The sequence below is a fragment of the Cupressus sempervirens genome, chromosome 10 (genome assembly GCF_028749045.1).
Source record: "Cupressus sempervirens isolate cs-2001-9-10 chromosome 10, ASM2874904v1, whole genome shotgun sequence".
Classification (NCBI taxonomy): domain Eukaryota; kingdom Viridiplantae; phylum Streptophyta; class Pinopsida; order Cupressales; family Cupressaceae; genus Cupressus; species Cupressus sempervirens.
This window is the reverse complement of record NC_143127.1, coordinates 237,875,153-237,947,241: the sequence shown is the minus strand read 5'-3', so window position 1 is coordinate 237,947,241 and position 72,089 is coordinate 237,875,153. Positions and strand designations below refer to the sequence as shown.

Sequence of the window (72,089 nt, the reverse complement as noted above, 5' to 3'; positions counted from 1 at the left end):
CCTAATTCTAATCATAATACTTAAACTTATAATATCTTCTTTAGTAATTTAAATATGAACTTATCATTTAAAAATTGTTATGAATTGCTAATAGAACTTTTCTTCCCTCTAAATCTCTATGTTGGAATGTGTTATATTAATTACATTTTCTAATTATGACCAAAGTCTTTTAACTATTAGAAAACTTTGTATTATATTAATCACATCTTTTATAATTACTTTTGGATGCTTACTTGTCTTCCACCTGCGAACTACTCTTGGCTCATCCAAACATTAGCCTCAGTAGTTTCAATGATTAATAAAATATATTTTCCTAATTCTGATTTGTAGGTGGAAGCAACTTCATAAATTATCATTTTTCTTAAGGTGTTTTAATGAGTTGTTGGATATAAACCTTAATTATAAACCTTAATCATAAACCATAATTATAAACCTTAATTATAAACCTTAATCATAAATCTAAATATACACCTTAATTATAAAATCTAAATTATAATACTTATCCTATTTATATTCTAGAATTGAATGCAAATCCTAACACTAGATCCTAATCTTAAATGTTAAATGTTAAACCCTAACCTTATATGCAAATCATAGTTAAGTCAAGATTAGGGTTTAACATTTAAGCGTAATATTTTTATTTAGAATTAGGAGAAGGGCTTAGAATTAATGATTATTTTTAGGATAAAGGTTTAGCATTTAGGATAACTTAATTAGGCTAAGGGTTAAGAATTCAGGATAAAGGTTTAGGATAAGGGTTAGACTTGAGATTAGAATTTAAAACTTAATGTCAAGGTTTAAAATTTTGTATTAGGCGCATGCTTTACCATTTAAAGTACAATTTTAGCATTTATAATTAGGGATGAGATTATAATATCATTGACAACTATAGTTTAGTATTTGAAGAGTTTAGATTTTTTCATTTTAAATTATTATTTACTATAACTTAGGGTTATTGCTTAGGTATGGATCTAATATTTAGTATTTAATACTTTAGATTTATGTAAATCTTTTAGGATTAGGGTTAGCATTTTAATAAAAATTAGAGATTGTATAAGGGTTAGGATTTAGGGACAGGGTTAGGATTAGGAATATTAATATTTAAGATAAGGGTTAAGCATTTAGGATAATAGTTTATCATTTAAGGTTAGGATTATGGTTCTTAGGATACTTATTTAATTATTTATATTAGGGTGTAGGTTTTAGCAAATTAAGATGATGGTTAGGATGATAGTAAGGGTTATGATTAGAGTTTTGGTTAAAATTGGGATTATAGTTAATCCTAAATGTTTTCCCTTAATCCAAAACTATTAGTGTAAATCCTATGCCTAATACTTGAACCCTAACCCTAACCATAATAATAACCTTGATTTAAAATAAGGGAGCACATTATGTAATGCCCATCCAAGGGATCCAAAAAACTAACCTAAAGTTTTACTAAGCAAGCAATAATGTGTACAATAATTTACATAAAAAAACACAAGAGATTGCATTCCTTAACGATTCCTTAACGAGCACATTTACATTTCATTTTTAAATAATTATAAGTACTAGAAGTAAAATAAATAACAAATCCACATGAAAGAATAACTACAAGTTCAATCCATTTAATAATATACATTTGTTCCGAATGCCAATTGGCATTAATTCAGAATGCACAATCATCCACTATACATGTCACAAGGTATGAAAGGCTGAAAGAATATACATTTATAAAATAGTTTACATCATCCATTTTCAATCCATGAAACAAAGTACAATACAATAAGTAAAACCATTAAATACTAAGTTTTGTGTTTGGATCCCTTGGCAGGGTGTTACGTGATTAAATACTTAGTTATATGTTTAGGGTTTTATTGTACATTTATGGTTAGGTTGAGGTTAAAGACTTACAAATATATTTAGTTTTACTTTCTTTGTTATATGGTTTACGAACTAATCTATAATTAATCACTATTTATTTGAAATAAATATAAAATATTGAATGTAATTACATGTTTAAACAATGAATTTACATCTATCTAATCATTCAACATTGTAATTTACATATTAAATACATTTCAAAATATCTAAAATAATAATTTTTAAATGAACATCTATGAAACTATTATTTAAATTAATAGATACAATAATCTAAAGATAATACTCATTAACAATGAAAATTTATAATTTTATGTATATTAAAACTGAAATAAAAATAATAAATTGATGGTATATAAAACATAAAACTGAAAACAATTAAATAAAACAGTACAAAACAAAATAAAATACCTGGTATGTCGAAAAATAGTAGTAGGGGGGTCGATAGAGGTCAAAAATGGGCTCCCGTATTGCTCTAAAATTGGGCTTCCATTTTGTAAATGAGAAAAATGACACCAAAAACACCAAAAATGGGGCATTTGTAGTTTTTGAAAATTGGGTACCCAATATTTTTAGAATTGGGTACCCGATTTTGAACAAATCGGGTCCCTGATTTGTTCAAAATTGGGTGCCTAATTCTTAAGCGATTCGGGCACTCGAGCTACAATTCAAAAATTGAGCACCCGATTTTTGAAAAGCAGATCAGGTGCCCGAAGCGAGATTTTAGAAACGGCTATCTGATTCTAAGAAAATTGGGTCCCCATTTCTGAGAGGTCCAATTCTGCAGATTTAACTTCTGCAGAATTGCAACCCAACTTTGTGCTCTTACCCTATAATCCAATTGATATAATTCTTATATATTATATATATATATATAGATCTATGGTCCTAATATAATACAACTATAATATTTTGTTATTAGCATTGATTCATAAATACTTTCCATAGTCATATTTATATTTCATCTTCTCTTCCTTTTAAAATGTATTCGTCTTCTACTAATTTAATTTGTAAGCGATGTTATGTCATGTCTTCTACTGCTTAGTGTTGGCGTATAGGTTGCTATAGCATAGTAGTCAACTTGCTTGTTGTTCTCTTATGAGTATAGTCATGAGACATCAATTTATATTTCTATGGCAGCCTTAGCTACCCTTCTTGTAATATTCTTTTGTAGTACATGCATCTTTTGATTAATTAAATAAATGAATCCATTATATTCTTTATTTAATTCTTCTATTTCCTAATTCTTCGAATAGTAAAATGCATTCCGAAACTACTAAGTTGACATTTTTTTTGGATGAAAGGTTTTAACCTTTAGGCAATCCAATGAAGGCATGAGGCCTGCAAGCTACCAACTAGCGAAGGCCACCACTGAAATGATTTAGAAACCCAATATAGGCCCACTCATGCCTAAAACCTCTTTGGCTTAGAGTCAAGGATTAATGCCATCAAAATCAATCAGGGCATGATCCCAGCCACATCCCTTATGATGTTAGAGCCTTGCACTCAACAAGACTTGATCCTTGTTGGGCTCTTTGTGAAACCATTCAACTTCACCAATAGATGAAGGACCCATTGACAATTGACACACATGCACATGCACAAATGCACGCGCGTGCGCGCGCGCACACACACACACAAGATGAATTTTAATCCCCTCATATATTTCATCTTAGTAAGAAGAGATCCCTCTTTTTTTGTTGTTGATTTTCTATTCCCTAACACCTCCTTATTCATACTTAATGAATGGAATAAGCTTATTGCATTTGTTAATATTAGTGACCCTACAAGTAATAGTTAATCATTTAATTTTTATATTCTCCTTAGATGGTCCCAATACATGGTCTTAATATTTTCTTGCTTTTCTTTTATACTTTTTCCTCTCTTGATTTCCTCTTACATTTCCTCACTTATTTTCTCCCAAATTTTCAATATTATTTCTTAATGCTTCACCTTTCTTTACAATGTATGACATTTTGTCACAACCCATTTGTTCACAAATCAAACAAAATGGAAAACATCATGCCACTTGGATTTTGTTTGAAATTTTCATTAGAAAATTTCATTAATGGAAAATATATTAATTAGGAAAGAAAAATACGAAGTTGTTTGGATATATGCATCGAATTAGTTGGGTAAGTTATACACCATGTTAAATTGCAACTAATCTTGGGAATTTTTTTTGAATGATACGGAACCAGGGCGGGGGGGGTAGTTTATGGTTGTTTTCTATTACTATTAAAGTGGAGCGTAAATATAACCCATTCAAAAGGTCTTTTGATTCAGGAGAAAACAAGAATTGCTTACAGAAGCTCCAATGGAAAATATTTATCCTATCTTCTACTACTTGTCTTTATTTGTATATGATTTTATAATCATTTGCAATCACGAATACTAGAACAGAATATAACTTCATGTTCAGATCTTTTCGATAAATTCTTTGATGTCCAAGCATACAGTGCTATAGGCTACAGATTGGAAGATGATAGTCTGGCATTCTTATGAGTATGGGCTACCGCTTATCCATCTCCTTCCAAAATACTACTTGTGCCTGGCCTCAAAACATTTCTTGTGAAACATTTAGTTTTCTTTGGACCATGTGCACCAAGCTTTAGATTTCAAATAGATGGGACAATAATTGCACCAAGATTTCTTAAATGATGGACAAATGATAAATAATGGAAAAACCATTTGGATCTTTTGCACATATGACAGAGGCGTTGGCAGCAACTGGAGGAGTCTTGGGAAGCTCAGCATAACCAGCAGATTGAGGTTTTTTTTTTTGTTTGCTCTCATGACTTGTTTAATCTTCTTGTACTCTTTGCACTCAGATTTCCTTATGTTTTATAAATCATTTCATCTTTGATATAGTAAAGAACATCTGAATGTGAACTCTCTACCAATGCGTGTAATATTGCTTCAAGAAACTCGCTTAAGTTTGATGGAGACCACGTATGGTGAAATGATTTAATGTGAAATTTATTATGTCTATTTAACCCTTGCATAATTACAATCAAGATATTGTATATGTGGATTCTCCATAGTGACTAAAAGGTTCAATAGGTCAGGGCATCAAAGCAGTCAACTCTAGAAAATAATAGAAAATAGAGACAATATCTTGTAATCTTATGACCCATGTTGGTAATCATCATGATTAAAATGACTGGACAATGCCTTCTACATGTTTAAAGTGTATTGCAATTATACTCTTTATCGACATTTAACATCATTATTTCCATATTAGTAAAAGAAAGGGGTTTCTTGGTATTTGTTATAACTACATAAAAATGGACACAGTCAGGAATTAAATTGTGGGTCTGAGCATATTTCTTCGCCACAACACCAGACTTAAATTATAGGACCAAATATTTATAGCAGTTTATGAACTACACATTTTTTTTCTTCTCATTAGGTTATGCAAGTTAGAGGGAAAAGGATATACATCTTACTCCATCTTGGATAGTCACATCTTGAAACAAACTTCACTGCTATTTACTTGCTCATAAGTGGGATAAGCTTTAGACACAATGGTATTAACACCGTTTGACAAAATGGTTGTTGTTAGTAAAACTACCTAAATGTTCCCAATGTCAAGTTGGAACCATGGAAGAGTAATCCAATACAACTCTTTAAAATTCACAATCTTTCAAAATGGTATTCGTGCTCCAATGAATTAGCCAATATAATGGGAAATACATATAGATCTATATTCTTCAAAATGTTGAACCATATATCTGTTGTCCAATCTTGATGATTCAATGTGTTCTTTGAAGGATGTATATATTTTTGAGTAATGAGTGATAATCATTGTACTTCAATTTTTTTGGTATTGCTGTAGGAAAATATATAAGGATGTGGGAGTTCTTTTTTTCAGTTGTAGTGCTAAGAAGAATATAGATATGTACTTTCTTTTAATTAATGTTTTGGCTACATAAGTACATAATGTTGAACCAAGTAGTATAGTGAACTTCATTTAGAGCAAGGTTGCTCTTATTTATATATTATATTTGCAATGGGCATACTGATGTATATGTAGAGCAATGATTAGTTGGATGTTTATTTAAGCATAGTTAGTGCTTCATACACCTTGAAGTACTTTTCTTATCAAACATTTGTGGGATAAAATAATGGTACTCAATTATCTCTTATATTTATCTATTATAGAGATTTTCTATCACTCTTTATTCTTGTCATAAAATGTGTCATGTTATCTTTTCTAAGAGAACATATAGGAGGGTATTGAAAATAAGCATATTTTCCTAATGTTGAAAATACCACTATACACACACGATGAGAGTTGGTTATGATTCCATGAATTGGCATTGAGTAGAAAGTAACAAAATTTCTATTTCTTCTATATATGCACTTTGTGTAACAGAATCTTATGAGATGAGCTCAAGATATGATGATATATTTTGAATACTACTCAATAGAGAATGAGTGTCTTTCATACTAGAGAGAAGATCTATTGTATTTGATGCACACAATTCCATTACTTCTCTTGGTTTTACTTGTTTAGTCTTCCTCGATGCCGGGCTGGGTATCTTTCATGTCAGGAAAGATTCTAGGGAAGCTTAATAGCTTTGTGGTAGGGTGGTAAAGCACTCCTACAATATTCTTGCCCTTATGCTCTTAGACAGGTTTGGAGCTCATTTCAACTTGGTTGTCATGGTTAGACCATCTGGTATTTGGTATCGGTAATATGGTAACGAAATTATGGTTTCTTTTAGATTTGAGCATATATGTACATGCATCATTTATGTTAAAGTTAATGATAGCTAATCCACTAATGTTGACTAGTCAGTATTCAAAAGGATTTGACTCTCATTGAATTTTTTTCATTTTATGGAGATTGCTGATGTGGCACTGGTTTTGCAGGGGCAGTCATTACATATGGTATCAGAGCTCTAGGTTCCATACTTGGGCCTTGAGTTCACTATGCTAGACACACAACTATAAGTCAACCAGTTTACTTTATGTTATATGAGGTGATAACATGGGTTTCATGTTGAGTCTCTTAGCTATGATTACTTTTGACATAGAAGGATATGATGTTCCTCATACATGTCATGATTCTAAATTAAAATTGCCTTCCTTTAAAGATTGTCAAAAAAGGAAAGTTTATGGAATGATTGGTAATTATCCTATCTCATAGGGTTATGATTATATTTTGATTTAAATTACGTAGTGGTATAATATGCATATTTCAGTATTATACCTGAAGTATTTGTTCTTGCAAGTGTGATGCAAGAAGAGTGTAAAATTTTGTTAATTGTGAGATAGTCAAATGATAGTTGACTTTGCACTAGGCTACAAGAGCCTACCAAATGAAGATTTGGCTCGTGATAGCAATGAAAAATAAAATAAAAATGCCTTTAATTGTGTAAATAGAATGTGGAGCAAGAATTATGTTTATACCATATTTATGCGGTACATTAACCTAGTATGATAAATAGGAAGAACATGGATTTCATTTGAAAAAGTATTACATGTTTAATTATGCATTTAGAAATGTGTGATTATCAAGATAAATTGCATGTGATGCATGTGAAGTTTGGTTATGTTCTCAAGCGACCCTTGGACACAAGGTTTCATTGAACATCTACTCCCTCTTGGTGATTAGTGAGAGTCATTGTGTTCTAGGTGAATTGGGTTTTACATTTTATTATGTTCAATTTCATGAACTTGGATGTGATGAAGGACTAGCTTGAAATTTTATGTTCTTTGTGACCACCAAGCCACCAATTTCTTATGTGACTTATTTACTATAACTCTTGTTCACTTTTATTTTGGTCTTGTATCTCCTTTTGGTCTTTTACTTGAGAATTATGAATCTTATTTTCAAGATTTCTTTGATCTTGAGGTGGCTAGGGTGTGTGTGTGTATTTTTGATGATGCTAGTCCTGTGATTTGGAAGTGATGTCATCTATGATGTTCATTGTGGAGCATTAATAGGATGTATAAGGGAGTAGATTGTGAAGAACATGCCATTCTTCCTTTTGCATTTATTTTATTTTATTTTAGTTTATTTTGGAAAGCTTACCTTTTGGTGTGGGTGCCGAATATGGACAAAAACGGAAGGGTAGAAGTGCTGCTTTCATTTTCCACTGTACCTGCCAGTGTAATACAGGCACTACAAAAAATGCTTTGGTCAAAGCTATGTGCATATGTTATTGATATGCTTTCCCATGTTTCATCTCCCTACCACATCCATGATTATGGCTACTTGGACATATGCGGAAAGTAGTTTGTTTCATGGTTGCACCGGATACCTCTTGTCTTTGGTACTGTATGGGCATTCCATAATTGGGAATTCTATGTGTTAGGTGGGATCCCAAGAAAGTACTTTTTGTATTACTAGGGAATTTTTGGGTTGGGTATTTCTATGAGTTAGGTAGGATCCCAAGGAAATGTTTATTTGTAATAATTGGACATTATAGGGTTGGGTATTCTACGAGTTAGGTAGGATCCCATGGAAGTGTAAGGCTTCATGGTTGGGTAGGAAAGCACCTCAAACCATATTTTACGTGATGATTTAATGGCATGAAGGCCATACATCACAACTTGTGCTTATATGTTGGTTAAGCACACTATGGTGACGAGATGGGCTTGAGGGCCTAAGGTCACTGAATTGATAAAAAATGGATTTACTGATCCTTGCAGGTGATTGTTGAGCATACCTAGATGATTTACTTAATGGTGCTGATCATGTGGTAGATGACATTGCACTTGTATGATGTTCTTATTGTTCCGTGTCCGACATGTAGGTCAACATTTTTCTATGATGCCCATTGAGGTAATGATGCTTTAAATTGTATTTCATGCATTTTGATGGATGGATGACATATAGGTCAGAATCGTTGGATAATGTCATGTGTTACATTCTTAAATGCATAATTATTTGCGAATTCTTAGTCATGGTTAATGAAATAATTGTTGACTACTCAAATAGGGTTTTGCTTGATTATTGCCATGTTTCTTGAAATTGATGATGTGGAAATTGCTTAGTAGGACATGGTTCTTACATACAATGAAATAAAGTTTGACATGTGGGTCAACTTCTTGAGTATATTCATTTATGACATAATCATGTGGTGATATGTTTTGTTTGACAATTTGTTCGATAATTGGTTTATGAAATGTAATTATTATTGCACCTATCCTTTCGACGTGTAAATTGGAAACTAGAATGAAGTTGCATAATTGATTGGAAGATATTTTATCTACTTCTTGATTCAACTATGTGTAGTCAACTTTGATTGACCTAACTTGAATTTTTGGCCTATGTGGCAAGTGTATGGAAATGTTGTTTTCCTATGAGAATGCAAAAGGGTATGTATAGATCCTTCTTTATTTATTTATGGAAATACATTGCAATTGTGATATAGAGGTTATGATCCACCATGTATGTGACTTCTACTTTATAGAAAGTTGTTGACTCATTTTATTTAGTCAACTTGGTCGATGAATAACGTTCAACGATGTGGTCATCTTGAGTTATCTATTTGACTCCTAGTTGATATGGTGTTTGACATAGACTTAGCTATTATGCACCCAACTTAGATCCTTTGGTCGACATGTGTGTTTGGGATTTGGTTGAAGTATCTATTGATGTAGAACTTGGGTCAATGCTAATTGACACATTTGATCGTGTGACTTTCTATCATTGATCTTTCTATTATATTGGTTAAATGTATGTTGTTAATTTGGAGCTATATGATGCATTATGATGTAATTACATTGTATGTCAACTTTTGCAAGCATATGTATGCATTATGATGATCAAATGTTGATGAGTACATTGATGATTTTATGTGTGGATGTCCTCATATTTCATGATGATTTAAATGATAAAGAATTAGATGTATAATAATTACATTACTTGAATATGTTTCATGGACATTGACTTATTGTTATGGACACTTACTCCCTTAGTGAGCACCACATGTAGATGGTATGTATGGTTAATTAACTTCATTACTCATGATCAAGGTTTGATTAAAGACGAGTTAAAGGAAAATATTGACTCTTGACATTTATAACTCAAAAATTAGCTTCTTTAGCTATTGACATTATGGATGAGCCGAAGGTATTGTGAGTGCATGTGTAAAAGTATGGTAGGATGTGGATAAGAAGTACCTATGAGCGAGGCAAAATCCACAGGTGATGCTAAGGTATGGTAAGTAAGCATAGGTATGTGTGTGATATCATGTGATTTTAAGGTTAAATGTTACTTAATTTTGAGACTTCTTGAGATAAGGAAGTATTTGATTTTATATTTCATTAGAAAATCGATTTGATTTATGACATATGATGGACTGATATTTGGTGTTATTCCTATGAATGAATAGAGAGAACGACACGTCAAAAGAAAGGGGGAATATTGTCGGAGATAGGTAGTCTAACCTTGCAAAACTATAGAATGGTAATGGAATTCACACACTCACATGTAGAAAATAATCTTGAAATGATTGCTAATACAGATGTGTATTATTTTTCTAAACTTGTTACTTCAAGTATGTGTTAATATTATCTTTGAAAGGATAGTTCCATGAAAGGTAATGTGATAATGTGCTAATATACTATAGGTTTCATTACGGAAACAAAAATTTGACCTTACTTTAGTAGGTGAAAGTCAATATTGTTGATAGAATTAAACTCAATACATGTAGTATCATGAATAAAAGAGCTTAGATTATTGGTCATTACAATATAGAATTCTTGAAATTATTTGTATATGATTGTTATTTTTGCATATCTTCATCAGGACGATGCACTCTCTAAGTGGGGAGGATGTCACAACCCATTTGTTCATAAATTGAACAAAATGGAAAACATCATGCCACATGGATTTTGTTTGATATTTTCATTAGAAAATTTCACTAATGGAAAATTTATTAATTAGGAAAGAAAAATACGAAGTTGTTTGGATATATGTGTTGAATCAGTTGGGTCAGTTATGCACCTTGTTAAATCGCAACTAACTTGGGAAGTTTTTTTGAATGATACCACAATGCTATGGAACCGGGGTAGGGGGGGTAGTTTATGGTTGTTTTTTGTTACTATTAAAGTGGAGTGTAAATATAACCCATTAAAAAGGTCTTTTGATCCAGGAGAAAATGGGAACTACTTACAAAAGCTCCAATGGAAAATATTTTCCCTATCTTCTACCACTTGTCTTTATTTGTATCTGATTTTATAATCATTTGCAATCACGAATACTGGAACAAAATATAACTTCATGTTTAGATCTTTCCATTAAATTCTTTGATGTCCAAGCATACGGTGCTATAGGCTATGGATTAGAAAATGATACTTTAGCATTCTTACGAGTATGGGTTTCCGCTTATCCATCTCCTTTTGCGATATTGCTTGTGCCTGGCCTCAAAACATTTCTTGTGAAGCATTCAATTTTCTTCGGACCGTGTGCACTAGGGTTTAGATTTCAGATAGACGGGACAATAATTGCACCGAGATTTCCTGAATGATGGACAAATGATAAATAATGGCGAAACCATTTGGAACTTCTACACATATGACGAAGGCATTCGTGGTGACTAGAGTAGTCTTGGGAAGCTCTGCATAACTAGCAAATTTAAGTTTTTTTTTTTTTTGGTTTGCTCTCATGACTTGTTTAATCTTCTTGTACTCTTTGCACTCAAATTTCCTTATGTTGTATAAATCATTTCATGTTTGATACAGTAAAAAACATCTGACTGTGAACTCTTTGCCAATGCGTGTAATATTGCTTTAGGAAACTTGCTTAAGTTTGATGGAGACCACGTATGGTGAAATGATTTAATGTGAAATTTATTATGTCTGTTTGAACCTTGCGTAATTACCCTCAAGAAATTGTATATGTGGATTCTCCATAGTGACCAAAAGGTTCAATAGGTTAGGGCATCAAAGCCGTCAATTGCAGAAAATAATAGAAAATAGAGACAATGTCTTGTAATCTTATGATCCATGTTGGTAATCACCACGATTAAAATGACTGGACAATGCCTTCTAAATGCTTAAAGTATATTTCAATTTTGCTCTTTATTGGCATTTAATGCCAGTATTTCCATATTAGTAAAAGAAAGGGGTTTCTTGGTGTTTTGTTATACTTACATAAAAATGGATACAGTCAGGAATTAAATTGTGGGTTTGAGCATGTTTCTTCACCACAATGCCAAACTTAAATTATAGGAGCAAATCTTTATAGCAGCTTATGAACTGCACATTTTTTTCTCATTAGGTTATGTGGGTTAGAGGAAAAAGGATATACATCTTACTCCATCTTGGATAGTCACATCTTGAAGCAAACTTCGTAGCTATTTACTTGCTCATAAGTGGGCTAAGCTTTAGACACAATGGTATCAATTCCGTTTGACAAAATGGTTGTTGTCAGTAAAACTACCTAAATGTTCCCAATGTCAAGTTGGAACCATGGAAGAGGAATCCAATACAACTGTTTAAAATTCACAGTCTTTCAAAATGGTATTCGTGCTCCAATGAATCAACCAATATAATGGGAAATACATATAGATCTATATTCTTCAGAATGCTGAACCATATATCTGTGGTCCAATCTTAATGATTCAATGTGTTCTTTGAAGGATGCATATATTTCCAAGTAATGAGTGATAATCATTGTACTTCAGTGTTTTTTGTATTGTTGTAGGAAAATATATAAGGATGTGGGAGTTCTTCTTTTCAGTTGTAGTGCTAAGAAGAATATAGATATGTACTTTCTTTTAATTAATGTTTTGGTTGCATAAGTACATAATGCTGAACCAAGTAGTATGTTGAACTTCATTTAGAGAAGGATTGCTTTTATTTATATACTATATTTGCAATGGGCATACTGCTGTATACGTAGAGCGATGATTAGTTAAATGTTTATTTAAGCATAGTTAGTGCTTCATACACCTTGAAGTACTTCTCTTATCAAACATTTTTGGGGTAAAATAATGGTACTCAATTATATCTTATATTTATCTATTATAGAGATTTTCTATCACTCTTTATTCTTGTCATAAAATGTGTCATGTTATCTTTTCTAAGAGAACATATAGGAGGGTACTAAAAATAAGCAAATTTTCCTAATGTTGAAAATACCACTATACACACATGACGAGAGTTGGTTATGATTCCATGAACCAACATTGAGTAGAAAGTAATTAAATATCTTTTTCTTCTATATATGCACCTTGTGTAATGGAATCTTATGAGATGAGTTCGAGATATGATGATATATTTTGAATACTATTAATAGAGAATGAGTGTCTTTCATACTAGAGAGAAGATCTAATGTATTTGATGCACACAATTCCATTACTTCTCTTGGTTTTACTTGTTTAGTCTTCCTCAATGCCAGGCTGGGTATCTTTCATGTTAGGAAAGATTCTGGGGAAGCTTAACAGCTTTGTGGTAGGGTGGTAAAGCACTCCTACAATATTCTTACCCTTGTGTTTTTAGACAGGTTTGGAGCTCATTTCAACTTGGTCGTCATGGTTAGACCATTTGGTATCTGGTATCAGTAATATGGTAACGAAATTATGGTTTCTTTTAGATTTGAGCATATATGTATATGTATCATTTATGTTAAAGTTAATGATAGTTAATCAACTAATGTTGATTGGTCAATATTCAAAAGGATTTGACGCTCATTGAATTTTTTGCATTTTATGGAAATTGTTGATGTGACATTGGTTTTACAGGAGCAATTATTACAGATTATTACAGATTTTAATATTTATTAGTTAAGAAACTATATCAATTATTAATATAGAGAATCTAATCATTTACTAATACACTTCATATTAATAAGATACAATATAAGAGAGACATTTAATTATAAATTTTAACATTAATTAATTATTATTATTTTAACTACATAAATTATTGATTGATTTATTTAATTAGTCTAATAATACATTAAGTCGTTATTTCTAACTATTATATTAATTGATATTGAATAATATTGATGAGATTTGCATTAATTATACATACACATTAGAAAATAACATATTCATACACACATTGATTATAACTCATAACATAAAATCCATTTCCTTGAAAAAAACATTATGTTAAGAAATTGTCAAAGTAACATGTAAGGCAACCTAACTTTGGAGGATGCTTTCTAACATTAAAATGTTTCAAACATGACCTTCACCTAGCTATTACAATTATTCAACTTACAATTTTCATGCATCATTAAATCTATGCCAATTTTCACTCAATTGTTTTCTTATACTTAACTAAACTAAATTATTAATTTCCGTGGCAAACTTAAAAACCATTTAGATCCTTAAATGAAATTTTGAGATGGGAAGAGGATCCTTAAACTAGAGGAATTTTTGACATGGGAATAAGATAATTGCCATAATACTGTATACTTCATAGTGGAACTAATCTACTAATGCTAATCCATCAAGTTAGGATGGAATCATTATTATATACTCGGTGATTCTTTGCACTCAATATGTTTGACTGTCAAAACCAACACAGTGTAATCAATCTGCCAACAACATAAGCTCTTCCCTATCACTTTAACTGCCTTATGTACCACTTCTTGGCTTCAAAAAGCCTAGTATAACAGTCCTCCCATTTCATTGTATTATGGGAAACCTCTAAATAAAATAAAAGGTCACTTCACTAAATAACAATGAGGTAAACAAATTCAAATCATTTCATCATGATATAAAACCCTCAAGTAAATTTATAGGGATTTAGAATATTTTTAAGTCTCCAATACCCTCTCACGGTGTAGCAGGAGGTAAGCACATTATTTTAGAGGTTTCCGGGAAAAGTTCCTATTTGCATATGTCAACCATTCGGATTGACCCTATGCTGCTATTGCAAACAATCTCGTCCGTTAAACTTGTTTCTGTCAACGCCTTAAATCTTTCGTAATTATTTTTCATAATGATGAATAGCGTGTTCTATATTGAAAATCATAAAAAGCACGATGCCTGATTTACAAGAAAAAGGGGTGGATTGAAATCAAATTCCCAAAAGTCATGCTGAAAACTGCAAAAAAGAGAAACAGTCACGCCAATGAGCAACTAGAACTATACTATTAGGCAAAGGATGGGCTCCCAACCCCTGATGATCAATTTGACATGATAACATATTAAATAGTTTCTTTTGGTTATATGTCAAACATAAGGAAAAATTCTATTTGAAACATTTATGCAGAAAATTCAGTCAGAAACACTTGTGATCAGAAAAGCTCATATAGATTGTTTCTGACTTCAATTACATATATGTTTTTGCATAATGTTTAAGATCATATTCCATGATCCATCATCAGGGTACATTCGGATACAAACTAAATTCAAAAATGCTGATTTTATTGATTCAGATTTTCTGGATACATTTGGATACAAACTAAATTCATACTGAAATGATAGTGAATATTATTTACATTGATGTCTGAGCATCTTTATATAGTCTTATTTTCCCTTACAACAACTACTTACGAGATACTTACGGGAATAACTTCCCAGCAACTATATATTGAACTAATTTTATTTATCTAATCTAAACACAAAAACTAACCTAATTAATGTAATAAATCTAACATTCCCCCCTTATTACATTAATTCAACAATCTAACATTCTCGCTTAGTAGAAACTAACCTGATTAATGTAATAAGTCCAACATTCCCTCCTTATCACATTAATCCAATAAAAGTGAAAAGCCTTCACCAATATTATTCCTCTGAAAACTTTGATGAAGCTCCGTCACCAATCTTTGAAAGTAGTCTACAACTTCAGATTGCAAATCCTAATCCTGAAGTTGCCCTCATATCCCAACTTCAATCCTGAAGTTGCCCTCATATCCCAACTTTAGACTGCAAATCCCGAAGTTGACCTCATAATAACATTGTTTCCACCTCATCAATCAAATGGCTTTTCCACGAGCTTGAGGAGGTTAAAGACCAGATGAAACACATTGAGGCAACAAGGAAAGGAATGGATGTCAATAGGAGGACGAATTCGGCTGATAGGCTCACTCTCGCGGAACAGAGGATACATAATCTGGAAAACTACAATCACAACCTTGCGAATCAGATGTTTTCCTTGTTAAGCTCCATCAACAACAACATCATCTCTCTCATGGGCTGGATCAAAGACAGAGAAATGCATGATGATGAGGATGGAAATGACAGGGATGAGGCCAGAATGGAGGACGACCCTGCAAAGGACAACTCCACTCCTGCTCAGGACCAGGGGAACCAAAGGGCGCAACAGATGGAAACGGAGGAGAATCAATAGGCCTTTGAGGCTGCTCAGGTAATGCATGATCTGGAGCGAAAGAACGAGGAATAACTCTTGCCTGTTCTTTTGTTTATCGCTGTCTTTTGGCTTTTTGTTCTGGCTTTTGGCCGTGGCTTTGATTGTTTCCTTTTCCTGGTCTTTTCTTAGTACTCTTTCCTTTGGCTAGGCTTAATGCTTATTTTCAGCCTTTGAACTTATACTTTTTTGGCTGGGTTGTCACGCTTATTATCAACCTTCTTATGTACTAACTTTCGGGTTTCAGGTTCCCTGTAAAACCTGTTTATCTAATCAAAAACATTGTTTCCACCTCCCTTACACAACGAGACATAGTTCCTCCAAAATTTCACATCTCCATGGAGTGTGCCTGATGCCTCCTTTGGTGCTGCACATGAGACGCCTTTCCCCCAAAAGTCCACATCTCCTCCGAGTGTGTCTAATGCATCCTCAAGTGCCGTAGAAACAATCACCACTAATACGTTTGCATATGGACGTCTTTCCTCCGAAAGTCGACATCTCCTCCGAGTGTCTCTAATGCCATTCTTGAAATCCTGCCCCCCTCACTCCATAGAAGGACAATCACGCAACCAAGCCCCCTCTTTTCTTTGGGGACACAAATCTATCAAGTCCCCTCTTATCTTCAGGGATGAGTTTGCCAAGCCTCGACTTTACAAGGACACAAATAGTTGCTTCCTATGCAATAATCATCTTTGAGCGAGAAGCTAGCTCGAGATGATAAAAATCCTCCAACCTCCATTGCCTCCAGCCTCCTATTTACTTATTTGTAATTCTTTAATGCACAAATCTTGTATTAATTTCAAGTGGACTATCACACTCATCAGTATTTGAATGTATTGCAAAATCACAAAAGTGTGTCTCACCTTCAATTGCAACAAAGGCTGTATTTTTCTTCAACTTCCCATCGATAAGATCTTTGGCCCACTAAAAACAATTCATTTGTACATGTCCACTTTGCTGACAATAAAAACATTTTAGTTCTCTTTTGCTAGGAACACTAGATTTCTTTCTAGCAAACAAAGCACAATCCTCAGTAAAATTATGACTCTTATGAGCTCTATTTCCTTCATCAATTAAAGAAGAAATTATAGTTTCTAGGCTAGGATTCATTTTGTTCAAAGTGAAAACAATATGATCAAAGCTTGAAGGCATGCTACTAAGTAGGATTGCTTTGGCATCATCATCATCAACTTTAGAGTTCACACATGCAAGTTGATTAAGAAGTGAACGAAAAGTGCTTATATGTTGAACAGTGTTATCACCTTCATTCATCTTCAACCTAAACAACTTTTGTTTTATGGACATTTTTGCACTAGAAGCCTGTGAACCAAACAAGGTGTTAAGCCCATCCCATATTTCTTTTGAAGTCTTTGAAAGATCAATATGGTGCAAATATGCATCTGATAGACCAAGTCCAATCAATGTAGAGGCTCTATGATCTTTGGCTGTCCACTTTGTTATTTCATTTGCATCTTGGGGTTTTTGAATAGTTCCATTAACAATGTCCCATAGATCTTTTTCAATCAAAAGCAATTGTATCTTTATTTTCCATGTGTGAAACTCAGGCCCTTTAAATTTAGGAATTGTAGATAATTTATCCATTGTTTAGAAAACAATATTGCAGAACAAATAATGTAATTGAAAAGCGAAGTGATGCATGTAATCTGCAACTGATCCCTATTTTATTCCTAATTAAAAAAAACAATCACAACATATTCATGGACAATATAACATTATAATATTTGCACAATAAGTCTCAAACCTCTCTTCAATAAATCTATAGAAGTTAGGGTCTGATTATCCAAAATCCATTAACAACACTCTTCTCCCCATCGATCAACTTGCTCTGATACCAAATGAAAGAGTTAAAATCTAAAACGCTGATTTTATCGATTCAGATTTTTTGGATACATTCAGATACAAACTAAATTCATACTGAAATGATATTGAATATTATTTACATTGATGTCTGAGCATCTTTATATAGTCTTATTTTCCCTTACAACAACTTCTTATGGGAATAACTTCCCGGGAACTATATATTGAACTAATTTTATTTATCTAATCTAAACATAGAAACTAACCTAATTAATGTAATAAATCTAACAAAGATCATACTCTATGATCCATCATCAGGATGAAAAAAGTGCATAACATTTCAGATCATAATCTATGTTTCTGGCAGTCTTTTAATTTTAATAATGGACCATAGAGTATGATTTGAAATGTTATGCCAAAACTTATACACAACCAAAGCCAGAGACAACCTGCCTCAATTCATGGATTGTGGAAAACTAATGCAATTGACAGAAAAAAGTTAACTAGTTTGGTCTCCTCCATTTGCAATCATGAGCTTGGGTCCTTTTCTCTTTAGATTATGTTATACAGAGACTAATGAAATCATAAAATATCTTTAATCCATTTAATTGATAGATCAAAATATTACAGTAGAACTCCATTGATGCTGAACCCTGGTCTTCAAATAGCTTTGACAACTAACCATGGTCATTTTCACTATTTTTAGATGTGAAAAATTGAAAGTCACTCCTAGTTAGATTAGCTTCAAAAAAATAAACCCACTAAACTGTTGATTATAATCTATGATGATACTCTACTAACCAGGATCAATACATAGTCATGCTATTAAAAAATTTACCCAAAATATGCACAAACAAAATCTTCATAGATCCACAAGTTAGAACATCAAAATGTGTAGTAGTTGAAATTGGTATTTATTACATAGACCATATGGTGCATGGTCCCAGATTTCAATTACAAATACGACCATAACAGGATGTTTTGAGCACATCAATGCAGCTTTAAAAGAGCCTATCTATGCCATGAATAAAGAATCAAGGAGACAAAACAAGGTTGGTTCCAGATAAATTATCGAGAAAATGTTTTAAGGAAAATCTCAAAGATTGAACTTTGTGTGTTTCTTAAGAATATGTGCTAAGTGCTATGGTAAAACACATTTAAAAAAATATTTTCCTTCCTTTCTCAAAAAGATGCAAGAAAAACAACACTAGCATTTCAAAATGGATCATAGTGAATTGCATATCTGAGATAAGCTAACTGTATCTAATCGCTGATGCACCAATCAAGGACCTTGAATCTTCCCAAAACAGAAACAACCAGGGGATTGATCAACAGGAATCATTCCTCCTCCTTTACTTGTATCAATTGCTTCTAACAACCTTACGACTTCATCCATTTCTGGTCTCTTGTCAGAATTTCCATCCCAACACTTTTTCATCACACTTGCCAGTGAACTGGGGCAACACCTGGGGATCTCAGGTCGAAGGTTCTGAAATAATTGCAGTGAACAAAATCAAACAAATTGCATCTAATGTTGATAAAAAGATCTTAAATAAAGAAATTCAAAGATTTACTTACCTGTCTGACAACTTTTGAAGTCATTTCTGCAAAACTGAGATCCAGATATGGTATTTCACAGCAGTATATCTCCCATAAGCAGATACCAAAACTGTATACATCACACTTCCTGTTGTATGGCTTTCCATCAAGAACCTATAATGACTACATATTGTCAGTGTTCCTGTACTCTGAAATATGGCTTGTTCTGCATATAAAAAGTGATGTTGGGGATAATTTGCTGGTTTCATGAAGTCATAGTTTTTGTAATTTAGATAGAAATCGAGTCGTTAAGCTACTGCAATACACATTTAAATTTAACCAATATCATTTATCAATATAATATTGTAGTGCAATGAGGGTGATGTGACCCCCAAGGAACCAGCACATCAAAAAGATGAAAATTATACAGTAGGGTTTCTCAGACGACAACCATAGTTTTTATGGAACTTTACACTCAAAGCACTTAGAGACCCAGCAGTCACTTGAAAAGCCACACCTGGGCATCTAATAAATGCTGCATGTGCTTGAATCTTTGAGTTTCGTTTGCCAAAAATCACAATCTATACATTTATTTGATTTTTTAGGGAAATCATTTTGTGGAGATACAGCAAGATTTTTTTTGTTTTTTTGCAATAGCCATTATAAATATGAACCAAGAAGAAGTTAAGAACTATGTTCCACAACATTTTAAGGCAAACAGTCCATGGATCATGTTTTGGAAATTGATATCTATCTATCTTTAGACACACACAGAGGTCATATTTCTACAAGTTAGTGGACAGCAGTATAACATGACACCCAAAAACTCTTCAAATCCTCAAAACCTTTCCATAATGTGTTTTAGTAATAGGAAATGCCATGATGACATTTGTCTGGGGATATCTGAAATGTCCCCCAACCCTCCCAGTGACGGTTGGATATCCCTCACAAGGAGGCATGCTTGTATTATGCTTTAGGAGAAAATAATTCAAGACCTTACAAAATATTGTTAAATATATCGTTGCAGTATTATAACAGCAGCAGTAAATATATTATGACAGCATAGCAGCAATAAAATTAATCATGACAGCCGCATAACAGCAATATAATTAATTGTGACAGCAGTAAAAGAAGCAACAGTAGTATAACAACAATAAATATATTATGATTCAGATTCATAGCTAATGATATAAGTTGTACAAGAGTTAAAAGTAACAATAATATTTTGAGTTTCTGATTTCATTGGTCAAACTTCATCTTGAAGTCTCCAACTCCAAAATTTTCAATATGGCATTAGAGTCATATATTATTGTCAGTTGCAAAAGAGATTAAAGGCATTTCCCATGGCATGGTACAGTGGCATATTTGTGACAAGTGCAGGAAATTTGTTTTTCTATGTTCCATGATGTTGGTGAGGATGGGGAGAAGGGACAACAGGATTGCAGGGGACGTGTTTCAAGGATGGCAGTCTCAGGGCCAATTTTTGGGGGACAGCAGGCGGGTGGCCAGCAGAGAGAGAGAGAGAGGGAGAGAAAGAGAGAGATGCTAAACAATCTCTGCACGGCTGCACACCTACCACATTACAAAAAAATTGTTTGTAAGCACTTCTCACAGTACCACAGACCATGCCAATGGACTTTTCATCTCTTCTGTAGCTAACCCTAATATCCTATCAAAAATTTTGAAGTTTGAATGATGAAACTAAAAGTTCAACTTATTTCTGTTAGTGATAATTATTATGTAGCTTACGTCATTGGCTATGAATCTGAATTGTGATATATTTATCTCTGTTATATTAAAGTTTCTGCTATCATTATTGTCATAAATAATTTTTAAGCTGTTATAATGATGTCATGATATATTTAACAGTATTTATACTGTCATGATTTTTTTTAAAGTTATAAAAACCCACATTGCTGTTGGGGACATCTAGCTGTCCCCAGGATGGTTGGGGGATGTCTGAAACATCCCCAGCCATCTGGGGATGGCGAAATGTCCCCACAGCATTTCCTATTACTGGAACACATTTTGGAGTCTGGAGATGTTATGAAGATTTGAAGATTGTTGGGCTGATGGCCAGACAGCATACATGAAGGGCCACTAGGGATAGGGATAGTGGTTTGAAACTTTGACGTCCAGGGACACATCTGTGTGGAACATAGGTCCTGAGATCTGCATGGAAGGCCTGCACATCATTCAGCTGACGAAACTCTACCAGAAGCTCCTTATTCAGAACCCTAATTTTAGCCATGACAGAAAAATGATCCTAACTGCTTATTTTGTCCTATCTTGAGCTGATCAATCTCCAAAATACCTGAAATATAATGTATAGCGGCTATCCTGATCAATTTTCCACAAGCAATTATATTTTTGCAACCTCTTCTTATGTTTAACCCTTAGGACTATTCTAGATGTCAAGTTGTTGCTATGATTCTTAAGTCAAACTCTCCTGGTTACCCATTCGAAGGTTAACCTTGGAGGTTACATACATGCATCCTTCTTTGGAAGGCAGCTTGAGCAGGGTTGTTCGAAGCACAGAGTTCATCCACAGCATCAATTTTCCTCAGCTAGCTTTGGATGTTAAGTCCTGCAGCTCAGTAGGGAGTTTTGGTGGCGACTCTTTATCTAGTGGTGTAGGTGGGTGGGGTGGTATGAACATGGACTAAGCTTGCTTATGTGACACAGGCTTCAGCCTGCTGGTTTTCTGCTTTTGGATTTGTCTTGGTTTCCTACAGTTATTTGTTTTTGGCTCTTTTTTGTTGACATGTCCTCGTTAATTATGTTAAATAAGAAAACAACTTTAGCTATGAAGTCAAGCTAATTACAAAACCTATCAGCTATGTTGAAAGTTCAAGTCCAATTATTTGTATCATTATGGACTAACTTGATAAAGCTATCTAAAAGTCATCCATAATGTGGATTCTAAGAAATAATTTACGGCATGTGTGCAGTAAGAAGAAATCACATGCTTAAGTTTGGCAACTTTATTTGGTCCAATTAAAAAGTTTCAATACAGAATAAGCATGTTTGGTGATGAGGCTCTGCATATTCTATTGGGAAGAAAGTGGAGGTGTCTGAAGGCAACAATCCATAAGATCTTTTCAAAGTGCTATCATCTATCCCGCTTTGTTGGAGTGAAGGTTGCTCTTTTAAGGAACTGCATTCTGGAGTTATGCATACTCTGACAGATCTAAGGCCAAGATATATAACTAACCTGCATTTGATGACAGATTAGTGACTGTTTTTGGTTTCTTTCTTTAGATTTCAACTTGCAAGCCTCTGTTTAGCCACCACATTAACTTTTGGAAGAATCTGGCTCAGCTCAACAATATTGGCAGAGTTCTTTGAATTGGATTGGTTTTGATGTTGCTGTATGTATCTGTGTTCATGTGTGATAGAGCATCTATAGAAATTCATTTGACATTTTCAATATTCGTGTTATGATCCCTTAAGAAAATAGTCTGAATAAGGAATACCAAAGGTAGAATTATCTTCAAAGGTTTCTTAATCACGTGTTTTTACTTTCTAGAATAGCCATCACTAGCCCTTTAAACAGTGGATTGATGCTACTATTACCACTTTTACAATACCTCTGGTGCCATATATCCAAGTGTGCCTGTTTCACCAGTCATGTCCTTCGGATTCTGTGCCTCCACCCGAGCCACACCAAAATCAGCTATTTTAAGAGTTCTTGATCTGTCTAACAACATATTTTCTGATTTTACATCTCTGTGAACTATTTTCTGTGAATGAAGATAGCTCAATCTGCAGCATATTCAACAAAACAAGGGTCAATGGTTTATTGATAAAAACAACCTATAATATCCAAGAAAAGAGGACTTATACAATCCAAGACATCAGCTTGTTTTGTGTCTTTGCAAACCTTGGATAATGGATGTCTTTATTTTTCAGTTATGATTAGCAAAATTCCTCTTGTCAAGTTATGTAGTTGATTATTGTGTTCTGTTATCTAGGTTTAGAGGGGAGAACTCACCCTCTTGAAAGGTCCAATGCTAGCTGGATAACAACCTTAAAAGGCATTTTTTTTCGTCGATTCTTGTAAAGGAGCCCCTTAAGTGTTCCCCCAGGAAGATATTCTACCACAACACAACATGCTCTTGATGGAACCTCTTCTGAAGGTATTTTAAGTTCCGAAGTTCCCATTGAAGCTCCAATGAACTGCAAGGACAAATGAAACTGATAAGTCAACAGTAAGCTCAAAGTCACAGAATAATTGCTATTAACTCGACAAAAAAAAAACACAAACATAAGCATCTTAAAAAAACTTTAAAGCATAAGCACTATATTCATATCCAAATAAATCTCATTAGGAACCATATATTTTTATCATAAAATAGAAAAATTAAAAAGCATGCAAACAAATTGTCTTCATGAGCTACTTTGAGAACTTCACTTATCATGCAATGCTTTATGCCAAAGAGTCAAAGTGAAAAGCGAACCAACATGTTGAAAGGAATACAACCTTTGTAACATTTGGATGGTCAAGTTTATGCCAGACGGCCACTTCCTGTCTGAATGCGGCCCTTAGTGCTGCAACTTCAGCTTCTGTTTTTGAGCCCTCTTCACCCCAGTCAAGCAGCTTCACTATACAATGGTCAAAACAAATAGGTACTAAGAAAACAATCATACAGAAATTGAATAAATTGACATAGAGGCATAAGCCAAAGTCAAAGCTATTGCAAAGAACTGCAATTTAACTGAGTCATGAAACTGCAAAATGCTGTTAAATATGCAAATTAGGAATCCAATCTAGCAGTACGAAAGAAATTGAAAAGAAATGATGATGGAAAAATCATGCAGCTTACTTTGAGGCAGTAACATGATTGTGATATTGCTATCAGGATTTAACTGTGTGATTTTGAGTCAAACTCATTGACCCATGTTAGATGAGTAGTGATTCAACATGAGTTCATCTCTCATGAGAATAAATTTAACACTTAGCAGTAACATGATGTTTAAGCTAAGTAATTATGCTAGTTAAGTTGGTCAATGCCTACAATAATACATGGCAAGAAAATCCCAGAAGAGAAAGCTTTGAGCAGCCAAATAGACTGGATCCACAAAAGGAAACAATATTGATCCCGTATAATGTGAACTTTACATATTTATGTAACAAGCGAAGCAAACTTTGTGGTTTACTAACACCTCTGCTGGAATGTTATACGTTTCTGCATGTGTAACAGAAAGAGTTAAAACATTTTTATTTTCTTTGCTTGAAAGTGATGATCGCTCCAGAAATCTATCTTCTAGTGGTTAGTTGCAAGCAACCAAGATTTCACTTCTTTTAGGTATGTTCAACAGTATTACATGGACATAAACATAAATCTTAACAATTACATATTTTCTTTGCTTGAGACTGATGAATCACCCCAGAAAACTATGGTAATGAAGTGCAAGCACCTAAGACTTCAGTTCTTTTGAATGCGTGCAACAAGGTTACTTGGACGTTAACATAAATGATAAATCATAACCATCGCACGGGTTGGTAGGGATTGGGAGTTATGGAATTTAATCTTGATGAAATATATGCCTCGGAAACAGAAATTGACAAGTAGTCACCTTCAAAGAAGCAGGAACTCAAAGAATGGGAAGGCTGGTATAATCAGTTACCCTTGGCTGCGCTTGCTAGTATAATCTTCTTCAAGTGGCCATGATAAAATTACTGTTGCTTTTTAAATAGGAAAAAAAATTCAAATCCCTTTTATGACAGGTCAAACACCGTTCATTGTCTTCAAGGTGGGGGCCCTTACCCACTTTCTTTATCCCCTTAATGCCCTAATTCAGGAAAATATAGGTTTTAAAGTATTGTCTAAGTTTGTAAACGAGGCAGAGGGATTGGAATATTGGTGCCAAAACATTTTCTGTCTTCAAGACACAGATAAACCCCCAGGCGATCACGATTCACAACAGTGGAGATGATGGTAGCACATATAATTGCATTATTATAAAATTGAAATTCTAGAAGTATCAATCGATGAATCAAAATACGTAAATATAAATGATCTATATGAGACATACAATCGTTTGAAGAATCCTTGAGAAAGAGAGCAGATCATGAAACTATTCACAATCAACCAAACAGCTTCATAAGGTAATTGGTGTCAATTCCTGCTAGACATGGTCCAGAGGTAAGGAGGGGACCTCGGTCTAATGAAAGCATGGTTCTACCCCTGCCTTACATGATTAATGACAGAGTGGAAAACTCTCAGAACCTAAGGCATTAAAGAAAGAGAATACTTAAGAAAAGAAAGAAAGAAAGAAATATACAAAAGAGAATACCTGCAACATCTTGGCCGTCATAGACTCCTTTATAAACGGTCCCAAAAGTACCACGGGCTATTTGGTCCTTTATCTCTAACTTAGAGGGATTAATTTCCCATTCTTCCTTTTTCCTGCTCAATCCTGAATCCCTGGTAAATACCCTGCTCAGATGCTTGTCTATGTCCTTAAGATTGATCTGATCTGCTCTAATAAACTCACTTTTCTTCATGCTCTGCTTTCCCTTGCCTTCTATTTCACTGCCTTTCCGTTGTTCCATAGGACTGGAACCTGTCTCCATAGCTCCCCCTTTGACTCACCTCGAAATCCTACTCAATTATCAACACCCACTTATTGAATTTGGCAACGAATTTAAAAGAAAACCATCTTCTGCTATGCCCTGCCCTTAAGATTAAATTGGAAAGGCCCTCATTCTGAAGACAAGATAGTTGACCAGGTACAATCATGCATATGAAATTGTAAGGCGTGCACATATAAACAATTTGTGTGTTTTCCAATCACCATCATAAACGGGAAGCTATACATATCTGTGACTTTCCATCGGTTTCATCGTAGTTTTTTAGATTATCAAAATGACTTCCTCTTCTGTTTAATTTTGATCTTCTGCCGCCGACTTCCACCTTTAGGTTTGATTAATTCAATGAATGATCAAACTGTGAAAATTCACATGCCACGCCATCGTCATTCGACTTGAATTGCAAGAGTGTGCGTTGAAAGGAGGAGATTTTTACGCTGGTTAGATTGGGTCACATGCAATGTTATCAAAAGATTAAAGTGTCTCTTGTGTGGAAGTTCAGATTCATGTAAAACTTCAATGAGAGAAACTAGAGATTGAAGTCAATGAAAGAGGTATATGCCAGTTCTTGCACAACGCAACCTCCTCTTACCATACAACATGGGTGGTATCTAGAATTTGGTATGACATAATGGTAGACGTGTAGATTGTGCTCGATGATTTTGTATGGTTTTCCATGCGATTTGTCATCCCGTGAAAGGACTTGTCCAAACCTCCCAACAATAGGCGAAGACCATAGGCTAAGAGGGTATCCAAGTAACAGTGGTATACGGCGCTCCGTAAAAGGTACAGATGGAAGGTCGTTTTAGGCGTTGTTTTTTATTTTTTATGAAGTGGAATGTCAATGTGTGGCAAGGGATTTAATAGTTGAGTAAATGTATTAAATGATTATTAGTCATAATTAAATGAAGTTGTTTATTAAATTCTCAAGGAATAAATTAGTTATTGTAATATTATTATTTAAATAATAAAATATAATTTAATGTATGTAGAATGATTTAATATGTAATTATTAGTTTAATTATTTATGTATGACATTTCAATTAAACCATGTTAAGGTTGTTGAAAACAAATTGATACAAATATGATAAATGTGTTTTAATCACTGTTTTGTCACCGATGTCAAACCTGTCATTTGCTGTAAGACAACCGCGTATATGATTTAAGTACTATCTTTTATTTGATTGATGAATAGGATTTGATCAAATGAGGTAATGATAACACTTAGAGGAAATGTTGAGTTTTGATATGGAAAAGTACAAGAATTAGCTAAGACAATGATATTATAGTGCATTGATAATCCACTTATGGTTGCAAAGGTTGGTTACATTGAACAAGTTTAGAAGAACAAGTTTAACTAAGTAAGTCCGCCAAGCTTAACAATTTGCACAATAGGTGCCAAACAAAGTTAGTGCAAGTCGAGCAGAAAATCAGTTTGAGCTGAGCAAAAGTCTATTTTAATGTAAGCCGAGTGAAACAATTGATGTTGAGTAAAGTTTAGTTGATGCCAAGCACCAACAAGCTTTAGTTTGTGCCAAGTGATTTTGCAATGGATGTTGAGCAACGCAGTATGTGTCGAGCATTAGAAGCTAATTAATGCTAAATGTCAGCATTATTAGAAAGATTGTGAATTCGATGGATCTAAGTTGTCAAAGTTGATTTCTTGGATTATGTGAACTGTGTGGAAGATAAGATTGATGAGTTGGTGGCACAAAATTCATGGTAAACCATTTTGAGGCGAATTCAAAGAGGATTGAAGGAGAAGTTTCTAAAAGGGAATGAAATGAAATAAGGTATAGATTCATTAAATCCTACCTAATCTATCCTAACCCTAAATTGGACGATGGAGAATGAATTATAAAATATCTTAATTCTCTATTTATAGAGATGGTTGGTCAGAAGCAAAGGTTGTCATGTGCGAGAACCTAAGGAAGACAATGAGTCTAGGGTATTGCTTCATCAGTAACCTAAGAGAAGAGTTTACATTGGCAATCAAAGCAAAAAGTCTTAAGGGTATGTATGCTTGAAGGGTGAACAAGCTATCATAGCTAAAGTGTGTGAAAGCCAAGCAGAATGGAGGATTGAAACAGAGATTTGTAATTTACAAATGGAGTTCTAGGTTGTTATCATATCAAGCCTTACTGTTGCTCTCTAATAATTGTATCAGTCTAGGGTAAATCCTTTGGATTAAGGTTGACTCAACAATCGTTTATAAATCCTTTAACTGGGTGACATTCCACGTGAATGGTCTAAAATCTTCTAACAAGGCTCACTCCTAATAGGGTGATTGAAATCTTTTAATAAGGTCGCATTTAAGAGTGTGTATTGTAACCGTTAATAGGGTTGGCCTTTCACAGGGCATCACCTCTGAAGAGTGAGAAAAAGTAGCATGTTATTGGTGGTTTTTTCCAAAATAGGTTTCTATGTAAATCATTGTGTCAAGTGTGTTATTGATTCTGTTATGTTTCATGTTTACATTTCTGCAAATTGATTTGACAGTAACCTACAAGTTTTAAGTGATTGCATAATCTTATGGATGCATGCATGATGATAAATGTTTTATGGGTTCATTAAGCTGTGAAAAGTTTTAATAGTACATCTAGACCTTGGATAACTGATTCACCTGCCCTCTCAGTTATTCTAAAGAATTCCAACAAAGGTTATACCATATTTCATGATATTGACTTCAAGTTATATATTTAAGTGTAGGAAGTAGTTTTAAAAATTGAGTAATTCAAAATAAATATGTCAATTTTGAAGATTGTGAAATTCAGGTGTATAGCTACAAGAATTTTCCCTAATATAAGTATTAATGAAGGTAAGAAAGGATTTTTATTAAGAGATCTTATTATGGTTTCTTTAAAATAGGTTTTATAGTATCTCATATTAACCTTATATTCCACTATTCTTGCATGTGATTATGTTGAACAAGGCAAGGGATGAATCTTATGCTTGACTAATTTTACCATAGTCACACTAGAGTGCCCCTAATCACACATCCCTTGTAGAAATAGAGTATGTTGAAGAAATGCCACTATCATATGGCCACCTTATCCACATTTTAATTGTTGATTTCACCTCCTATATCATGTCACTTTGCTAGCTTAAACCCAAAAGCTTAACCCTAACACTTCTTATAATTTTGTATCCCCTCTACACACTATACAAAAGCATTGGTCTTGCAACAAAGCCCTAAAATTACATTCAAGCATATTGTTTCCAGTCCCTCTATCCTCATTATACTATAAAAACTATAGACAATGATGATAAATAATATGTAACATGATTCATCTTTAAGAACATACCACAAACCTATAAGAGTCCATTGCTAGATAAAGTCATCGAGGAGGTGACTAAAAAACTAAGATGGTCATCTGTTTCTCTCAAATGACATATTAGATGTTATTTGATTATGCACAAATAATGGTTATTTTATTTTTCCATCATGGGTCCTTGGAAAGCAAGATTTCTATCTATTGATAAAACTAAATTGCGAAGCAAAGGATGGAATATAGAAGCCACTTGTAGCTTAGGAAAGCAAGTATATTTGACTTGTCTAGCATGCCCAAATTGTTCTCTATTACAATACTTGGTTCGTTTGTGCCCAATTCACCTACTTGCAAACCTTGATTTTTATTTCCACCTATAAGGCACTTCTAAATTAAGTACTTGATTTGGGTTGAATTCCCATATTTAAACCTCAACATTTTTTTAAGGAAAATAATGTCTTGACCTTTCACTAATAAAAGGTTATTTTTTATATGTCGGTGATGGGGGTTTGGGGGTTGCAAAGGGTCCCCCACCTACCCTTGATAGCCTCAAACTCATGATTGAATAGGGGTCCAAGAGGGAGCATAACTTGGTAGGGGATTTTGGGGCCAATACCCTAGTACTAAACTCCACTTACAATTTGTCATTACGAATCATGATCATTTATCTTTGGGTTATATGTCCAACAATGGATATTTTTTGCACCTATATTGGTGGTTATAGCTCATGGTTCTATAATAGAATTTAATAATTTTATGCTTTATATCTCTCTTATATATTAGGCATGTAAGATGCATTACAATATATTCTAAGAGTCTAATAGTTATTGAGTTTCCTTTGGATTTTCTTTAACAATACTCTTATGAGAAGCTTACTCTACAAGTACATTGTAATATATTTTAAAATATATTGGGCAACTTTTGGAGTGTGGGGTTTTCCTCCCAAAAGGATTTTCGTCACATAAATCATTGCATTGTGGTATGCATGTTATTTAAGTTATATTTATGTAATTGTTGTAGAGATTTGTAAAAAATTTAGCATTACTCTCCCTTCAAGATTAGTGTAGGAAGTTGTTTCGCTACTCAACTTCCATATAGATTTGACCTTACCATAGTAAGACAACTAGTGTATTAGGGGTGTTTTCTAGTATAAAAATAATAGCAATAAGTTTTCTAGCCTTGGATTTAGTCTCAAGCATATTTGGAGCTTAGTGTAGTTTGGCCTCTTCATCTAAACTATTGAATTTGTTTAGTCAAAGGTTTGGAATCAGTTAACTATTACCTACTTGATCAAACCTAATGTGTATTTTATTATTATAAAAAAGACCACTCATTCAAAATTCTCCTTATAGAAATTATAAATCCTTGTCCTATAATAATAAGCTTTATGAAATTTACCTCCAAATAACACTTAGACCTCAATGCCCATGTCTTGTCTTAATGCTAGAGCATCCTAGGGTAGTTGGCAATCCTACATGTTGAAGTGTTTTGGCATTGGAGGCAAGGAACTTGGTCAAAGAAAGATGTGTGGCTTAGTCATCACTGAGTAGTTTGGATGCAGTGTGAATTGAGTAGTTTGAATACAGTGTTAACTGAGTATTAACTTGTCATGTTAACCAAGTTGAAGTATTAACTGAGTATTAACATTTTGTGTTAACTAAGTTATAGTGTTAACCAAGTATTGACCTATCATGTTAACCGAGTTCAATGTTAACTAACAATGTTAATCTAGTTTGCAGTGTTAACCAAGTGTTCCATCATGTGTCAAGTGAACCTGATAGTTATTGATACTCAAAAGTGGTTTTCTGATGTTCAGTCATGTCTTGGTTCCAACTTTGCCTGAGTTGTCTATGTTTAGTTTCTAGTGTGAGCCGACCTTGGCAGTTTATTTGATTGTATTTAATTTTTGTTGTAAGTTGACTTGTGGCTTAAATGTGCATTTAATACAAGGGTTTACTTAACTTGTAATGTACTAGGAAAACTTGTGGCTTAGTTGGGTATTAGTAGGGGGTCTTGTGGAGTCTTTAGTCATAATCATCCAGCTTGGAGAAAAGGATGTGGTAGAGGACAAAACTTTGAAGAGCTAGTAGCTAAGGCTTGGGAAATTAGGGGATTGCTTAGCAGGCTTGCAAGTAGGCTTGCGAGCACAAGTTCAAATCTTCCTTAGAGGTTTCTACCAGAGTGTGGATTTGGACTAGCTAGGGTTTTGATTGGATCTTGAGGGATCTTGCAAAACTATTACTTGCTTTTTATTTGGCTGTAACCAAGAAGGCCTTATAGCTCAACACATTACATGTAATTAGTTATTTCATGAATAAAGTATTGTGAATTGGTATAAGTTCTTGTATCTTGTTTTTTGCTTCTGCTATGTGGTTATTTGATGGGGGCTAGGATATCTCCTTTGGGGATACTCCTGCCTTGTACTACATCAGATGGTATCAGAGCAAAGGTTTTCCAGAGCATGTAGATAGATCACCAAAGTTGAGGTAGTTTGCACCAAGATCTAGGGTGAAGATTATTTGATTGAAGGTTGAATCTAGATGATTTGTTGTGGAGGGTTTACGAAAATATTGGAAGATGCCTTTGAGACAATTGGACCCTTGTGCAATTGAAGATCTCTGTGATGACATAGGAGTGAGGATCTCAAAGAAGATTAAAGAAGAATTCAAAAATGAGATGTCAATGATGAAGAGTGATATGATTGCTGGGATCACAAGTACTATAGATTGTATATCTTGACATGTGGGTATTTAGGATGGTTATGAGAAATTTGCTAAAGAATTTGAGGTTGCTAGAATGAAGGGTGAGGATAGAACTGGTTGTGTGGAGAGACCTATGGGAGATAGGACTAGTCAGTTTGCTAGATTTGGATCTCAGTTGAAGTTAAAGCATAAGATGGAGGTTTCTCATTTCTTAGGTACTTTGAATCTTGAAGACCTGATTGATTGGATTGGTGAATTGGAAGACTACTTTAAGCTAAAGGATATTGGAGATCTGTTCAGAGTGAGGTTGGCACAAACTAAGTTGAAGGGAAATGTTGCTCTTTTGTGGAAGGAATTGCAATGAGATAGAGAGGAGGAAGGTGAAATGGAGATCACTAGATGTAGATTGATGATGACTAAGTTGAAGGCTAAGTTCATTCCTATTGATTATGAACTTGAGTTGTTTAAGAGAGTGCAAAATCTAAAGTAGAAAGATATGACTGTGAAAGACTATACATAGGAGTTTTAGAAGTTGAGGAGAAGGTGGCTAGCTATATTAATGGTTTGAGATTCAATATTTAGGATGATGTTGGTATGGTGAATATTGATTTGGTTGAGGATGCTTATTAGTATGCCCTAAAGGAAGATGACAAGTTGAAGATGAAGAATCAAGGTAGTTCATGAGGGAAGGAGAAGTAGGACTACTCAACAAAGGCTAAACCAAATGCAAAAGATGAACCAAAACTTGCTGATTAGAAGAGAAGGATAGGTAGAGGTGAGTTTGAAGGTACTTGTTTCAGATGTTGTGAAGGAGGACATAGAGATTATAAATGTCCTACGGCTGTTGAAAGAAGAACTACTATTGTGAATGAGGCTAAAAACCATATTAGTAAACTTGAGAAAGGAGAGAATTTACTGGCTTGATGAGTACTAATTGGTCAGAAGCCACTACAATCTTGTTAGAAGAGTAATTTGTTCAGGACTCGTTGTAAGTCTAGTGGTAAAATCTGCAATATGATTGTGGATAGTGGTAGTATTGACAACCTTGTTACTAAGGAGATGGTTTAGGAACATGGTTTGAGAAGAATAAGACATCCTTGTCCTTATAGGATTGGCTAGGTGCAAAATGAACATGCTTTAGAGGTGAGGGAGCAATGTCTTGTTGATTTTTAGATTGGACAGTATAAGGATCAAGTGTTGTGTGATATTATGGACATGAGTAGTTGTCACATATTGCTTGGTAGACCTTGGCAGTATGATTGTAGGGCTATGCATGATTGTGCCAAGAATGTGATTACAATTGAGAAGGGTGGTAGGAAGCATTCCCTGATTCCTTTTACACAATGAAGAATTCAACAAGAGGAACCTGAGTATTGACAATCGAGTTGAGTTGAAGGATTTTGAAAGGGTTAGAGATCAGTGTGGATAAAAAACATGTGGAACACCAAGGATGAATGTGAAGAAGCAAAAGTGGAACAAGGGAAAGAGTGTGCAAGTTGAAGACTTGGAGAATATGTATGTGAAGAACCAATTTGGGATTTATGTGTTGAATCCCAGAAGATGTTCTTCTAGCTACTAGGAACATATTTTTGCACCTAGGACATCAGATGCAGGAGCATCCTAAGGTAGTTGACAATCCTGCATGTTGGAGTGTTTTGGCATTAGAAGTAGGGAACTAGGTCAAATAAAGATGTGTGGCTTGGTCATTACAGAGTAGTTTGGATGCATTGTTAACTGAGTCACAATATTAACTAAGTATTAAAATATTATGTTAATCGAGTATTAAATTGTTGTGTTAACTGAGTTTAGTGTTAACCAGTAGTGTTAATCAAGTTTACAGTGTTAACCAAGTGTTCCTTCATGTGTCAAGTCAACCAAATAGTTGTTGATACTTGAAAGTCATTTTTTGATGGTTAGTCATGCCTTGGTTCCAGCTTTGCCTAAATTTTCTGTGTTCAATTTGTAGTGTGAGCCAACCTTGGAAAATTATTTGGTTATATTTAATTTATGTTGTAAGTTGACTTGTGGTGTAAATGTTCATTTAATGCAAGGGTTTATTTACTTTGTAACATACTAGGCCGACTTGTGTCCTACTTGGGTATAAGTAGGGGGTATTGAAGTCTTTAGTCATAATCATCTAGCTTGGAGAAGAGGATGTGGTAGAGGAGCAAACTTTGAAGAGCTAGTAGTTGAGGCTTGGGAAATAAGGAGATTGCTTGGTGGGCTTGCGAGCACAAGTTTAGATCTTCCTCGGAGGTTTATACTAGAGTGTGGATCTAGAATAACTAGGGTTTGGATTGGATCTTGAGGGATCTTGTAGCACTATTACTTTCTTTTTATTTGGCTATAACTAGGAAAGCCTTACAACCAGACACATTGCATGTAATTAATTATTTTATGAATAAAGTGTTGTGAATTGGTATCAAATCTTGTATCTTGTGTTGTGTTTCCATTGTGTGGTTATTTTCTAGGGCATATGGCATCTCCTTTGGGGATACTCTTGCCTTATGCTGCATCATATCCACATGTTTATTTTCTCATTTCATCCTCCTCTTCTCATACTAACCACCCTTTTAAATCTTCTAATTCCCCATGTTCCTTCATTACGATTTCCTCGATTCAAATTTTGAAGCCCCAATATTAGTCCTATTTGATTATACATCCCAAATTGCACCCTTTAACAGTATAATCCGTAATGGTTATTTCTACATAAATAGGTAAATCAAATAACTCAAATGGTGGGCCATGTTGTCTAGTCCTATTAAAACTTCTACTTTCCCCTTTGTCATATCATCCTTTAGATCTCAAAATCTTGAGGCCAAGATCAAAATCTCCCCTAGGCCCTTCTTAGATTCTTGCAATGGTAAATCTATATTCCATCTTGGATGGTGAGAATGTTGGTTTTCTCACTAAATCCTAGTTATTTGTAAAATCATGTGTGCGTGCGTGTGTGTGTGTGTGTGTGTGTGTGTATTACACACACACACACACACATATGTACATGTAAATGTACATATACATACATACATATAAATATTAATACTGATGAAATAATTCAAATACGTTCTTATGATATTTCTTGTGATTGATGTCAACATATTTTTTTGTTTGTGATAGTGTTACAAAAATATTTAATGAGTTGATTGATTTGGTGTAGTTGACACATTAAATATCACAATATGTGGATTTGAATGTTAAATAGTGAGATGTATGTAATTGATTCAATTAAACTTTAAGAGGTTTACGTGAAAACTTAGGTAAGTTATGGGTTTCTATGTTGAGACTATTTTTTAGCTGTTCAATAGTGACAATGTGATAATATTTGGATTGATAGTGCTTTATATTACAATATTTTCTTATGTAGATCTATGTAGTGTGCTCAAGAAATTTTTGAGTGTCCTTAACTCAACTAGTTCATGATTTGGAGGTCCATGAGCTATTTTTCTTGTTTAACAATGGTTTTGATTAAGTAAAAATAGGTTTTAAAGGACCCGAAACCTTACAACAACAGTGTTTTAGAGAGTAGCAAGAGAAAAGAACAACAGAGAGAAGAAATAAAAAACAACATGAAATAGATCTCAATAAACAAAAAAGAGGTCATAGAAGACAGTGCTAGAAAAGATAGCAAAAGTCCAGCAAAGGTACAACAATTGACCAGCTAAGGAGTATTAATCAAATTCACAGCTTGGTCCACCAGAGAATGCATGGTTTTAGCAGCAGTTTTCACCTTGTCTTTCTTACTGGTTTCCTCAATCTTCTTCAAATGGGCCCGAGTATGCTTGCTAGGTGCTTGAGAATTAGCCCTTGAGGGAAATCCTGGCCTTTATCTGCCTTATTCTTCTTTAGGAAACCAGTCATATTATCCACCAGTTGTTTAAGCTGTTTATTCATGTTACCCAACCTGGTTTCAAGTTTTGACACCTTCCCCTGGATACTGCTTATGTCCTTGTCCATAACCCTCTGCTTAGCTTCCATCACAGGGATCTTGTGCATTAGATTTTTCACTTCTTTCGCATTTCCTATGACCTTTGAAAGCCTATCAATGTGCTATCCTTAGGTTCTTTCCCCTCTAGCCGTTTTGCTCAATTGATCCATTTCCTTGTTTAGCAACACCATTTTATGCTTAAGGATGCCAATGTCCTTCTGAATAGAGCTAGGGTTACCAAATAGGCCTTTAGAGGACCCTAGCCCACCACTGAAAAAATCACCCCCATAAGATTTAGACCCTCGTTCTCCATCATCAACATAGTCAGAATCCTCATTCATCTTATTGACAATTTTATTATCCTAACACTGCACAGACTTCCTTCTCCTCTCCAAGCGTTGAGCTAGGGGCTCATCATTGGAATGAGGAGAAGCGCTCTCATCATGACAAACCTTGCCCTTTCCTTTGTTGCCTCCCCTATTTTTGATATGCTCTCTAAGAATTTCTTCGACATAATCACTTTCCCTCTCTTGGTCAAAATCTTCCTTCTCAACATTCTTTTTCTTTTTTTTTTAGTGTTGCCACTTAAACCTTTTTTTGGGCTAACTAGACCCACTTTGGCCTCATCTTGTGTATCTAAGTTGTAGCCCTTTTCTTGAATGCTCCCTTTAGTATCTTGATCACCCCCTTTAAAGTTTCTAGGTTTCAGGATTTTTTTTGATTTGAGCACATGTAATGACCCAAACCCATACTGTAATAAACCCAACAACACTGTACTGTCCTAAATCAAATTTTTTCACTTTCCCTTTTAAATGTAAGTCTCAGAGTATGGATTCATTAACAAATAACCAACAATATGAATAACAGATGAAATTCAAGATAGGTATTTGTTGGAAATGATTGAAAAGATCATGAATAAAGAATAATAAAATTGGTAAAGAATGTTTTCAATCATTGTTTTTCCATTGATGTCAAACTTGCTACTTATAGGAATGGCAATTGCTTAAGTGATCCAAATACTATCAATTGGTTGATTGTCAAGGATTGGCAATCTATAAGATGTAACTAGAGTACCTAGAGAAAGGTTGAAGTTATGATGTTGTAATGAAGTATAAAGATCAGCTAAGCCATTGATGAAATAGTGTATTGATGACATACTCTAAGAGGTTGGAGACACTAAGACACATCAAAGATGTAAGGTTTAACTAAGTCATTTGTAAAGCCTAACTAAGTTCATTGGAGAGGTGCTGAGTGAAGATCAAGTGCCGAGTGATCTTCAGGTGCTGAGTGAAGATCAAGTGTCGAGTGATCTTCAGGTGCCGAGTAGCCTTCAGGTGCCAAGTGAAGATCAAGTGCCGAGTGACTTCAGGTGCCGAACACCAGTAAAATAACAATAGAAGTAGAGTAACACAGGAGGAGCTGAGCATCAGTAATCCAATGATGTCGAGTTGTTGCATTATTTGTTAAGTCAAAGAATCGCCAGATCAACAGCGATAAGTTTGTTACATCAAATTTTGTGAATTAGTTGGATGATAAGGATGATGAGTAGATGTCACAGAATTTTAGGTAAACCATGCAAACCAATTCAAGGCAAATGCTAATGGATTTATCTTGAAGTTTCTAGAAGAAGCAATTTGGAGGGAAAATAATATCATTTTATCAAGATCAAATCAAGATTTGAGCGGGAAATGAAGAACATAACTTCTTTATAAGGAGTTACAGGTCAGAGATCAAATGCGCATGTGTAAGAGGGAGTTGGTCATAAAGTGTGATCATGCAAAAAAACCAAGAGGAGTAAGAACATAGCATCAAGACTCTGAGTTGATCAAATGAACATGGAGTGCATTGGCATAATGAGTGGAAGAACTCAAGGAGATAGATCTTGAAGGGTGAACAAGCTGTCAGCACTACAAAGGAGGAAAGCCAAGCAAAGAAAAGAACTAAAGAGTGATCTAAAATCTGCACAGTTATGGTTGCAATCTTTATCAGGTCAAAACCCTTCTAATACTCTCTTACCATTGTATTAGATATTCAAATCTTATATTTCTAGGTTAGCTTAACAACTAGGTGGATAAGCCTCAAGAAAAGGATAAAGAGATCCTCGGGAGAAGGATAAAGAGATCCTTAGGAGAGGGATAAAGAGATCCTTAGGAGGAGGATAGGAGATCCTTAGAGAGGGATGAAAGATTCTTTTGAGAAAGTGACTATAAATCCCATCGACTTGGGTGAGCCTAACAACTCTATGTAAATCCTTTAGCAGGGTGACATTCTAAGTTGAATGTTCTTAAGTCCTCTAACAAGGCACACTCCTAATAGGATGTAGAAATCCTTTAACAGGGTCACATTTAATAGTGTGCTGTAGCATTTAACAGGGTAGGCCTTTAATAGGGCAGACCATCAGAAGTGGTTGAAATCAATTGCGTTGTTATTTTGTGGGTATCATCCCCACCCCAATTTTACCTTCTTATTCTTGGAGGGTTTTTGGGTTATCAAAATCTTTAGTGTTATGGTGTGTTGCATGTTTTCTTTCATGGCTGTTTAATGTTTAATTGTATTCATGATAATTTCAGTTATGTGCCATTAAGGATTAGTATAAAAAGTTGTATTGGATATCATTGGATCTTGAATAAATGATTCACCCCCCCTCTCAGTTATTCTAAAGAATTCTAACAATTGGTATAAGAACCCACTGCTGATTTGTTTCAAGGTACTAGTAGCAGAAAGATCAAGATGTCCAAGAGAGAAGTTCCCAAGCTAAACAAAGACAACTTTGTTGCATGGCAAAGTTTGATGAAGCTACACCTTGGATCAATAGGTGACTATGCAATGACCTCAATCACAGTTGATCATGTAGACCCTACATGACCTCTCACTGTAGATGACATGGGCAAGAAGAAGGAGCACAATCAAGCAATGTTAGATATTGCTTCAGCACTAAGCTATGCTGAGTATGATGACATCAAAGGACGTGATACTGCACATCAGATGTGGGAAACATTTTCAAGAATCTATGGAGGAGATAATAATGTCAAGAGAGCCAAAAGAGAGAGCCTAAGAGGAAAGTTTGATGACATGAAAATGGAAGAAGGAGAAAATGTTGCTCAATATGGTGCAAGGATGAAGGAAGTAGTAAGTGCCATAAGAAGTCTAGGAGGACAGTTAGCAGAAGAAATAATATGTAGCAAATACTTGAGAACTTTTCTTCCTAAGAGTATTAGCCATCTAGGAGCTAAGGTGTGTACCAAGCAACGCATTGTCATTTGAAGGAATAATTGGAAGACTCACTGCCTTTGAGCTATCCAACTTTGACAACTACAAGCCAGAAAACTTTGAATCTGCATTCAAAGTCAAGATGATAATAAAAGACAATAAGGAGGTGTAAACAAAGAAAAAGAGTGGAAAAGGAAAGTATGTATCTAGTGACAGCATCACTGATGAAGATGATGTGGAACAATTGGAGGCATTACTAGCAAGAAGATTTCACAGAGGAAGAGGCAAATTTAAAGGTAAGCTGCCAATCATTTGTTTCAATTATAATGAAGTTGGTCACATTGCAGCTAGATGCACACAAAAGAAAAATTACAAGGATGGAGGCAACTTCAAGAACAAGAAAGAGGGCAACAAGGACTATAGAGGTAAAGGCAAAAGATGCTACATTGTTGAAGAAGACTCTGACGAGAATGATGATGAAGTAGTCTATGTGGCTATGAAAGATGAATCAGATGAAGATGAAGCAACTACCCTGGTAACCTACATGAACAAGAATGATAGATGGATCATAGATAGTGGATGCTCTCATCACATGACTAGAGATAAAAGTAAGTTCATTTCCTTTACTCAATATGAAGGAAATAGTGTTAGATTTGGTAACAATGCACCATGTCAGATCAAAGGGAAAGGTAGTATCAAGCTTAGTGAAAGGATATCATGTGATAATGTATACTATGTTGAAGGCTTGAATTATAACTTGTTAAGTGTCTCACAGTTAGGCAACATAGGATGCAAGGTTGAATTTGAAAATAGAGTTGTCAAAATCTATGATTCCCAAGGAAGTCTATTAGGAAAAGGTGATCAGACTAGGAGTAATTTGTTCTACCTAAACATGGAAGATGCTTCTTGTCTCATTGTTCAAATTGATGATGTATGGTTATGGCACAAGAGCTATGTCATGTAAATTTTGACAATTTGATAAGCATCAGCAAAATGAAGAAAGTTAGAGGTCTACCAAAATTGAAGAAGCTCGATAACACCATGTGCAAACAATGTCAACTAGGGAAGATGACCAAGTCAACTTTCAAAAGGAAGGCTTATACTTCTAATGAAGTATTAGAATTAGTTCATACTGACTTGTTTGGTCCTATTGAAGTACAAAGCTACAAAGGTGACATATACATAATGTTATTTGTCGATGACTATTCAAGGATGATGACAGTCATGTTCCTGAAACTAAAATCAGATGCATTTCAAATGTTGAAATGGTACTTGGCCAGAGTTGAGAAAGAGACTGGGAAGAGTCTAAAATGTCTCAGATCTGATAGAGGAGGTGAATTCACATCAAGAGAATTTGAAGAATTCTGCAATGAAAGAGGAATCAAAAGACAAACATCAGCACCTAGGACTCCACCTCAGAATGGTATAGCAGAGAGAAGGAATAAACTAGTTATTGATTGTGCCAGGACCTTAATGATGGAGAAAAATGTTGCACTCAAGTATTGGAGAGAAGCTATAAGTACTGCAGTTTACACACTCAACAGAGTTCAAGTCAAGAAAGGTACAAATGCAACACCTTTTGAATTATGGTATGGGCATTCTCCTAATGTAAACCATTTCAAAATATTTGGATGCAAATGCTATATATATAAAGAGTCTAGAAGTGGAAAGTTTGATGGAAAAAGTGAGGAAGGTACATTTCTTGGTTATTCTACTAGAAGCAAAGCTTATAAGTGCTTGAATGTTAACACTAATAAAGTAATAGAAAGCACAAATGTGAAGTTTGATGAGCTTGTATAAGTTAAAAGTATTGAGAATACCAAGAAAGAAAAAGAATACAAGACCTTTGTATAATTTTATGAAGGTATACCTAATAATGGTGAAGTTGCAACTCAGAATGACAATCAACAACAAAATCTAGTATCTATCGAATCACAGACAGTGAATGCCGAGCAACAGACACATTCAGAAGTCAAGTTCCAGAATGTAGAGAATGCTCATTCAAATTCTGAGAACAGCCAACAAGAAGAAAATGAACAAATACCTGATGAAAATATATATGAAGATTCAGATTTTGAAAGAGACAACATGCAAACAAGGAAAGAACTAGTATTGGAAAAGTATGTAAGAAGAAATCATCCTGCAGATCAAATTATTGGAAATAAAGAGGTAGGACCAATGACAAGGAATAGACTCAAAAGTGAGACATGCCTACTCAGAAAAATGGAATCAAGAACAGTAAGTGAAGCCATAACAAATGATGACTGGTACAATGCTATGAAAGAAGAAATAGAAGAAATTGAGAAGAACAAGACATGGACCTTAGTCTCAAGATCAGCTGACAAGAATGTAATTGGAACCAAGTGGGTGTTCAGAAAAAAGTTAGATGGAAATGGTGAAATCACAAGGAACAAGGCAAGACTAGTTTGTAAAGGGTATGCACAAGAAGAAGGACTAGACTATGGAGAAACTTTTGCTCCAGTTGCTAGAATGGAAGGAGTAAGGACCCTACTGACATATGCAGCCTTCAAAGGATTTAAAGTCTATCAGATGGATGTAAAGTCTGCATTTCTGAATGGTATACTTGAAGAAGAAGTCTACATAGAGCAACCAGAAGGTTTTGTTGATGAAAAGAACAAAAACAAGGTATGCAAATTACACAAGGCTCTATATGGATTAAAGCAAACCCCTAGAGCTTGGTATGAGAGACTTCACAAGTATTTAGTGCAAATAGGATTTGAAAGAACTGATGATAACAACAACATGTACATCAAATCAAAAAAAGGTAAGGATATTCTTGTATCTGAAATATTTGTGGATGACATAGTTTTTGGAGGAAAGGAAGTACTTTGCAAAAGTTTTGCTGACAAAATGAAAGATGAGTTTGAAATGTCAATGTTTGGAGAAATCAAGTTCTTTGTAGGATTGCAAATACATCAACTAAAACATGGCATATTTGTGACACAATCAAAAATACATCAAGGAGATACTCAAGAAGTTTGGATTGGAAGACTCCAAACCAGTCAGCACACCAATGGCAACATGACATAAGCTATCTAAAAATGATGAATCAGCTGAAGTAAATCAAACAATATACAGATCCATGATAGAAAAACTACAATATGTTGTACATAGCAGACCAGACATAGCATTAGTAGTTGGAATAGTGGCTAGATTCTCTACTAATCCTAGAGAAAATCATCTCATGGTAGTAAAAAGGATAATGAGGTATCTCAAAGGAATTGATGATTTTGGCCTATATTACAAAAAGAATGAGAAGTTTGAGCTTAATGTATACATAGACGCAGATTGGGGAGGCAACATTGATGACAGGAAAAGCACAAGTGGACGAAAATTATTCTTAGGTAAAAGGTTAGTTACTTAGACTAGCAAGAAGCAAACATGCACATCTCAGTGCACTACAGAAGCAGAATATGTAGCAGCAACAATCAATTGCACAAACATTGTGTGGCTTAAACATCTATTGAAAGGAATTAAAGAAGAGGTAACCAAACTCGTGACACTGTATTGTGATAATACAAGTGCTATAAACATATCTAAGAATCCAGTAATGCATGCAAAAACCAAGCATATTGCAATCAAGTATCACTATGTCAGAGAATTGGTGGAAGACAAACAAGTGAAGATGGAATACATTCACACAAATGAACAAATTGCAGATATCTTCACCAAACCATTGTCCAAGGATGCTTATGAATATCTTAGAGGCAAGTTGGGGGTAATGTCCCTAACTCAAGCAGTCTAAAGCAACAGAGAAACTTCCCTACATCATTAGGAGTAGATCATTGAAGTATCAGAAGAACGATGCAGAGGATGACAATAGGAGCAGAAACTCCAGATCAGTCACAAGCATGGTGACAGAGGGAGAAAACATGAAGATGCAAAGCTTATATTTAGCATGTTGAAGATGCTACATCTTTGGAATTTATGTCAAAGAGGGAGATATGAGAAACTGATCAATAAAAGGTAAAGATATGGAGATGTATGAGATCAGTAGTAAGGATGCAATAGTCCAAAGGGAGAAGCAGAACAAATGATTTAGTTTGTATCAGCAAAAGGAGTTATATACCAAGTAGAAAATGTATATAATTTTGGTGGTAACTAAGTTGATCAATTGATTAGTTTGGTTTGCCATCAATGCCAAAGAGGGAGATTGTTGGAAATGATTGAAAAGATCATGAATGAAGAATAATGGAACTAGTAAAGAATGTTTTCAATCATTATTTTTTCATTGATGTCAAACTTGCTACTTGTAGGAATGACAATTGCTTAAGTGATCCAAATACTATCAATTGGTTGATTGTCAAGGAGGTGGCAATCAATAAGATGTAACTAGAGTACCTAGAGAAAGTTTGAAGTTATGATGTTGTAATGAAGTATAAGGATTAGCTAAGCCATTGATGAAATAATGTATTGATGACATACTCTAAGAGGTTGGACATACTAAGACACATCAAAGATGTAAGGTTTAACTAAGTCATTTGTAAAGCCTAACTAAGTTCATTGGAGAGGTGCCGAGCAACCTTCAGGTGCCGAGTGAAGATCAAGTGCCGAGTGACTTCAGGTGCTGAGGGCCAGTAAAATAACAATAGAAGTCGAGTAACACAGAAGGAGCCAAGCATCAGTAATTCAATGATGCCGAGTTGCTACATTATTTGTTAAGTCAATGAATTTCCAGATCAGCAGTGATAAGTTTGTTACATCAAATTTTGTGAATTAGTTGGATGATAAGGATGATGAGTAGATGTCACAGAATTTTAGGTAAACCATGCAAACCAATTCAAGGTGAATGCTAATGGATTTATCATGAAGTTTCTAGAAGATGCAATTTGGAGGGAAAACAATACCATTTTCTCAAGATCAAATCAAGATTTGAGCATGAAATGAAGAACATAACTTCTTTATAAGGAGTTATAGGTTAGAGATCAAATGCACATGTGTAAGAGGGAGTTGGTCATAAAGTGTGATCGTGTGAAAAAGCCAAGAGGAGTAAGAACAAAGCATCAAGACTTTGAGTTGATCAAATGACCATGGAGTGCATTGGCATAACGAGTGGAAGAACTCAAGGAGACAAATTTTGAAGGGTGAACAAACTGTCAGCACTACAAAGGAGGAAAGCCAAGAACAGAAAAGAACTGAAGAGTGATCTAAAATCTACATAGTTAGGGTTACAATCTTTATCAGGTCAAAACCCTTCTAATACTCTCTTACCATTGTATTAGATATTGAAATCCTACATTGCTAGGTTAGCTTAATAGCTAGGTGGATAAGCCTCAGGAAAAGGATAAAGAGATCCCCAGGAGAAGGATTAAGAGATCCTTAGGAGAAGGATAAAGAGATCCTTAGGAGGAGGATAGGAGATCCTTAGAGAGGGATGAAAGATTCTTTTGAGAAGGTGACTGTAAATCCCATGGACTTGGGTGAGCCTAACAGCTCTATGTAAATCCTTTAACAGGGTGGCATTCTAAGTTGAATGTTCTTAAGTCCTCTAACAAGGCACACTCCTAACAGGGTGTAGAAATCCTTTAACAAGGTCACATTTAATAGTGTGCTATAGCCTTTTACAGGGTAGACCATCAGAAGTGGTTGAAATCAATTGTGTAGTTCTTTTGTGGGTATCATCCTCACCCCAGTTTTACCTTCTTATTCCTGGAGGTTTTTTGGGTCATCAAAATCCTTAGTGTTATGGTGAGTTGCATGTTTTCTTTCATGGTTGTTTAATGTTTAATTGCATGCATGACAATTTCAGTTATGTGCCATTAAGGATTAGTAGAAAAAGTTGTATTGGACATCATTGGACCTTGAATAAATGATTCACCCCCCCTCTCAGTTATTCTAAAGAATTCTAACAGTATTTACTCAAACTCACTCTTAAATAACACACCCAACAATACATCCACATGTAGATGGAAAATATGAACAACAAATAAAACCTGAACTTTCTAATAAATCTGTCTTTTCAAAATGACATTAAAGACTCAAGCATATGAATAGAGTAGTACAAATCAAAAAAATAAACCACCATCCTTTCAACAATCCAAAAGCATGTTGTTATCTTATACATCAATAAATATGATAACCAACAACTTTTGAATAAATTTAAAATGTTATTGTACTATATGACAACAATACAATAACCATCCAGCCACAAAATCCAATCTTACACATAGATATTATAGTCAGATTGGAAAACAAGAGAAGAACCTGTAAGCTCAATGAGACACCTGTGATGATATCTCTACGTGCAATGGGTTTGTGTCCACTGCCTACCTACACAAGGGGCTACTTCCTCACACAAGTTAAAAGTTGAAGCTTTTTGAAACTCTCCAAGAGAGAAAATTGAATTGAATAGTAAAATCAAGCATACTGAATGAAAGGGTCTCTTCTCCTTTTATTCTCACAGTTGTGACTCTTCGACTACCTTTCTGTATTTTTGACTTATCTCTCCTTGTCCTCTTTTGCCCACTTGGAATATTAATTTGACTTTTAATTAATGAAGTTTCAGCTCTCCTAGTAAACTTTAATATTATAAAGATGACCCCCTTAATATTTCTAATGTCTCCAGAAAGGGACATTACAAATCTCCCCTCCTAGAGATTGCTTGCCCTCAAACAATTAATAATAGGATCCCATATGAATTTGCAGTTTACCTTGAAGCCAAAACTAAAAACAATCCCAACCGAACTGTGAAGCAAGATGCCACTCTGCAAACCACCCATCAACCGAATTCCTAGATCCCATATTACTCTATGAAGAGACATTGCACCTGTAGACTGTACAACTCTAATCATCATCACATCCAACCTCAAACTGAGAAGAACTATTGTAAAATCCTTATTTAACCATAGATACATACTGCTAACACCTAGATCTCAAATCACACCACGTGCATGATCAGTCAGAACAACCTGCCATGTACTACTAACATATAAAGGAAGATCCTCAAACCAACTGAGAATCTCACTCCAATTGAGATCACTAGCACCACTATGGTCACATGCATGTGGAAACTCAACCATATGCCAAAAAACTCCTGGAAACCTTGCTAACCACAGGGAAGTTCCTCCTGGATCCCGCAAATGAAAGGGCCATCCACCTTCCCAACTGTCTGCAATATCATACTTCTCAGTGCTCATAATGGGTGGTGCATCCAAGTTGCTCAATTGCCACAGTGCTGCTCTGCTAACTGAATGCTCTCTCGCTATACTGCTCACCATATTTCTATCCAAGGTTGATTTGCAATCAGCATTATGTTCTCTCAAGGTAGCAATCTCTTGGCTACAACAAGTATCAATTTGAGGCTCCTCACTATCATCAAACTCGAATAGCAGATTCTCCATTATCCAATCAACATCCATCTCAAAAAGTGAATTACCATGTTTCACCCAATCAACACTATGCATGCTAGAAATAATAACATCATCATAGGCTTTAATTTTCTTGTTCATTTGATTTGCATGCAAAGGAAAAACTACTGCAATGTCATCTTTCCCATGCAAAAACTCATCATGTGAAGATTCTACGTGGCTCTTACTTTGAATAGGACCAACCTCATCAAATTGTTTGTTAAGAATAATCTCTAAATCACCAGATAAGCTGTTAGAAAAATCCTTACCATTAATCAAAGTGGGTTCTTGCTTATGTTTTTCATCATGTTTAGGCTGAACTATGTATTTTCCAACTCCCTCAATGTTGATCTACACTTCTTGAGTTGTCTCTTCTTCCTTGTTCTTGTCCCAAATGTGATCAAGAGACCAAACATGCTTATGAGTGAAACATAATTGCTCTTTTGCAAGAAGATCTCGACCCAAATGATAATACTTCTTTTTGCTTGATCATTCTTTTTTTGTAGCTTTCGATGGAAATCCATGTAATCAATGAAGGGTAACTCTTTTCGAATCTTTGAAGGAAGTTTTTTATACTCATCAAACATATCAAGTACCACTATTTTGAAATACCATTTCTAATTTTTGATTTGCTGAACACTTGACATGACTGAGAAGCATCTTCATTCTTTTCCCAAATCTTCTCCAAATTTAAGGAAGCTGTTCTCTTTCCTAGTTTTGTTTTAGAGTGTCGCATTTTCTCTATGTTGCATATCTCGTGTTGTAAGAAAGAAGAGTTTGTTAGCTTTGAAAATCCACCCTCCTTCCAAGGTAAATATGACATGGATTTATTATCATTTATAGCATCAGGTTCTATTCGATTCTGAATTTCTTCCACACTTGAGGTTGTGAGCCACCAAACTGTACTTGCTATTTGATAGATGTAAGATGATCTTCCCAATTTCCCATATTTACTAAAGCATTGGTCCTCCAATATTATGCTGACATTTTGTAAATCAAGGTTTTCATTTCCTTTCCATTAAAGAGCTTGCTTTACAACTAATCCCAACTTTTGTCTTGTAATGCCCCGTCCGAAGATCCTTGGAAACAAGGATCCAAATCAAGCCAAGATATTTTTTTTTTACAAGTATGAATGCACAAGACAACATCATACAGGGATCACAAAGATCACAATGGAAAACTTCAACACAATCCCTGCAACCAACGAATCTCCGAATGCCACTACCCAACTGACACACCCAAACAAAAGCCAACAACCACCACAACAAGATGAGGGCACAAGAAAAGACCACTCATCAACAAAACACCAAGCTGGGGTAAAATGTAGAATCCCAAAATTTGGCTAAGCCTGAAATCCTGAAGCCCTGAAAATCGGCTAAGTCTAGATTTTTGAAGCCCTGAAATTTCCTAGAATCCATAACTTATCTTCGAGAGGTCTGAAACCTATCTCAAACGATTTGTCGCATATATTAAAATATATCTTAAGTATAAGTTGATGAATATATATGTCAACTTATACTTAAATGATATATTTTAAACCCTAAGAGACTAAAACAGAAACATGAAAACTCGATTTCAACAGAAATCGACAGAATTCAAAATGCAACAGCATAGGGTCGAAGAACGCCCAAAAGGGTATCCAAAACCACTCTCAAAAAGATCAGATCACAAAGAAAAGTGCCCGTTGATGGCATGTGCAGGTTTTTCACAAAAATCGTGTGACACTTTTTACTACTTGGGAGGGCGATACTTCTCTTTAAGGCGTGCGACACTCTTCCAGTGTCGTACGACATTTCTCAAGAAGGCATGCAACACTTTTCAGCATCGTACAACATTTCTCAAGAAGGTGTGCGACACTCTTCCAGTGTCGTACGACATTTCTCAAGAAGGTGTGCGATACTTTATAGTGTTGTACGACATAGTTTGCATGGGCGTGCGATACTTTTTAAAGTGTCACACCATGCTGAACAAATGTCGCCCATAGAAATACGAAAACACTCCTAGAAGAAAAAAGAACCAAAATTAGAGCAAAGAACCTCCACACAAGGGAGTACCAAATCCACAAAGGCTCAAGGAAAGAACACTCGAGTGCAAGAACAACACAGAAAGGAGAACATCTATCCATCTAAACTATCAGCAAAGAACACACTGAAATAAACATCGCAGTGAACTGAACAACCAAACTAAGTACGCGGTTCCTCCCAACCGTCAATAGCATCATAAGACCATCATGGATCCTAGCCATACCCCGCGTGTAACATCCCAAGCCACCGACCAGATCGTCGGTACTATCGTAATAGGGACGTCACTACTAAAACATGCACAAAATAGCATAAGACAATCTAACATGCTCGTGATAACACATAAGATAATCCTATAGTAGATAACATCACCTATCACATGCTAAACAACAGTAAGCAATAGATATACTACTAAAGCAAATCACATCATCTAATCAAATGCTAAACATCATAATAAGGGAATGCGCTAAATAAAATAACATCATCTAAACATGATATACAAGCATCCCAATGAAAGCATAAATCACAAGAAAACATACTCCGGAACCCGAAGTACCAAGTGAAGACATCCAACAACGGTCACACTAGGACAAAAGATCATCTCTGTACATCGATCCCTAGCAGTGGTGAAGGTAGCTACGCCTCCCAACCACGTGGAACCCATAGGTCCACACCCGCCGTGCTGATAGAGATAATGATCCAACCACAAATACACAAAATAACATCCAAGGCTAACACTCACGCCAGACAGTATGATGGCTACAACCAAGAACCTAAGATAATGCAAGGAGTACAGGTCCTGGTCAGACACTCAATAGGCTACTATGTAGAGACTAACATCATGAAGAGTCGCTTGGCATCAAAAAGCCCAAGCTAGGACTTGCACAGATTCAACATCCCTCAACGGAAAGGCTCTTGCACCCCAAAATTTTTATTATCTTAAGTTTTATTACCAGACACACATTTTCTTTAGTTATCACTTAAACAAGCTCCTCTCAACCATACCCATGGCATCATGATTGCCAGGCTGCGAGATAGAAGCCCCCTCCATACGCTACCCTACCCTACCCATGCTCATCCTACGACAAGTACCCGTGGGCATGCATACTCCCATCCCAACCCCAATGATCATAACTTTCGACAAATCCACGAAAGATCGGGGCTCGCAAGACACCCAACAAATGTACGTGCACGTACTCGTGTGTGGCGCACCACCATCACGAAGATCATAACACAAGGACAGGAATGAGAACACAATGCAAAGAAAACACCCAACTGAAAGCAACACGGGAAGGATAGATTCTACACGAATCCCAAAGCCAATAAAATCATACATCATGAAATCACTCAATCGGCCTCAATCCGAGAGTATCGATTCTACACGAATCCCAATGATGTAACAAGATCAAACATCGTGAACTCACTCAATCGGCCTCAATCCAACAGTATGGATTCTGCACGAATCCTAGCGTTCACGAAACAAAAGCAAAGGTCCAACAAAAACCATAACAAGTATAAAATCACTCAACCGAACACAACGTCGGGAGTACGGATGCAACACGCATCTCAATGCAACATAAAAGTGCAAAAGTGGTCTAACTGATATCCAAACAGATCATCAAGGTCCACGACCCACATTGTGCCAAGAAAACTTGAGAAAACAGGGTGGCACGCAAAATGAGGTAAAAACCCCAAAAAATTAGAAAACTTCAAAATTAAAACCCAATAGGCCTTTGGGTTCAAAAACCCCAAAAATCCAAAAATCAATGGAATTGGACACCGTATGCAAAAAATGACCAGCATAATGGCATAAAATTCCAAACCCTCATCCCAAAAAATAGGGAAATGTTCATACCCGCCCAACCAGGTAGAACTAGCATACAGAAACGGAGGGGAACACTAGTTCTCAGCCTCCAAACAAACCGCTACCAAAAATAGAAGCAGAAATGGAGCAGAAACAATAAAATAGGAAAGCCCTACCTCACAGCCAAAAGGGCAAAATGAAAATCTGAACCATAAAATAAAACGCCCGCAGAAGTGGTTGAAAATCGCGGCAATCCAAGGTTTCCCCGAGCTAAATCCAACGAGCTCAACCTCACGACGATCCCACGCCCGTAGCTCCTACAACGAAAAAAATAGTAAATCCTTATGAAGAGGATTTTGGATTTTACTCTCCAACTTTCCAATTTGAAAGTGAGAAGTGAGGAATTAAATTCCTCTTTGGATAATTATTCACTTTTCGGGTGAATAATCGATTAGGGCATTTAACTAGCCAATTTAGTTAAACCCCGAATTGACACAAATGAAAACAGGCTATTCCTATAAATAGGAATTCATCTATGGCAAAGCTGCTAGAAATTAAAATAAATCAAATAAAAAGCCCAAAAACCTAAAAACAAAAAAATCACCTTAAACAACTTTCGCGACAATGCAAACCTCTAAATGCACAAACACGCTTACTGGTGTAATCACATAATGCAAATGAGTTCGGATTTAATAATCACCAAAAGGTTTAAATTAAACATTTTAATAAAGGATACATCGACCATACAAGGATGACATTGGTAAAATATGAAAGGCTGAATCACTAACTCCATGTGCCACTGCCAGGGATATAAATCTTGTACACTAAACAACACAATCAAGTGCAATTGCATATAATAACATAGCTGAAGCAATAAATGCATTAAATCACCTAATTTAGCCATTTAATTAATTATATTAAAATAATCTATTTACATCACTCACGTTCGCATAAAGCATAACAACGTAGGAATGAAGTAAATAACCATAACATTAAATCCATCACATAACATAATCAGAGGTATGTCCAAATACCAGATAACCAGATATCATCATAAAACACACTGTCATCTCAAAATGGCATCATCATGCAATATGATTAACTGAACAGCATAGTAGTCTAATATCTATGATACTGGAATCAAAGAGTAACATTTGACCCTCAGGTCATCTCAAATGTAAAACATCACATAAGAACAGATATCTCTCAGATCAAAATAAAACAAGGTAAATGTCCGCAACACATAACCAAATAATCCAACAAGAACAATCCATTCTAATTACTTAAGCATTTAATAATGATTGATTACTCTATATTAAAAAGGCACTAAAAACACATAAGCAAACACAGTCATAAACATGACTAACCACTGCTACAGGAACCTAGTCCAGTGTAGCATGGTAAAAAGTACACAGTGCAATCTCTGCACACATCTCAAGGTAATCATGAAACAACCTCATGATACCACATCGATCTTAGTAACCACTGGCACAAACTTCAGTGAACCAAAAATCAGATCATAATCTCAAAGATTAGTAAAAAACATAATCAACGTAACTGATAAAGAAACATAAATCCAAACACCTCAATGGTGTAGACCACTCAGGGTCACAATCATGATCCATCACAAAAAAAGATCAGCAAGGGTGCATCCATCAAGACAACTTACAAAAGTCAAATGGGAGAGGCACTACATCATCCCCCCCAAAGACTAGGCTTACTCCTGGAAGCCTGCAATCCAAGAATAGAACCCAAAACACACAAGAACCAAAATCAAAAGCGAGCAATAGGAATGACTCAACAACTCTGTACAAGTCAAACCCAAATCACTCCAAAATTCTCAAACCATCACGTTAACCCCCAAATAGGTTAACCATGAGAGAATGGGTGTCACACAGACACAAGGTCCTCCAACAAGGAACCTTCTATGCACTAGGAAGAACCCAACTAGCCATAGAGTCAACAATACAAGGTAAGAAAAATCCCTCTCTACCTCGTCAACCAGTGCCCAACTACAACATGCACCAACCACATGACCACAAAACCAAGTCAAAAAACTAAGCACTTCCAAAAAAATTTGGAATCATGGGGAATAACCATCCCAAACTCCCAAGAATACTATCATGTCAAACATGATCATTCTGGAATCCACGTAAGCTCACCCTTAGAACAAAGAGGATGAAAGTTTACCAACAAAAGGACACACTCCAAAGGACTACTCACCACCAAGCGTAGGAGCATGACACCTCACCAAGGTACAAAAACTCAACTACCACTGGAAACTAGGGTAACATAACCCAACCAGACAAGATATCACCTTTCCACAAGGTTGCATAGACTTTCATTAGTGGACACAATCATCAAATGTCTGCATACCAACTCACGAGATGGTAACATGTGTCCAACGATACCATATCCCTCTAGCACCATGCTAGGAAACTACACCTAATCTACCGCTAAACTCAATCTCTAGCCTCAAGTCAACGGTTAATGAGAAAACTTGACTGAGACAATCCACACGAAGATATAAGCTTAGGGAGAAGGATACTATAGAGTATTAGGACTGAGAGGGAGTCTCTCTCTCAACCTCTAAACTAACCAGTCCATGATGCGTTAGGAAACTCACAATTTCACCAATCATCAACATACTCACCTAAAAACACTAACTGAGCTAGTGGCATAACCACACTAGCATACTCTCACAAGAGAGAAAAGGATAAGGAGATGCACCCAAGGCAACGTCCAAGAAGGAGAATCTAGACTCATCAAAGAACCGAGTCACTCCCAAAAGACAAGGCAACATCAACCTCAACCAAGGAATGCTCACTAACCACACTACACCTCACAAGGGTGGGTCAGTGCAATAGGAAACACAAAACCCAAGCATGAACCCCAACAGGTACCTAGTAGATTATGAAGACAAGATAACTCTTCCATATGAATAACATGAAAATTAAACTTCTCCAATGGCCATAAATATGATATGTCATGATTGAATTGGCCTCTACTTGAAAAGGTACTCGGAACATCAATCAACAAGTCTAGAAGCCATAGCTTTCATGTCTGGACTCTGATTGAATCTATTTGAAAAGCGTCGAAAAGATATCGACAAGGACAAAAACATGAAGAAGCTAAGAGAGACCTAAGACCTATGATTTGAGCCACCACTCAAATAAAAATAACAAAGACAAAACCAATAGCATTGGTCACCAAGACAAGCAACGAACGAAATGTCCAAATCCACACAAGAGCACACATGCCCAAAACAACATAAGGCATGGAATGAAAGGTAAATCACAATTGAAACCATCATTACTTTTCTTTCATAAATTCATTAATTAAGCATAACATAAGCACTAATGCATAATGAACTGAAAGATTTTCAAGCAAGGGTCCAAGAGTCACCATAAAACAAGTACATACCTTTCAAGAATTAACATTAAGTTTAAGCACCATTTAAACCATTCAATTACAATAACAACTTTAGATCTAACAAAGACACACTAGCATGTTCTCCATGATATTATCCCTTGAATGTACTACCAGAGGTTCGAGATGAACATGATAGAGTCACAACACACAACTAGGCAGCAGTAAAACACATCCAGAATAGTCATCATGAAACAAAATAAAAAGCCCAAATGGGAGAATTGCCGATTCCAATAGTAAGTACCAAAAAGAGCTCATTTCAACAATAAGTCAAATGTGACAACTGCCACAAAGAGAGCGATAGATAAAATTTGATGACTACTCCAAGAGAGGAAAATACTAAAAACCAATGCTAGCCCAACAACATGAGGAAAGTACCTCCCGCCCAATAAAATAAGGCATCAAACAAATCACATTACAGGTGATGATTGAGTACAATCACACAAGAGGGATAAATCACCACACAATGCTAAGGAATACATCATCCTAGCAATGTTAGAGAACACACTCACACACATCAAACAGTATACCATCAGTAATCTCATGCATATGCAAAAAACAAAAATTTCCATGCAATGCAACATTTAGATATCCATCAAATTAATACAGTTTTACATAAGCTTAAGAAACAATCAGATTGGGGACTTAAGTCATTAACCCAAATATATAATACAAAACTACAACTTGCAATGATTCACAATAAAAACTCATTTTCAATGAAAGGAACCATTTCATCATTATAACAACAAAATAAAGAATCACAAATAAGATTCATTCATCAACTTACAATAAGGAGAAAACAGGGAAACAATGCACCTAACCCCACAAGGAGAAACAAGAAGAGGCACACAAGCCAACACATGGAAACCAATTAGTGGCTCCATCCAAAAAGGGTCACACACGCAACCAACCAAACAAGGCACATCGATCCCACCTACAAGGCCAGGAAGACTCACTTCCTTCTCGACACACTGCTCTAGTTGCATCTACTGGACAAGCAAGTCCATCATGAGTAGATACCAAAGCAACAAAGATCATGAGTTCTCACCAAGACACTCGCACTCAACCAACGCAGCAACAACTACATGGGCAACATAAACACAGAGATCCCAATGTTTGAACATGGGCTTTGATACCAGATGTAATGCCCCACCCGAAGATCCTTGGAAACAAGGATCCAAATCAAGCCAAGATATTTTTTTTACAAGTATGAATGCACAAGACAACATCATACAGGGATCACAAAGATCGCAACGGAAGACTTCAACACAATCTCGACAACCAACGAATCTTCGAACGCCACTACCCAACTGACACACCCAAAAAAAAGCCAACAACCACCACAACAAGATGAGGGCACAAGAAAAGACCACTCATCAACAAAACACCAAGCTGGGGTAAAATGCAGAATCCCAAAATTTGGCTAAGCCTAAAATCTTGAAGCCCTGAAAATTGGCTAAGTCTGGATTTTTGAAGCCCTGAAATTTCCTAGAATCCATAACTTATCTCCGAGAGGTCTGAAACCTATCTCAAATGATTTTTCGCATATATTAAAATATATCTTAAGTATAAGAAATTAAATATATGTCAACTTAAACTCGATTTCAACAGAAACTGATAGAATTCAAAATGCAACAACATAGGGTCGAAGAACGCCCAAAAGGGTATCCAAAACCACTCTCAAAAAGATCGGATCACGAAGAAAAGTGCCCGCTGATGGCACGTGCAAGTTTTTCACAAAAAATGTGCGACACTTTTCTAGTGTCGTACGACATTTCTCAAGAAGGCATGCAACACTTTTTTAGCATCGTATGACATTTCTCAAGAAAGCATGCGACACTCTTCCAGTGTCATATGAAATTTCTCAAGAAGGCATGCGATACTTTATAGTGTCGTACGACATAGTTTGAATGGGCGTGTGATACTTTTTAAAGTGTCGCACCATGCTAAACAAATGTCGCCCATAGAAACACGAAAACACTCCTAGAAGAAAAAAGAACCAAAATTAGAGCAAAGAACCTCCACACTAGGGAGTACCGGATCCACAAAGGCTCGAGGAAAGAACACTCGAGTGCAAGAACAACACAGAAAGGAGAACATCTATCCATCTAAACTACAAAAGCAAAGAACACACTGAAATAAACATCGCAATGAACTGAACAACCAAACTAAGTACGCAGTTCCTCCCAACCGTCAATAGCATCATAAGACCATCATGGATCCTAGCCATCCCCCGCGCGTAACATCCCAAGCCACTGACTAGATCGTTGGTACTGTCGTAATAGGACAAAAGATCGTCTCTGTACATCGATCCCTAGCAGTGGTGAAGGTAGCTACGCCTCCCAAACATGTGGAACCCGTAGGTCCACACCCGCCGTGCTGATGGAGATAATGATCCAACCATAAACACACAAAATAACATCCAAGGCTAACACTCACGCCAGACAGTATGATGGTTGCAACCAAGAACCTAAGACAATGCAAGGAGTACAGGTCCTGGTCAGACACTCAATAGGCTACTATGTAGGGACTAACATCATGGAGAGTCGCTTGGCATCAAAAAGCCCAAGCTAGGACTTGCGCAGATTCAACATCCCTCAACGGAAAGGCTCTTGCACCCCAAAAATTTTATTATCTTAAGTTTTATTAGCAGACACACATTTTCTTTAGTTATCACTTAAACAAGCTCCTCTCAACCATACCCATGGCGTCATGATTGCTAGGTTGCAAGATAGAAGCCCCCTCCATATGCTACCCTACCCTACCCATGCTCATCCTACGACAAGTGCCCGTGGGCATGCATACTCCCATCCCAACTCCAATGATCATAACTTTCGGTAAATCCATGAAAGATCGGGCCTTGCAAGACACCCAACAAATGTATGCGCACGTACTCGTGTGTGGTGCACCACCATCACGAAGATCATAACATAAGGACAGGAATGAGAACACAATGTAAAGAAAACACCCAAATGGAAGCAATACAGGAAGGACAGATTCTACATGAATCCCAAAGCCAATAAAATCATACATCATGAAATCACTCAACCGGCCTCAATCCGAGAGTATGGATTCTACACGAATCCCAATGATGTAACAAGACCAAACATCATGAACTCACTCAACCGACCTTAATCTGAGAGTATGGATTCTACACAAATCCTAGCGTTCACGAAACAAAAGCAAAGGTCCAATAAAAACCATAACAAGTATAAAATCACTCAACCGAACACAACGTCGGGAGTACAGATGCAACACCCATCCCAATGCAACATAAAAGTGCAAAAGTGGTCTGACTGATATCCAAACGGATCATCAAGGTCCAAGACCTACATTGTGCCAAGAAAAATCAAAAAAATAGGGCGGCACACAAAACGAGGTAAAAACTCCAAAAAATTGAAAACCTTCAAAATTAAAACCCATTTGGCCTTTGGGTTCAAAAACCCCAAAAATCCAAAAATCAATGGAATCGGAAACCGTATGCAAAAATGACTAGCATAACGACATAAAATTCCAAACCCTCATCTCAAAAAACAGGGAAGTGTTCATACCCGCCCAATCGGGTAGAACTAGCATACAGAAACGGAGGGGAACACTAGTTCTCAGCCTCCAAACAAACCGCTACCAAAAACAGAAGCAGAAACGGAGCAGAAACAATAAAATAGGAAAGCCCTACCTCACAGCCAAAAGGGCAAAACAAAAATCTGAACCATAAAATAAAACGCCTGCAGAAGTGGTTGAAAATCGCGACAATCCAAGGTTTCCCTCAGCTGGATCCAACGAGCTGAACCTCGTGACAATCCCACGCCCGTAGCTCCTACAATGAACAAAACAGTAAATCCTTATGAAGAGGATTTTGGGTTTTACTCTCCAACTTTCCAATTTGAAAGTGAGAAGTGAGGAATTAAATTCCTCTTTGGATAATTATTCACTTTTCGAGTGAATAATCGATTAGGGCATTTAACCAGCCAATCTAGTTAAACCCCGAATAGACACAAACGAAAACAGACTATTCCTATAAATAGGAATTCATCTATGGCAAAGCTGCCAAAAATTAAAATAAATCAAATAAAAAGCTCGAAAACCCAAAAACACAAAAATCACCTTAAACAACTTTCGTGACAATGCGAACCTCTAAATGCACAAATGTGCTTACTGGTCTAATCACATAATGCAAATGAGTTCGGATTTAATAATCACTGAAAGGTTTAAATTAAACATTTTAATAAAGGATACGTCGATCATATAAGGACGACATTGGTAAAATATGAAAGGCTGAATCACTAACTCCATGTGCCACTGCTAGGGATATAAATCCTGCACACTAAACAACACGATCAGGTGCAATTGCATATAATAACATAGCCGAAGCAATAAATGCATTAAATCACCTAATTTAGCCATTTAATTAATTATATTAAAATAATCTATTTACATCACTCACGTTCGCATAAAGCATAACAACGTAGGAATGAAGTAAATAACCATAACATTAAATCCATCACATAACATAATCAGAGGTATGTCCAAATACCAGATAACCAGATATCATCATAAAACACACTGTCATCTCAAAATGGCATCATCATGCAATATGATTAACTGAACAACATAGTAGTCTAATATCTATGATACTGGAATCAAAGAGTACTATTTGACCCGCAGGTCATCTCAAATGTAAAACATCACATAAGAACAGATATCTCTCAGATCAAAATAAAACAAGGTAAATGTCTGCAACACATAACCAAATAATCCATCAAGAACAATCCATTCTAATTACTTAAGCATTTAATAATGATTGATTACTCTGCATTAAAAAGGCACTAAAAACACATAAGCAAACACAGTCATCAACATGACTAACCACTGCTACAGGAACCTAGTCCAGTGTAGCATGGTAAAAAGTACACAGTGCAATCTCTGCACATATCTCAAGGTAATCACGGAACAACCTCATGATACCACATCGATCCTGGTAACCACTGGCACAAACCTCAGTGAACCCAAAATCACATCATAATCTCAAAGATCAGTCAAAAGCATAATCAATGCAACTGATAAAGAAACATAAATCCAAACACCTCAACGGTGTAGACCACTCAGGGTCACAATCATGATCCATCACAGCAAAAGATCAGCAAGGGTGCATCCATCAGGATGACTTACAAAAGTCAAATGGAAGAGGCACTACATGTCTTCTAGCATCCCTTATATTTTCTAGGACTATCTTTTTGTTATTGAATTCTTCCTTCGCTATGTGAAAACCTCATTTAGCCTCATACCTTTCCGAGTCATTAAAAAAGTTATTTTGTTGTATACTCATTCTTGTCATCATACTTTATATCAAGCCTTGCAGCTGTGCATCCAGAATTTGATTATCTCCACTATCATCTATGGAAAAGTTATCAATATTCCCAGTAATATCCCATGTGAACTCAAATTTGCTGCAAGAATTTTCTTCTACCAAAGCATCCTCATTATCAAGTTAGGATCATCTTCATCAACCTCACCAGCCTTCTTTTTCTTCATTAATAGGGAACCATGACCACCTGGAACAAGCTTAGAAAAAACTTCACGCAAATTTTTGGCTACTCCTTTGAATGTCCTCTCAATAGATTCATCTTTACGTTGGTCAAGCACTGAAATTAATTCCCTAATTTTATCATCACTAGCATCAAGCTCAGCCTGTCTCTTATGTAGCTCTTCTCTTTGTTCTGTGAAATCGACATACTGGTCCAATGCTTTCTTGTTGACATGACTGAACTTTTTTAGTGACTCATTGCATTTGTGAAGCAATTTGTGCAATTCTTTTAGATTTTTACACTTGTTCTTTTCAAATGCATCTGATGGTAATGAACGTAAGTCCCAGATTTTCTTCATGGATTCTTCTTGTTTTCCCTTAAGTAGGTTTCTTTTATTCAGAAGTTGTTCAAGGTCTTTTGCTTCATCCTGTAGCATACATTCATAATTTTCCTCTAGAGCCTTCAATTTATCTTTTCCATTTTTCATCTCTTTTATTTGTTTTGCATACTTGTCTATCTGGTCCATGGTTTCTTTTAGTTGCTCAGTTGCATCATCCATAGATGCTTGTGCATCTTATAGCTCCTGCCTCTTAAGCTAAAGCTCAGTCGACAAAGATTCTAAATCTGCAATTGCAAGTTGAGCTTCTAGCTCTTGTTTAGCCCTGACAAGATTTGTGGATAGATTTGTTTCAAGTTCACTCCTCCTTGTTTCTATCTCAATTCAAGCTCTCATGCACATAAGATGTTTCTCTTTGAGCTATGTAATTTTAGGATTTAGATGAGAAAAAAGAGCCTTCTCATTTGGGGTCAACTGATCAATAAGATCTGTACCCATTTCTACTCATTTCATGGCCATGCCTGCTTTAAGCTGGTCAATTTGATTGCGAGTAGTTGCAAGAAGCTTTTTCTTTTTTTCAAGAGCTTTAGAAATAGATGTGTGCTGCTTTGTTGCATTAGCAATATCTTGCTTAAGCTATTCTAACTCAAATTTATGATATCCTCTTTTAGCATCCATTTTCTATTGATCACTAACTATTGTTGTGATCCTCTAATCTATCTCTTGAATAGAGCTCTGGACTTTTGCAAGTTCATCTTGCTTTGAATTGATAGCCTTTGTATTTTTTCGAATAATGTTCATAAGTTTCAATTTTGACTGCTTGTAGTTATAAAAACCTCCTGTCATGCCACCCTTTTTGCTCACTTGATCACCTTCTAACGTAATAAAATCCAATGAATTAGTTTGAGAAACCTTTGTAGCCACCTCCAAATCATGAATAATGATAGTTCTTCCAAAAATTTGGGAAAAAGCAGGTGCAAATCTTGATGAGAACTTTAGCTTTTTCAAGAGAGGAACAATATCTAGATTATGCAAAATTTTAACTTGCGGAGCTCTCACACAATTCAAAGTCATAAAAGTCACTCTTCCACCTTTCTGAATAGTAAGGTATCTAATAGTTCTAGTTGAAATCTCATCTGACTCAACTACAACATGAAACAAGCTATTTCTCACAGTAACTTCAACAGCAGTGAAAAATTTCTCATCAATTGCTGCTTAGTCATTGTTGGATCTTTATAATATGCATTATACCTTCGTCTTTCTTCTGTTATGTTTGTAATCTTCATTCACAGCAAATTCAGATAACGTCTATGCCCAGAATGTTAATTCCTATTCACGGTAGAAACATTACTCTGGCTTGGGTATTGTTCTTGGTTGCCCACCCTATTTTGAAAGAGACTTTTCCACCATGCCCGAAACATAACTCTTAACATGGCCTGAAAATCATGGTAATATCCACTTTATAGTTTCCCTTACACCTGGCACCTCTACATAGCATTTGGCGACCAACATGAGCATCAATGTTATTCCCTTATGTGATAACTGGTTTGTCTCTTGTATCAAGGCGATTCAAATACCAAGTATGTTACAAGTAATGTTTAGAATATAAATTTCCAACTCATCACGTCATGATTATAGGCATGAAATCATCTCCCAAAAATCATAACCTGTTGTGAAAACTGGAGGCACTTGGCTACGACTATTAACACTTCCTTTGAACTGTTTTTGTTGTTAAAATAATATCTATCCATAATGACACCTGTTCCCAGCAGATGTAGAATTTGTTAACTTTCTAATATACTGTGACCAATACGTGTTATTTGTTTGTGTTGAATCCATCTGCCATTACTGATGTGCTGTGCACTCCACCTGAAGGTTCGACTCCCCCTTTTTTCATTATCCAGATGCTTAACCTTCAAATAAATAATGAGGACAATTGGACTTCAACTTTCAAAACTTTCGGGCTAACACCACATCTTTTATTTCCTGTATCTCTAATAATGTTGACTCATTGCAATCTTCTCCTCATGATTTTAAGAATCGCGACCCATCAAGGAAGCTATCTATTAAATCCTAGGTGTGAGTGGTCTAATTTTCTGCTAACATCTATATCCTATACACCATCAAAGACTTATTGCTGGACGTGTTAAAGGCAAGCTCGGGATCCAATAACTCAACTTTCGTCTGTGTCTCAATCCACATGAATGTTCCACCTTCACGTATGGGCGTCTAGCTGTGTCTTAACTCGAGTGGGCTCTCAGCATAATACTTGCTGCAATGATATTCAAATGGACACTCTACATTTGGGCAAGACTACCATTATGCCACCCTGTTCACTATTTTCTTTCTAAGGCTAAAACTGGAGATGGTAACTTTAACTGGATGAAAATGCAGACCAGTAAACAAGAAAAAAAACCAAGATTAAACCATATGATCCATACCTGTCTTCTTATTTGATTCATTGAACATTCTCCTATTGCTGTCTACTCCTTAATTTAATAGAGTTTTCCTGAATTAGAAGAATTCCCCTATATTTAACTTCTAGCTTTGTTTCATATAGACCCTTTATTAAATTTTTGAAAGATCGACTACTTTTAGGAGCCTCCAAAACACCCTTCAATCTCTTAATCCTCTTATTCCACCACCTCTTACTTGTCAATTTTATTGTGGGAATATATAAAGTGCATAAACATAATCTCCTGTTGTTCTAAACATGAGAATCCAAATATGTGCCCCTGCTAATTGTTTCCCATAGAAGAACCCTTTCTCAAAGGTAAAGTCATTCCCCTATCTCGTAATGCTCCAAATATTTCCTCTCAACTTGTTTAATTCTTCTAATAAATCCTTAAATTTGTCTTAGTTATAACTTCATAGGCTAGCAGGAAGACTAGCTATGATACCGCTATAACGACCCAAACTCGTATTGTAATAAACCCAACAACGCTGTACTATCCTAAATCTAATTTTTCCATTTTCCCTTTTAAATGTAAGTCTCAAAGTACGGATTCATTAACAAATAACCAACAATATGAATAACAGATGAAATTCGAGATAGATATTTACTCAAACTCGCTCTTAAATAGCACACCTAGCAATACATCCACATGCAGATGAAAAATAGGAAAAACAAATAAAAGTTAAACTTTCTAATAAATCTATCTTTTCAAAATGACATTAAAGACTCAAGCATATAAACATTGTAGTACAAATCAAAACACTAAACTACCATCCTTTCAACAATCCAGAAGCATGTTGTTGTCTTATACATCAACAAATATGACAACTAGCAACTTCTGAATAACTTAAAAATGTTATTGTACTATACGACAACAATACAATAACCATCCAACCACAAAATCCAATCTTACACACATATATTATAGTCAGATTGGAAAAAAAGAGAAGAACTTGTAAGCTCAATGAGACACCTATGATGATATCTCCATGTGCAATGGGTTTGCGTCCACTGCCTACCTGCACGAGGGGCTACGTCCTCACATAGGCTGAAAGCTAAAGTTTTCTGAAACTCTCCAAGAGAGAAAATTGAACTGAATAGTAAAATCAAGCATACTGAATGAAAGGGTCTCTTCTCCTTTTATTCTCACAATTGTGACTCTTCGACTACCTTTCTGTCTTTTTGACTTATCTCTCCTTGTCCTCTTTTTCTCACTTGGAATATTAATTTGACTTTTAATTAATGAAGTTTCAGCTCTCCTAGTAAATTTTAATATTATAGAGATGACCCCCTTAATATTTCTAATGTCCCCAGAAAGGGACATTACAACACATTCATAATCAATACCATTAAACCTTCATGGCAGACGTGTTCTCCAGTCGGGTCACGCTGGATGGCTTGGGTAGAAATGGAAAGAGATTGCAATAGATAGGAAGAAAAATTCACCCTAATATCATGTCAAAAATGGTTTACCAACACAAAGTGGTAACCATACAATTTTTTATATCTACCATCCAAAGTCAAATATTCCATAATAACAAAGAACAAAAACTGCCATGGACGAGACATATAAGTCGGGTTAAGATAAGAATTACCTATCTTAACTAGACGATTTCTTTCTTGTTCAGTCTCGACAATTTCATCAATCACCTTATCCGAGATCTTCCTTTCCCTATAAAAATTCATCCCATCTAAATCCAAACTAGTAGCCTTCGCTACGATCTCTTCCATGACCTCCATCCTCTGGTTCCTGACCAACATCAAATTGTCCTTCCAAGATTTAACAAACTAGTGCATGATTGTAGGGTTATTACCTTTGAGTCTCTCCATGTAACTGGTAAAATTTCCACACTTGAGGATGTCCCAAACCTCTAGTTTATTCTTCCATTCCACACAGCTAGGCGGTTCAACCCATTTCCTCTTTCCCCCCATTATCTCTGCTATAGATGCACTAGTTAGCTCCCATTGAAAACCCCCAAACACTCTACGATCACCAATACCTAAGCACAGGTAGAAAGAAGCAACCCATAATCCATGTGAGCTGCCCACATTTCTAAAAATAATTTCCCACCTCACTCCAAAGGAGTTAAAATCATAATTCACTGATAGCATCATTATTAAGGGATTTTTGCTAGGATTTCCATTTGTCATGCTTAACATGCTCGCGGCCATTAGCAGGTAAAGTTCATATGACTCCCATATGATCTTTTGATCATTACAACATGCCACATTTGAAGCCTAATTGGCTAAACCATTGGCTTTCCTATAATTATGGGATATCATGCAATTTTGGAAAGAATTAATAATATAACCTACCTTAGAAATAATATTGCTAATGGTCCATGAAGGTGGGTTAATTTTTTTTAAGCAATTTATGATATTAAGGGAATCACCTTCAATCCAAATGTTCTTCAAATTCAAATCTTTGGCATAAATAAGACCATAAAGTGCAGTAGAGGCTTCAACCACGTGATTGGTTTGACACCCCAAAGGTATAGCCACATCACCAACAAAGTCACCATTAGAATTTCAAAGTCACCATTAGAATTTCTAATCACCACTCCACAACTAGCGATGCTCAGGTTCCCTTTCGAGGCCCCATCAAAGTTAATCTTAAACCAATTTGTCGGAAGACAATCCCATCTTTCACTTTCCCTTGGGTTAAGATCCTTTGTTTTCAAAATCAAATTCCTGATGTTCTAATTATTAATCACCCCAATCTCGCACTCATTAGAAGGTTTCTGTCACATACCACATATTTTGATATTTTCATGCAAAAGGACCTTGATTTTATGGAAAACTTGAATTGGATTGGATTCCACCCCTCTAAAGATCCTTCCATTACATTCCTTCCATATACCCCAACAAAGATAAGGAAGGATAAAATCCCACAATTTAGTTATCAAAGAATTCTTGGAAGGAACTTTCCAACAAGAGAAGAACAATTGAATGGTAGCATGAGAGACCCAGTCCATGTTCATTAAACTCCAAATTTTATCCCAAACCTGCTTAGTAAAGGAACAATGGAGCATAATATGATCCACCGACTCGCCATCATTCTTGCAAAGAACACATCGATTAACAATGAAAAACCCCCTCTTCTTAAGATTGTCAAGAGTTAAAATTTTATTTTGCAGAAGAATCCAAAAAGAGATATTAACTTTAGGAGTCATACCTTTCACCCAATCCATAGCCCAGCAAGGTACATCATGATCCTCAAAAGAATTAGTGTAGGCTGACGAAATAGAGTACACACCACTAGGATCATCTTTCCAAATCAAAACATCCTCTTCATGGTTCAAACAACAAGCATTCAAGCATTTAGCAAGCTCCACCAAATTCAGATCCACCTTAAGAAGATTTACCCACAAATCATCCTTCCAGTAATCGCTAACCAGAGTACCAAACTAATTCTTGCACTGCACCATAAACCCATTCCATCTTGGGACTTCACAAAGGGGGTAATCCAAAATCCATATATCTTCCCAGAAAAGGACTTTTGATCCATTTCCTACCTTCCATTTAACTACTTTCCTTAAGATATGTTTAGATTTCTAAGCATTCTTCCATATCTAAGATCCCCCTTGATCAGCATCAGAAAAAAAGGAAATGCTGAAAATCAAAGTTATCCCAGTTATATTTCTCAGCCTAGATATTCCTCCATTCCCCCTCTTCCTTATGCCATCTCTAAAGAAGTTTAGCCAGTAAGAGTTCATTCATAGTAGAAATCCTTCATAGCCCAAGCCCTCCCTTCCCCCTAGGAATGCAAATATTCTCCCAAGCAATAAGAGGAAGTCTCTTTTTAGTCTCCATACCAGTCCACAAGAAGGTCTTCTGTATTTTATCAATAGCAAGTGAAAACCTTCTTAGGATTTTGAAGACACTCAAAGCATAAAGCGAAACACTTTGAAGGATAGATTTCAAAACAATAACCTTCCTAGCCTGACTTAGGAGAGATCCCTTCTAGCCAGCAAGTTTCATGTTGATCTTATCAATCAGAGAGTTCCAAAATCTATCAGGAGGAGATAAACCCAAAGGTAACCCCAGATAAGTACCTAGAAAGGAACCACTCTCACACCCAATAATCCTTTTAATCTTCAATTGTCTAGCCTCACTAACATTGATAAAGTAAATCACAGTTTTATTCCAATTAATGGTTTGACCAGTAGCATCCCCATAGTCAATCAAAGCCTTCTTAATATTCCTAGCATTTCTCACCAAAGCCTCCTCCATGACAATAGAGTCATCCACAAATTGCTGATGTGAGCACATGAGAGCCGAGGAAGAAGGGCTGAGACCCACAAAGTCTCCTTTCACAACCATATTATTCACATATCTGCCCAAGCATTCAACCAAGATAATAAAAAGAATAGGAGAAATTGGGTCTCTCTATCTTAGGCCCCTAGAAGCCTTAATTAAAAAAGGAGGAAGGGGAGCCATTAACAAGCACTGGAAATGAAGCCGAAGAAATTAACATAAAGATACAATCCTTGAATCCTTTGTTTAACAATGGTTACTGTTAGTGTTCTTCATATTTTGTATTATGATATCAATTATTCCAGTGATTTGAATTTATGTGGATTTTCCTATAGTATTCCATGATGTTTTTGGATGTTTATAGATCATGCACCTATTGTAATGATGGTTCACATTCATTATGATTCTTGAAATTGATTATTTTAGTTGTTGAGTTGGTGTTCATCTTGTTCCTAGATGACACAATGATTTTAATGTCTTGTAGTTGATTGAGGCTTGATTCTTGAAGGTATTTAATGTTTAAGGCATGTGATTTTGAGCCATGTTATGTCTTAGTCAACATTTCTTAGTTTTGATCAAATATTATATAATGTATGCTTATATTTTTATAGTTAGGTTGTAAGAGTGAATTTGACTTTGTATGGTATATTTTGAGAGTGTAAATGAGTTGATAAGAGATATGTATTTGAATGAAAAAAGAAATGTGATTTGGAAAAGCAAGTTTTATTATGTACTTCAATGGAATTTGTTGGGTGAAACTGTGGTTCAAGTATTAAGGATAATTGATAAGATTAGAGCCAATTCATCTTGCATTTAAATATCAATCTAGGGTCGTAAAATGATGAAAGGTATAGTGGCTATTTTATCAAGGGATGAAGATATCAAACCAAGTGGGGATGCATGTAGCTAGAACATGTGGAAGGAAACCTACAACAGACTGGTGATAGGAACTATCACTTCCTAGCGATAGGAGCTAAACTACAATTATTAAAGGAAAAACTATTCCAAGAAATAGAAAATTGCACACTCAATAATAATGATAAAATCACTCCCTAATTATTAATAGCAAACAGACACAAGCTTTTGATTAGATCACATAACCCACAATTCTAATCACACCTAATTAATTTCAGTTCAGTACTTTTAAAAACACACTAGTATGAAATGAAAATCATACCCTTAATGTTCCAAAATATTCAATAATAATGTAAATAATAAATGGCATAATTTGTGACAAGAGGTTGATCTGCTATAGGAAGTTAGAAATAAATAAGATTGAGAAAAGAATGTGACATGAACTTTAGCTGGTAGGTGAGGGAATGAAGTGCAACATGAAGTTTAGGTTTGTTACGTGCAAAAGATGGGAAGAGTGAAATACATGAAAGTGAAATAAGAGTAGATCAATAATTTGGAGATTGAATAATTCTTTGAAAAAGACTAAATGATTATAATTTTAAATATGATAAAGATTCTATGAATTATATTCCTCCTATCACAGACATTAATATGTAAATAAAATATATCAGCATTCATGCACTTACAGATTCTCTTCCTTTACAATCAAGGCTTAATCTAATAGAACATGCTAATGAAATAGAAATTGCATAAACACAAATAGAATCACACAATTAATCAAACAAAAATAAAAATACACAAACAATCTAAACTATATCACTGGTCATCCCAAGAAGAGGATCCTACCTCCTCAGTATTCCTGGTGATGAAATATGAACAACTTTCTACTCTTCCTTGATCAGAATAGTGACATTTTATTCAGCCACAAATAATATTGAACTCACACAAAATTCTGCTACAGGAAGATCTATATGCAAAAGTATTTTTCTGATATAAAAATCTACTATAAATCTGCTCCTTTATTGTTTACAGAAGATGCATATATATAAGTACATGCTGAATAACAATCAAGGAAATATTAAACAGTTTTTTGTAACAAACAAGTGAGCAAGAGGCTCACGTAAATTCTTTGGAAGTAGCCACAAACCAAGAACAAATATGCTGAAATAACAAGTCTAAATAAAGACTGATATTACCATCTTTTCTCCAACTATGCATCCATGTATAGACCAAAGATGCTATTTGTATGGAGCTACAATATTTTAACCATGTGAGAAATTAATAATTCTTCTCTAACATAGGATTTTAACTCCACCATAGATAGGATGGAAGAATCCATGTGAATAGAACCACTCATTGTCGTCGAAAAATGTGGAGTTTTTGCTAGCCGTAATAATCAATTTAGAATTATTTTATTTAGAAAATCATCAACAACTTCTAAATGATGGATTTTATGGATATTCTACCGTGTTGAAACATAAATTGGCCTATTCTGGACAAATCCCATGTTCCAGATTTTTCAAATTCATCCTCATTTTCTTGGAAATGACAATGCAAAATTGACTATCATGTTTTTGTCTCTCAAATTTTGACTAGAAATATTTGTTCATAAATTAAAATAATAATCCAAGGCATAATATTGATTAGTAAAAATAATCAATAATAAGTTCCATTAATTTATCCCAAAAACTATATTAAATGCTACTTATTCATATTTAACCATATGCAACATAAGATGGTAAAATAGAATAAAATAGTGTAGGAGCTGGATATGGAAGAGAATATAATGGTGTATGAAATGAATGAAAAGAGGGTATTAAATAGGTCATAAATGACTCTCATCATTCCCCCCAACTTAGCATATTATACATCTTCGTGCAATCTATATGATCAAGGGGTCTTTGGTTTGAACTAGTAGCACTTTGGATTTATGGATTTGGCTTTGTCACCATCTCGAACCATGATAACTCATGTATGAACACAAATTCCATTCTTTACTTCATATTATAGACTTGGCTTTTTTTTTTGTTTTTTTTTTTTTTTTTAAATTAAAATTTTTATGTATTGTTGTCACAGAGGTTTGCACCCACGTCCAAAGTTTTTACCTAAGGACAACCTTGTGAAACATGGAAACAACCTCCAAGCTGTGGGACTTGAACTGTGAGGTTGAGTCTTCGGAGAAGGCCAACTTCCTTTACTATCAGTGTGCACCTAACTACTCTTGGAGAGGAAAAGGGAGAAGGAATGCATGAAAGCAAATCTACCTACTCTAACCTAAGGAGGTGATGCACCAAAATAGAGTGTTCAAACAAATATCTACGCATACATGCACTATTGAACCATCATGGAACCAAAAGATATACACATTCAGACAAGGAAAGAGAGGATTCACTTATATACCATTCATAGGCCAAAAGAGATACAGTCATGCAAGATTGCAGATCTCTACAATACACCAATGAGAGGCAAATAGTTCTTGCACTTTACATCAATGGCTGAAGGAGATAAGGTAAAATGCCATATAGTTCAGAGGCAAAGGGAATTTACACATGAAATTGCAGAGCAATATCAAAGAAGTTAGAGAAGGGTCGACCTTGACAAAATCTACCAAAATTGCCTTTATAGCTCAGGCATAATTGGGATATTTTCCCACTGAAGTTACTCTACAACCACTACCATTAAGCCCTTCAAAGAATAATCATGGAGATTCAAAGAAAATCTGATCTGAGCATAGATCCAGATGCAATGATAATTGATCTATGTTGGAACAGGGCCCTGAGAAGATAGAAATGACACCATTAAACTATTCTAACCTAGGTAGATAGATAAATTGGGGAGCTGGAGTGTTCTCCTGGGATTAGCATTCAATCAAGGGTGGTTGGAATTCATCACAGGGATCAGATCATGTGAGAAAACTTGATCTCACTTCGTCTCTAGCCCATGAATCAGAAAAAATCAATAGTTAACTGAATTTTGCAAGCAAAATAGGCCATGTGGACCAATTAGTTTATTCCATTCTGCCACCCCGCAAAGTCCCCACGCAGTTGACCAACTAACTGTGCCGCCTCCTCAAAATCTTGACTATGATAGTCACATAACTGCCAACCCAACTGTCAATGTTAACTATTAATACCTTGGCCGGGCCTACTGGGACACGTGTTGCCTAGGTGCTTCCCCACAATTTTTAACTCCCTTATAACTTTATGATGTGGGAAAGCCCTAATTGTTGATCTCTGTGAGATCAATGATCATGAAAGATCCCCACATTATTGCGCTTTCTCTTCAAAATTTTGGGCCCATGAAACACTTCGACATCTGACTCAGCCTGACCTGACCCCAACTGGCATCACTCTAGCATACAACTGGCACCACCTTGGTGACCCACACAGGAAATAGGTCCCACAGAGACATGCGACAACAAGGCACTGGCCCGCATTACTTAATATCCTTGCATCTTAATATTGTGGGCATGCGCCAGCCGTTGATCTGATTCGAATCTACAATCTACGGTGCTTAGAATGTGTGCCTTTTAAACCTTTGTGAATATCTACCATGACATCATCTAGACGCGTGTCACTAGGGTGCTTGCTTGTGTTTTCAGGAGGTTTGACATAAGACAAAATGCGAGAAAGAGGGTGCCAATCAAAATGCTAGCTCACCCCGCCACCTTGTCTGCAGCAGCTCCAAAGGAGTTGGACCCACCTGCCACGCATCACAAAGGGGCTTCACCACATTAAATAAAGGTTGTGCATTTGGAAAATGTGAGAAAGCACCTACCATGGATTTGGGCAAGATCTGATGGCACAAAAAGTTACAGGCCAGTGAAACAAGATAGGAAATACCACAAATTTTAAATGCTTTTTATTTTTTTTATTTTTGAGGCATTAAAATAATATAAAAGATGGGAAATAGCCATTAGGTGGGGCAAGCATTTAAAGTTCAAATTTTGGCGGGAGGCAAAAATGGGTAACATGTATCCAATACTGATACCTCTTATTATTTTTTCTCATTGTTATTCTTTTTCTTTTCTTTTTTATTTTATTTTCTTTTCAATTATAGTTTCATGGTTCAAATGGTTACATATAGGAGAAATGTATCTTACTTTGCATAAGATGATTTGAAATGGGCACAATAGGAGGCAAAACAAAGGATATTGTACAATGGATGTAATAGATAGTATGATGGGATGATTAAGGGTAATGGATGGAAGATATATAATAGGATGACATACATCCCCCCAACTTAAAGGGTTGACCGTCCTGGGGAAATAGGGAGAGGTTGGGTATGAGTCTTGCATAATAATCAATTTAATATAAGAAATATTAACAAAGTTAAGAGATAAAACAATGAAAAATAAAATTGATTATTTTATCGACATGCATGTCCATGGATGCCAAGGTCCAGAAGGCAAAAGATCACTACAACTATGAAGCTCAAATTGAGAGCGAACCACAAATGCGGACTGGAATGAATGTTGGAGAAAAGGTCACCATCTGAAAGAAGCAATATAAAGCACACAGAAGGGACCTTGATCTATTTTTCATAGCATCTCAACTGAATGTGTAGTACTTAGGATGAGTGAGCAAAATCATGGTGATCACCAGAAACTAAAGTACAACCACACAATGAGCAATAGGAGATGCAAGAAACACCGAGAGAGAAAGAGGCAAAGAAGTAACTAGGTGTCCCTAAAAAAATGGTTATCTCAACCAAATTATTTCATTTTTGTTTTTCAAATTTTGATAATAATAAGTGACTGCTGGCAAGCCAGTTTTCAATGACTTACTGCTTAATGGTGCTATAAAAATAGTTTTCACCATTAAGAGTTTAAA

At 35.5% G+C, this 72,089-nt stretch overlaps 1 protein-coding gene and 1 pseudogene across 1 annotated transcript; both read right to left on the bottom strand.

Moving 5' to 3' along the window:
- Nucleotides 1–18,813: 18,813 nt before the first annotated feature.
- LOC149533518 (serine/threonine-protein kinase 54-like) lies at nt 18,814–26,880 on the bottom strand. The gene is made up of 6 exons (XM_089803474.1): nt 25,807–26,880; nt 23,990–24,111; nt 23,501–23,685; nt 23,097–23,271; nt 19,546–19,680; nt 18,814–19,456 (listed from the first exon to the last, which is right to left on the bottom strand). Exons 1-6 carry the CDS (start codon nt 26,084–26,086, stop codon nt 19,250–19,252), a joined length of 1,104 nt encoding a protein of 367 aa, XP_089659600.1. The 5' UTR covers nt 26,087–26,880; the 3' UTR covers nt 18,814–19,249.
- A 19,220-nt stretch (nt 26,881–46,100) lies between these two features.
- Nucleotides 46,101–63,885, bottom strand: LOC149533517 (structural maintenance of chromosomes protein 3 pseudogene; annotated as a pseudogene).
- Nucleotides 63,886–72,089: the final 8,204 nt, after the last annotated feature.

Excerpts from the sequence above, each read along its gene's own strand:
- LOC149533518 (XM_089803474.1), bottom strand. The coding sequence starts at position 26,086 with ATGGAGACAGGTTCCAGTCCTATGGAACAACGGAAAGGCAGTGAAATA. Across the intron at positions 23,686-23,989 it reads ACCATCCAAATGTTACAAAG|TTCATTGGAGCTTCAATGGG; the intron begins GTTGTATTCCTT and ends TTGTCCTTGCAG. Across the intron at positions 19,457-19,545 it reads CTTCAAAAGTTGTCAGACAG|AACCTTCGACCTGAGATCCC; the intron begins GTAAGTAAATCT and ends CAATTATTTCAG.